The sequence below is a fragment of the Lactuca saligna genome, chromosome 8, assembly GCF_052625555.1.
Source record: "Lactuca saligna cultivar CGN05327 chromosome 8, ASM5262555v1, whole genome shotgun sequence".
NCBI lineage: Eukaryota > Viridiplantae > Streptophyta > Magnoliopsida > Asterales > Asteraceae > Lactuca > Lactuca saligna.
In genome coordinates this window covers 82,546,234-82,618,322 of record NC_136424.1, presented here as the reverse complement: position 1 = coordinate 82,618,322, position 72,089 = coordinate 82,546,234, and the positions used below count along the sequence as shown (strand labels likewise).

At 38.5% G+C, this 72,089-nt stretch overlaps 3 protein-coding genes across 3 annotated transcripts; 2 read left to right on the top strand and 1 right to left on the bottom strand.

The window, feature by feature from the left end:
* The first annotated feature begins 52,669 nt into the window (after nt 1-52,669).
* Nucleotides 52,670-56,107, top strand: SDP1-LIKE (sugar-dependent 1-like protein). The gene is made up of 4 exons (XM_078967708.1): nt 52,670-53,014; nt 53,121-54,890; nt 54,963-55,106; nt 55,247-56,107. Exons 2-4 carry the CDS (start codon nt 53,457-53,459, stop codon nt 56,054-56,056), a joined length of 2,388 nt encoding a protein of 795 aa, XP_078823834.1. The 5' UTR covers nt 52,670-53,014; nt 53,121-53,456; the 3' UTR covers nt 56,057-56,107.
* Nucleotides 56,108-57,271: 1,164 nt separating this feature from the next.
* Nucleotides 57,272-58,892, top strand: ERD15 (dehydration-induced protein (ERD15)). Its single transcript, XM_078967538.1, has 3 exons — nt 57,272-57,402; nt 58,071-58,489; nt 58,582-58,892. The coding sequence occupies exons 2-3, from the start codon at nt 58,132-58,134 to the stop codon at nt 58,629-58,631; spliced, it is 408 nt and encodes a 135-aa protein (XP_078823664.1). The 5' UTR covers nt 57,272-57,402; nt 58,071-58,131; the 3' UTR covers nt 58,632-58,892.
* Nucleotides 58,893-63,362: 4,470 nt separating this feature from the next.
* On the bottom strand, nt 63,363-66,172 carry BPG2 (P-loop containing nucleoside triphosphate hydrolases superfamily protein). Its single transcript, XM_078968447.1, has 5 exons — nt 66,101-66,172; nt 65,613-65,748; nt 64,236-65,539; nt 63,924-64,091; nt 63,363-63,848 (listed from the first exon to the last, which is right to left on the bottom strand). Exons 1-5 carry the CDS (start codon nt 66,170-66,172, stop codon nt 63,531-63,533), a joined length of 1,998 nt encoding a protein of 665 aa, XP_078824573.1. The 3' UTR covers nt 63,363-63,530.
* Between the last annotated feature and the right edge of the window lie 5,917 nt (nt 66,173-72,089).

The following is a 72,089-nucleotide window of genomic DNA, read 5'->3' as shown; positions in this document are numbered from 1 at the left end:
TTTCATAAAGTCCTCTAGCCATATACAAGGTCCAATTGAGATTTGGAAGGGTTTTGTTGCTCCAAAAACCCTCTTTATGTGAGTTTACGGCCTAGGACTGTTCTAGGGCCGTAAACTCATGTTAATGGTCCTATCCCATGGTTTGAACTCGAATTTGAGGGCTAAAGATGTTGCATAACAAATTAGGGAAGGTACCTTGGTGATTTGAAGCCTTAAACTTGATATTTTGACCCTTAAATCTAGTTTGAAGAGAGAGGTTGGAGTGATAGTTGTAAAATGGAGCAAAAGCTTCAAAATGGAGACTTGAGTCACTTTAAATAGTGTCCAAGTTCGGGACATGGTAGAATTCTACCCAATACCGGCGTTAGACGGGGCTTTTGGTCGTGCCCGGCCAATTTACCGTAACCCGATATGGTTGGTTCTAAAAATGTTCCGATTATTAATATGAGACGTTAGAATGAGTTCTAAGGGTATTAAGACACTTATTAAGTCATAAAATAAAATTCACATTAACGACTTAATAAAAGGTCGGAAACGGAAACGAAATCGGGAACGGCGATTGGATGATCGGAACGAGTCGCGAAAAGGGTTACAATTAAGGATATGAATTTCGGGTTGTTACAGGTACCAATTGAGTCTAAACTTTAGAAACCACACCCTTGGGTTTATGATCATCCAACCATCACACCTACACCAGTCCCTTGACTGGGAACACGGCCCAACCATGCAGAAAGAACACTCAAAATACCTTGATTGTGAATCTCACCAAATTAAAATTCCATAAATTATACCCGAAAACCTTGTATACACTCTTGACTTCTTGACATGTCATCACTAACCCCCTACTCCCACGTGTACAAGGTTGGTCAATCTAAGAATCTCATGTTGTATCAAAATCCCTCATCAGATTAGGTGTATCCCCACCCAACAAAACACATGAGATAATTACAATGAACTTCATGACTCAGGATTTCAAAACTGATACTCTATATTGGCAACCAAACTTCAAATAAGTGCTCCGCAAGCAAACGAGGTTTACACAACAATTATTTAGAAAAAGACTTCTGATGCACAAATAACACTCCAACAAACTCTTACTCTCCACCTGATCCAAGTTGGCTAGTCACTGAGTCACCCGACTCCCAATCAATGCACTATCACCTGAGCATGCTAGAAAGACTAACAACCCAAGACCTAAGAGCCTCAAAAATTGACTACCAGGTTTCAACCATCTGAATCATTCTACCACTGGTTCACGATACATTGTGACGCCATCCAAACTTTGGGATGAGAACCTAATAGTTCCTTACCATCCTTGACAAATCACAATCTTAGCCATGAAGATTCCTGCCCAATGTATGGTGGGTCTATAGACATACAACCCTTATCCCACCAACCTGCAGGAATCCAACAACGTATCGCTTACCACTTACCAAAACCACATGATCCATACCATACTACAATACACATTCCTTTCTCATCTGCATAGCCCAGCCTATGGTTTTGCCAACCACCTATAAGAATTCCTAATCAAAGATTGTTAAGAGTCAAGAACCCTGCGCTGAGCCTAGCCATGGATCCAAAAGGCGCTCCTACCTCTGTTTCACTTGCCCCTTAGATACACATTCCAAGTTAGATCACACTTGAAATTATTTGTGATATTTCCAAATGGTTCCCCACCCCTGTAACACCCATAAAATCATGTCAAATTTAAACTTTTTTAAACATTTAAAAACCAACAGTCATTACAAATTTGTTTTCAAAATAGTCTATATCAGAGTCTTCCAGAAACAAAGTCATAAAAAGTGAGGAGCGGTAGGAGCACGCCTTTGCCTTGTCGCGGTCCCCTGATGTACCTAAAACAATAAACTGAAATTATAAGTGTGAGATAGTGAGTTCCCCCAAAATACCCATACACACAATAATACACTTATAATCATAAACAACATACTATGAGTCCAGTCAACCATCGGGTTGGAATAACCCAGGCCCTCAACCATCCGGTTGGAATGCCAACATACTATGGGTCCAATCATCCTTAGGATGGAATACCCTAGGCCCGCAATCAAAAGGTTGGAATACCCGCATACTATGAGTCCAATCATCCTCAGGATGGAATACTCACAGCCCACAACCAACAGGTTGGAATGCCCAGGTCTATTGGTTTTCGCACAAAGCAGATAAGCCTCAACTGCCAAACAACATGTGCATATATAACAAATAATCGTATAACAGTCTATAGACAAACAAACCGATCTAATAGATCATAATAGTATAGTACATCCTACTTATCAGGATACTGATCTAACAGATCATGTCAACATGTAACATCCTATCTACCAGGATACTGATTTAACAGATCATAACAACATATAACATCCCATCTACCAGGATACTGATCTAGCGGGTCATACAATACTCGAGCATACAACATATCAGGATACAAATACAAAAAGGGTTGGACTTGGTGCCTTAGACCCTTAAGTATAGTGAGAATAACTCACCTCTTAATCGTCGACTCAAAATACAGGCTAGAACTCTCAGATCACCGCTACAAACTCCACCACCTATATTCACCATAGAACCATACTCTTAATTTTCCAATTTCCTGAAATGTCCTAGAAGTCAATTAGCCAACCCTTGGTCAAAGTCAAAGTCAACGGTCAAGGTCAACAGTCCATGTTGACCCGACTCGTCGAGTGCAGTCACTAACTCGTCGAGTCCTTCCAGAACTTGAGTAATCGTGATATCCCCTCCCACTGACTCGTCGAGTTTACCTTCAACTCGCCGAGTTCATGCATGTCCAAATGTCGATAAAACCCCAGTTGACTCGCCGAGTCACCCAACTGACTCGCCAAGTCCATGCAGAAGTCCTTGCTCGACTATCTTCATCGGACTCGCCGAGTTGGCCATGCAACTCGCCGAGTCCCTTTAGTCCATTATCCATCCGGATGCTTTTTAATCCATTTTAAGGTTCCATATTTCGGATCCAGCTTCCCAAGGCATGTTTATCACGTAAAGTTGCAAACTTTACGTGCATGCAAGGCTCTAAAGACTTATAATGTCAAGACCAAGCTTGTAATGGAGTTTTACACCTAAGCGGAGGTTTACACTTGCTAAAGCTAGAAGCTTTATGGGTGTAGAGACCAAAGAGAGCTCAGATCTGAAGTTGCAACTTCAGATCTTATCTCATACCCAAGAATAGCTTCCTAATATGCTAGGAAATCCCTAATCTTTAACCAAATAAGATCTAGAAGGAAATGAGGTCAAGGTAACGACTTGATATCTTCAAAAGATGCTAACTGAGGTTGATTTTATATCCCCACACATTCCTTGCTTCTATCTACTTTTTCTCCAAGCTCTTCTCACTAAGATCCACCTTCCAAAGCTTAAAACACAAAAGAATGGAGCACACACATATTAGGGTTTGTTGGACTCTCAAGAGGCTGTAAAGGGCTAAAGGAGGCTAATGATCCTTTAAATAGTGTGCAAAACCCAAGAAATTAGGGTTTCATCCTCTAGCTCCTACTCGTCGAGTCCTATCTTGGACTCGACGAGTAGGTCACTTAAACATGTTGCCCAACTCGCTGCTACTCGACGAGTCAGGGAATTCAACTCGCCGAGTAGACCTTGAAATTATGAAAATTAAAGCCATAATTAATACCTGAGAATCGGGGCGTTACAGTTCTCCCCCACTTGAAATAGAATTTGCCCTCGAAGTCTGCTTCGGCGAACAATCCCGGATAGTGCTCTCGCATCTCTGCCTTCGGCTCCCACATCCACCCGGACCTTCTTCGGTTCTCCCAGCGTACCTTTACCAAAGGTATCTCCTTGTTCTGCAAAACCTTCATCTTCCTCTCCAGAATGGCTATGGGCCTCTCAACATAATTCAGGTTCTTATCGACATGAATGTCATCCAATGATACTACTGCCTCCTAATTCATAATACACTTTCGTAATTGCGAAATGTGGAAAGTGTTGTGGATCTAACTGATCTCCTTTGCTATCTCTAGTATGTAAGCCACCTTGCCAACCCTGGCAATGATCCTGAACGGGCCAATATATCAGGGACCCAATTTCCCCCTCTTCCTGAAGCAGATCACACCCTTCCAGGGCAAAACTTTCAGGAGTACCATGTCACCAACCTAGAACTCTAACTCAGATTGGCATCTATCGGCGTAACTCTTCTCCTGACTCTGAGCGGTCTGCAATCACTGCCTAATCTGCTGAATCTTCTTGGTAGTCTGCAAGACTACCTCTGTCTATCCCATCACCACCACACCAACAAACCAAGGTGCAACATCTCTGACCATACAACAGCTCAAAAGGCAGGGCACCAATGTTGGAATGATAGTTGTCATTGTAGGCGAATTCTGCAAGGGGTTGGTGGGAATCCCAACTCTCACCGAATTCAATGATACATGACCTCAATAGGTCCTCGAGGGTCTGTATTGTCCGCTCGCTCTGACTTCGGTCTGCGGATGAGTGGCTGTGCTAAAATGCAGTCGTGTGCCCACTTCCTCGTGCAACTTCTGCCAGGAACGGGAGGTGACTCTAACATCTCGGTCGGAAACAATGGAGACTGGAACCTTGTGGCGAGCGATGATCTTGTGGATATACACGTCGGCCAACCTCTCAGTCGACGAACTCTCCCGTATAGCCAATAAATGAGCACTCTTGGTCAATCGATCCACGATGACCTGTATAGCATCAAACCCCTTCGTCGTCCTCAGCAGCTTGGTAATTAAGTCCATCGTGATTTGTTCCTATTTCCACATGGAAATCTCCAGGGGCTGCTACATACCATGCGTCCTATGATGCTCGGCCTTGACCATCCTACAAGTCAAGCACCTCTCGACGTACTAAGCGATTTCTCGCTTCAAGCCATCCAACATTGCCTTCGTTTGGGAAGTACGGGTTGCCAGGAGGATGGAATCCAACCATGATATCTACGTGGGAAAAGGGGTATAAGAATCTAACATAAATAGACATACTACTTAAGATAATTATAAGACGATCCTTACCAGTTACCTCAATACTTGCATGATGCATACCAGTTATATGAAATCGAAATAGGATAGACCTTTGAATAAGTAACCCTAACTCCAAATCTACAACCAAACAAGCAACAGGAAGTAAAGCAAAGACCACCAATTCTAAGTCTATGACACCATAATCTCATATAACCTTAGTGTATCCACTTAGCAACTATTAACCTACTAGTAAAGACCTTTTTAGTTTTCAGATAAGTAATTATAGTAACACAAAATACTCCTATAGTATTTTAGGATTTATGTTTTATTCTAATGTTATCATTGTAGTAGTGTTGGTAACTTTTTAGACTTGTTGCCATATCACAACCATTCTCGGGCATATGTTAATCACTTCTCGGACCAACATAGTTGATCAGGCTATGTCACTCCTAAAACTGACCATACATCCCCAAGCCTACTTGTTATATTCAACAATCGTAATAATTTTGTTCTATCCTAGTAACAGAGATTTTAGTATGAATGTAGGTATGTATACTTAGTTAAATATTTTATTATTTAAAAGTATAAACTCTTGGTCAGAGTATTTTAATCTCATTGTGTTTATAGTTTTTATATCTTTTATGGGTTGATATACTCAATTCACTATAAACAATTCTCTGATACCAATTTGTCACACCCGCAAACCGAATTGGCGGAAACATTTGAGGGTGGAAGACATCATGTACAGTATCACAACACATAATAATAGTAAACAAGCAAACAACATCATCCATTGCATTAATAATGTATTTTAATACAAGTGTTTTGTATATTTTATAAGACACCAAAAATATGAATCAAAATAAAAGATGAGTCTTGAATGTGCTCCATCTTCACAAAAGTTGGCATCGATACCTGTCTATTGATGACCTGAGAATACAAGTTATTTTGAAAGAGAGGATCAACTTTAAAGCTGGTGAGTTCATAAGCATTTTAGTGTCATTGTTTGTATGAAAACGTTTTTAAGTGTTTGTATGTATAAGTTTGTAAAAGTTTGTAGATGTTTGTAAATGTTTGTATCTCCTAGAAAATCCGATATTTTCTACTACAAGTAGCCTTCTACCAAGGCCCGACTGTTTTGTATGTTCGTTTCTTGTAAAAGTGTGTAATTTTCCCAAGTGTGACTATTATTAACAAAATATAGTTTATACATTACCGTTTATGTGAGAAGATCACAAAGTGAATGCAATGGGAAAATAATATAGTACTGTAGTGTTGTATTATAGTAACTACTGATGTACTAACTACCTTAAACCGAATATTAAAGAAGCTAAAATGTGATATGATTGTAACCATACTTGATCGACCTAGTTAAACACGACGTTCGAAGACATCGAAATGGTATGACATTCATCACCCGAAGACCTGAAGGTCCCACTGTAGCTAGCACCAAGGTGTAGGACGGCCAGTCCAGTATAGATCTATACACGAGTTCACGCTCTCCCTTCAGAAGACTCTGGTTACACAACGAACAATGGCAGAGATGTCATTCCCCGAATTAGTGGCTCACATTTGTGTTATAGTGTGTATGTATTATATGTACTAGTGTAGTGTATGTTCTCTCTGTCTAGTATGTAGTATGTTCTCTTGTATAGTGTAGTGTATGTATTGTTTCTCATTATAGTATTCTCTATCTGTTTCTCTTTATAGTATATTCGTTATGTTTCTCATAATAGTATTCTCTATCTGTTTCTCATCATAGTATAGTTGTATAGATTCTCATAATAGTATGTACCGACTCATGTATGAACTGACTCTTTGTATGTTCCATTGTACTAGAAATAGTGAGTAATAAATTCCTAAACTATACCTATTGTAGTTTACTAATACAGTTGTTTGTATAACCGAGGGTATCGACTGAGATAAAAGCCTTTATATCTATATATATATATATATATATATATATATATATATATACATAATATATAACTAAGGATCCAACGACACTCGAACAAACAACAAGGTACTCTAATTCCACAACCAAACAAGCAACAGGAAATAAGGTGAGTTATCAGTCCTAAGTCCTTCAAACCTTACTTATATAACTATATATGTATTGGACATGGTTTTGACAATATATAAGTTTGAAAGTTGTAAAAGAAAAGGTTTGGCATATAAAAGTGAGTTTGATAAAGAGTTTAACATGTAGAAGAGTTTGATAAATAGTTTGAAGCAGTTTGCTTGATAAAACAGTTAAAAGCATAGTAAATCCATTTGTTTGATAGTTATTAATCACATGTGATTGATATAATAACTATAATGATTCAACTTGTATCCCCCCCCCCATAAAACATTTAAAATCATTTAAAGGGTTGATTAAGGGGTATGAACTCACTTGTAGTGAGTAGCTTGGATGAACAAGTGGTACAGGATGCTAGGTGTCAAGTGAAGACTTGAGCACACATACGGATCCTATTTAGCACATAATGACACATATATGCATCTAATTAGTGATTAAACAACTAATTTAGCAAGTCTAGACACCTAGAACATGTAAAACACTTTGATTCAAGTGTTATAAGTACAAAGGGTTAAATCTAAGGGTTGTATGGCTTCACCTTGGAGTTTACGGCCCAAGTGTAAACTCCCCAGGAGTTTACGGCCAAGGGTTTGCGGCCCTAATGAGTTTGTGGTCGTAAACTCATGGTAACTTGTACCATTTTGATGTTTAAGGTCCTTTACTCAATTTGGAAGTGTTCTAGACCTAGTTCTAAAGCTAAGGAAGGAATTAGGGCTCATTTGCACCCATCATTAGAGTTTACGGCCAAAGGAGATTGCCTTGGCCATAAACACCATTTGTTCTTGAGTTCTTGGTGTTTTCAAGGTGTAATCTAAGTGATTCAGTCATATAACAAGTTAAGGCAAGAGTACTTACAATATAGAAGCCTGTAAGGGTGTTTAAAGCCCAAGAACACTAGTGTGTGTTCTTGGTGTTCTTGGTGAAATGAAGAACACTTGAAGATCTATCAGAAGATGAAAGTTGTGGATGGATTCAAGCATGAATCAAGAAGAAGTGATGTATAGCACATAGATGGAGTGATTCACTTACATTTTTGGAAGATTTGGAAGCAAAAGTCTCATGATCCTTGAGAGAGAATTTCGAGTTCTTGGGATTGAAATGTGAAAAATGATTAAATTCACTAAGGATAATATATACCAAGGGGTTTATGGCCACCTTGAGTTTACGGCCGTAAACTCAATGGTTTTGGCCGTAAGCTCCTCTTTTGAGGGCTTAAGGCTTGCTTGGTAGTTTACAAGTTCAATTGACACTTCTTTTCACTTATTCCTTTGATGTATTTAAGCTCTGAATGCTCAAACGGACTCCAAAGGTGCTAAAAGTTAGCAGAAGCAAGTTTGACTTTGATTGAATTGTAGGGTTTGTACAAGATAGAAATTCCGAGTTGTCACAGTAAAGTATCTCACAGTCGTAGTCCTTGACTACATCCAGCCACCTGTGTTCCCTCATGTTCAGGTTCGGCTGATCCATGATGTGTCTCAGGCTCTTGTGATCCATGTATACGGTACAGCGGACCCCGTAGAGATAATGTCTCCAAATCTTGAGAGCGAATACCACCGCTCCCAACTCCAGATCATGTGTAGGGTATCTCGTCTCATGCAGCTTCAGCTGCCGCAATGCGTAGGCTATGACTCATCCTCTCTGCATGAGGACTGCCCCCAAACCTGTGATGGATGCATCACAGAACATCACAAAACCCTCAACTCCCTCCGGGAGAGTTAAAACTGGAGCCTCGTACAAACAATGTCGGAGGGTCTCAACTGCCCTCTGGTACTCAGGGCCCCACCAGAAATCCACCCCATTCTTCGTCAGACGAGTTAGGGGTACTGTAATCTTGGAGACATCTTGTATGAATCTGTGGTAGTACCCTGATAATCCCACAAAACTCTTGATGTCTGAAGGAGATCTCGACACCTCCCACTTCATGACTGCCTTGATTTTGGCCGAGTAGACCAAAATCCCCTCATGGTTAAACTGGACCTCTCGCAACCAAAAATCACACTTCGAGAACTTGGCATACAGCCGTTCCCATCTCAAAACTCCCAATAGCTCCCTAAGGTGCTCTTCGTGATTTTCTCGGGTCTTGGAATACACCAAGATGTCATCTATAAACACGATAACCAAGCGATTAAGAATCGATCTGCAGACCCGATTCATCAGGTCCATAAATATTGCTAGCACGTTGGTGAGCCCAAACGGAATCACCACGAACTCGTAATGTCCACAACAAGTCCGAAACGCAGTCTTCTCCACGTCCTCCTCTTAGACCCAGGCCGGATGATACCCAAATCTCAAATTTGTCTTGGAAAACCAAGATGCACCCTGCAACTGATCAAAAGATCATCTATCCTCGGGAGTGGATAACAGTTCTTCACCATCAACTTGTTCAACTTCCTATAATCAATGCACATTCGGTGCAAACCGTCCTTCTTCATGACGAAGAGTATCGGCGCCCTCCATGGGGAACTGCTCGGACGAATTAACTGCTTGCCCAATAGTTCCAGTAGTTTGTGATGACAACTCCTGCATCTCTGGTGGCGTCAACCGGTACGACACCTTGGCGATAGGGGCCACGCATGAAACCAGGTCGATCTAAAAGTTGACCTGCCTCTCCATAGGTATCCTTGGAAACTCCTCCGAAAACACATCAGCAAACTCCCAAACTATTGGAACCTCTAAAACTGAAATATGATCCTTGGCTTGCGTATCAACCACATACACTAGGTAACTTGCACACTCGTACTGAATATACTGACGAGCCTGGCAGCTGAACATAACCCTGATTCCACTTTGGTGCCTTCGCCATATACAATCAGTTCTCCCCCACTTAGGGTTCGAACTACCACCCGTTGACCCTCACAATCAATCATGGCACTAAATCGACTAAGCCAGTCCATCCCCACAATCACACACACCACCCCCATGGGAATCAGAATCAAGTCTATTGGAAAGGACACCCCAAAGATCTCCAAATCACATCCTTGGTAGACTGAAGAAGTAGAAACCCCATGTTCGTTGGCGATAGAGACTCGCACACACTTAACTCCTTACTAAATGACTACGATACAAATGACCGACTCGCCCCCGATTCAAATAAAACCAATGCATGCAGCGAGTTCACTAAAAACGTACCAGCAACCACGTCTGGCGCTGCCCTAGCCTCTTCGGCATTAGCTAGAAGGCACGCCCCTAAGCCTTTGGAGGCTCTGCCTTAACTGGCTTCCCATCCGCAATCCTTAATTTAGCCGGCGCTGGAGTTGGCCATGCACGACTATCTTCATCGGACTCGCCGAGTTGGCCATGCAACTCGCCGAGTCCCTTCAGTCCATTATCCATTCGAATGCTTTTTAAGCCATTTTAAGGTTGCATATTGCATATTGATGTGCACAAAAGTACCCATTAATTTTAATATTTATAACCTAACAAACTTAGACTAACTATGCACTTATAGACAGTGTACCTAGTCAGATTACAGTATATCTTAGGTAAGTCGGGTGTCGATCACAGGGAACGGTGGATCAATTTAATATATCTGATTATAGGTCACACGAAAAGAATAAAAGACATAATTTAATAAACCTCAAACTAATAATTAATTACCCATCCTCGATAAACTAACAGGAAAACAAATCTCTTTAGGTACTTTGGTTTAGACTAATTCCACCTTGAAAACATAAACAATTGCATACACAAATTCATTTATTCATGTTCACCGATTCCTAAATTGATTAGATTCATGTTCACTATAACTAATCCTTTAGCAAACAAGTTAATTCAAACAGTGATCAATTGACTAAACTAACATGCTTCCTAGTGTTCAGTTCGTATCAAGCAAGACTTGTAAATTTAGTTAATTTAAACATTTAATTAACCTCTTGTTGATGGTCATCAAACAAGGCTAACACATTAACCTACTTATTCCCAAGTTAATCCTAGTTTCACATTCGTTATTTCTAGTCTTATCGTCTCAATGGTCATCAAAAATCAAAAGAGACAAGCAAATCAAGCAGGTTTTCATACAACTTAATTCACTTAACAATTAACAGCAAATAATCATCATTAACACATGAGGATCTTTGAACAAGCTTGGCAAGATAAATTAAACACAAATAAATTATTTAACATAACAATTAGTCTAAGAATCAAAACTTCATTCAATCATAAACGCAAAGTAGAAGGTTTTTACACCCAAATCAGAAACTAAATACAAAAAGTACCATAAGGAAGTGCTAAACATAGTCACGTTAGCAATCCATATGATTACCGACATGTATCCGCTCTCCAATCCTTCAGATCTCTGCTCCCGTTAGCTTAACGGCCTTCCGGCCGCCTTCTAGACCCTCAAAACGGCTTAACAGAAGTTAATTGTCGACTAAATTAGGTTAGAAGTCGAATTCCCCCTCCTGGTTAGCTAAAAATCGACATTTATAATCTTTGTGGCCGACCTAAGTACGCTGGGCGTACTTAGGATTACGCAGCGCGTACTCTGGATAATCACGCGATCAAGTCTATCCAGTGCAAGCATGTACGCGGGGCGTAACCTTAAGGTACGCGGGGCGTACTCGCTACCTCAGCATTCTTTTCTTTCTTTCAGCTTCTAAGCCCAGTTTCCGCTTCAATCTTTTCTTTTGTGCTTTATCGACAACAAATAGCTGCAAAACATAATTCAAAGTATTATGAGTACTCTTTAGTTCTAAAATAGAATAAATAAGGCCAAAATATTAAGATAAAGTGCATAAAAATATATATAAAAATACACATATCACATATCCAATTTCCCAAGGCATGTTTATCACGTAAAGTTGCAAACTTTATGTGCATGCAAGGCTCTAAAGACTTATAATGTCAAGAAAAAGCTTGTAATGGAGTTTTACACCTAAGGGGAGGTTCACACTTGCTAAAGTTGGAAGCTTTATGGACTTAGAGACCAAAGAGAGTTCAGATCTAAAGTTGCAACTTCAGATCTTACCTCATACCCAAGAATAGTTTCCTAAGATGCTAGGAAATCCCTAATCTTTAAACAAATGAGATCTAAAAGGAAATAAGGTCAAGGTAACGACTTGATACCTTTAAAAGATGCTAACTGAGGTACATTTTAGATCCCCACACGTTCCTTGCTTCTAGCCACTTGTTCTCCAAGCTCTTCTCACCAAGATCCACCTTCTAAAGCTTAAAACACGCAAGAAAGGAGCAGGCACACAGATTAGGGTTTGTTGGACTCTCAAGAGGCTGTAAGGGGCTAAAGGAGGCTAATGATCCATTAAATAGGATGTAAAACCCCATAAACTAGCGTTTCATCCTCTAGCTCCTACTCGTCGAGTCCTATCTTGGACTCGGCGAGTAGGTCACTTAAACACGTCGCCCAACTCGCTACTAATCGACGATTCAGGGAATCCAACTCGTCGAGTAGACCTTAAAATTATGAAAATTAAAGTCATAATTAATACCTGAGAATCGGGGCGTTACAATTTTCCCCCACTTGACTATGAGATTTTGTACCATCCGGGAAAATCTAATGTGGTTGCTGATGCCCTGAGTCGTAGAGCAGTGAGTGCTCTAATCTGAGACATGTGTATGAGGATGACGATGATAACTCCAGTCTTATATACCATCCGAGAGGCCCAAGCGGTGACCATGAGACCAGAGAACTGTAAGAGAGAGCGGGTGATTGGGTAGATTTCTGAGTTTGAGACTGATAGTCGGGGGCTTATGACTTTCCATGGGTGGATATAGGTGCCATATACGGGTGGAGCCCGACAAATTTTGATGGAGGAGGTCCATAGGTCGAGATTCTCGATCCATCATGGGGCCACCAAGATGTATTTGGACATGAAAAAGGATTATTTGTGGCCCTATATGAAGAGAGATGTAGCATGGGTGGTCGAGAGATGTTTGACCTGTCGTCAGGTCAAGGAAGAGCACCAACATCCCCATGGCCAATTGCAACCTTTGGAGATTCCCCTGTGGAAGTGGGAATAGATCTCCATGGAATTTATTACCAAATTACCGAGGACTACGAGGGGTGTCGACGCGATATGGGTGATTGTATATCGGTAGATGAAAAGTGCTCATTTTTTGGCTATAAGTGAGAGCTCTTCTGTGGAGAAATTGATCGAGGTCTACGTTCAAGAGGTGGTGGCACAACATAGGGTGCCAATATCGATAGTGTCAAATCATGATGTGCGTTTTACTTCCAGGTTCTGGAAGAAATTTCATGAGGATTTGGGTACCCGACTACATTTCAACACCGCATACCACCAACAAACAGACGGGCAGAGCGAGCAGACAATTCAGATGCTTGAGGACATGCTATGCGCGTGTGTTATGGACTTCGGGGGAAGTTGGGACACATACTTGCCTATGGATGAGTTTTCATACAATAACATCCATCACTCCAGTATCGGGATGCCTCCCTTTGAGCTTTTATAAGGGAGGAGATGTTGGATTCCCATCTGTTGGGAAGAGGTTGGGTAGAGAGTGTGCTCAAGACGACAGAGCAAATCCAGCAGGTTAGACGTAGACTGATGATGGCCCAGATTCGTCAGAAGAGTTATGCAGACCGGAGACGTTCCGAGCTACAGTTCCAGGTTGGCAATTTTGTCCTCCTGAAGGTATCCCCATGAAAAGGGATGATCCGATTCAGGAAGCAGGTCAAGTTGGGCCTAGATACATTGTTCATTTCATAGTGATTTCCCGAGTAAGTAATGTAACATATCGATTAGAGTTGCCTGCAGAGTTGAGCCGGATTCATGACACCTTCCATGTATCCCAGCTGAGGAAGAGTATAGCTGACGAGACGGTAGTGATTTATCTAGAGGACATTCAGGTTGATAATCACCTGAACTACATTGAGAAGCCGGTGGCAATTTTGAATGAGAAGGTGAAGGTCTTGAGAAATAAGGAGGTGCTCTTGGTTAAGGTTTAGTGGCAGCATCGGAAGGGATCCGGGTGGACTTGGGAGCCGGAGTCTGTGACATCCCCAAAATCTCGGCCAGAAAAGACCGATTTTCATTTATGCTTTTAAAATAAATTCAGAGTAAATTCTTTTGATTTGAAAGAGTTGCGGAATTTGTTCCCAAAAACAAAACATGATAAAACAATGTTTACCAAAGCATTTCATAAAAGAAATGTATTTTTTTCATTATATAATCAAAACTCGGGGTGTCATGTTCCGATATAGACCAACAAGCATAAACGATAACATTACAAGTCATTCAACAAATATTTACATATACAGACTTGTAAACAAAACAACTTGATGGTTCATCCATCTTACGCCCTTGCGCCACTTCCTGTAATACAAATAAAACCGAGTGGGTCAGGCTTGGGAGCCTGGTGAGCATATAGGTTTTTCAACCCACAATAAATAATTAAATTAATTATTATCAACCAACAATAACCCAGTTACCCATTCCTGTTATTCTCACTTTATGTCCCTAAAATAACTAACACAAGGGACCTAATCTAAGAATATTTTCATCGGGTGACAACACATGTTGCGGGGGTTCCTGAGCAATATAAGTCAAATAAGGCAACCATGAGGGGGATGGAATACAGCGAATGAACACTCAAGTTCATTAACACCTACAGGTTATGAGCCTGCTAGCGTTCCACTGGACTATCTAGAAAAGTCCGTGGTCGTCATCTAAATTCCGCTAGATGACTGGATCAAAACAACAACGAGGCCTCTCATCTGTTTATTACACACCAACTATCTACCCATGTTCTACCCAACATATTAGTATATAAAAACATACATTTTTATACATATTTTCAAAACCTGTATAGCATGCTTGATCAATACATTTTCCATATAACAGATGAGGCACACACACATAACACGTATTTCATATAGAAATAATCATATCTGTAAGATAGAAGAAAGTGAATATACATTCACACACATAACAACAAAATATACACATAACACGTATCTCGTATAAAATACTTCATGGTTATACGTTAGGAGAAAGTAACAACGCATTCACACGTATAAACGACAATAAACTTAATACACTCAAACCATACTTGTATTATTATTGCGTTTATGAAAGGTAGTATACACTCACTTGATCAGAAGATGATCGGACAGCACTATGGCTTGCAAAAGTAGTAATCCTCAGCAGATCTGGAAGATCTCTACAAAAATCGAACTTCTCGCGGGCAGAGCTTCGGCTCGGAAACCGCACTTCTCGGGATCTTCGGGATCTCGGGACTTGCCTCGGGGCTCGAGAATAATATCGGGGCTTCGGGGTATTTCTGGCACGCAAAACGATGAAAAACGGGAGAGAGAAGAGAAGAAATTGGCAAAAGACTCGGCTGCCTTCGCATCCTATTTATAGGAGGCTGGAGCCTCGGAGTACGCGGGGCGTACTGCAGTATGCAGCGCGTACTGCTTCCGAAATCGTCACTTCATGCGTCATCCGAAGTTTCAACACTCTTCGGAGTATGCGGAGCGTAAGTTGGATCGGACTGCTGACTCCCCCTTCGGATAATGCCGGATTTTTTATTTAAAAATAAATACAAATTATTTATCAAACTTCGGAAATTCATATCTTCTTCATACGAACTCCGTTTTCGACGTTCTTTATATCCACGGAAAGGTGAGACTACGCTCTACAACTTTTGTTTAGACTCCGTCAGCTAATTTTGAATTTATTTTTATTATTTATTTTTAATAGGCCGCGGCAGAAAAACTTCATTATAAATTCATAACTTCTTCGTTTGAAGTCCGTTCTTGCCTAACTTTTTATTGCTTTGATACTAACAACGAGATCTTCGATTCTCGTTTAGATCACTAAGGCTAAATATCTCTCTAATGTAAATTTCACTTTTTACGTTATTCAGCGGTGCCGGTTCTATCGCGAAACTTCAACAGGTCATAACTTCCTCGTTATAACTCGGATTCCGGCGTTCTTTATATCTTCGGAAACCTTGTTTCAACTACTACAACATTATCTAAAGATATCAAGTTTATTTTACACTTAAATTTTGATGCTTATTTTTATTCTTAATTAATCAAACCACATAATTAAGCAATTAAGCACAAAACACATAATACTCAAATAATACACTTCTATTATTTCAAAACGGGTTACAAAGGTTAACCTAGACTATCACATTGCTAAAAATGGCAAGCCCGGAAACACAGGCGTTACAATTATCTCCACCTTAGAATGATTCTGTCCCCGGAATCCCATATCAACAAACAAATGCGGATAGCGACTCAACATGTCACTCTCCGTCTCCCAGGTGAGATTCGGCCCATTCGTGTGTTTCCATCGGACAAGCACTAACTCGACCATCTTGCGTCGCAAATTCTTAGTCTTTCGGTCAACAATTTCCTCTGGTTCTTCAATCAACCTTTTGTTCTCATCGATTCTCAACTCCGAAAGTGGAATCATGTCGGGAACTTCCCCCGTGAACTTCCGTAAATAACACACATGAAAAGTGTTATGAATTCCATTCAGTCCTTCTGGTAGTTCGAGCTTGTAAGCTTGGTTCCCAATCCTCTAAAGAACTTTAAACGGTCCAATAAACCTTGGACTCAACTTTCCCCTTTTACCAAATCTTATATGTCCCTTCCACGGCAAGACTTTAAGCAAAACCGAATCCCCAACTTCAAAAGTCATCGGTCTTTGCTTTTTGTCAGCATAGCTCTTTTGACGATCCTGAGCCGCAAACATTCTTTCCCTAATTATTTTCAACTTTTCAGCAGTTTGATGAACCATCTCCGGTCCCATAAACTGCTTTTCCCCAGCCTCAAGCCAAGAAGACGGCGTACGACACTTTTGTCCATACAAAGCTTGGTAAGGTGCCATCTTAATGCTCGAGTGAAAACTATTGTTATAGGAAAATTCTACTAATGGTAACTGTTCATCCCAATTACCTAGGAATTCCAAGGTACATGCTCTCAGCATATCTTCAAGTGTTTGTATCGTTCTTTCACTCTGACCATCAGTCTGCGGATGGTAAGCTGTACTTAAACATAACTTGGTACCCATTTCCTCTTGTAGACATCTCCAAAACCTTGAGGTGAAACGACTATCACGATCCGATACAATCGTTAGCGGAACACCGTGAAGTCTCACAATTTCCTTCACATAAGAATTCGCAAGCTTTTCCATAGACCATTTCTCCTTGGCTGCTATGAAATGCGCACTCTTAGTGAATCGATCGACGACCACCCAAATCATGTCGTGACCATTCTTTGTTCTAGGTAGTTTAGTGACAAAATCCATAGCAATGTCTTCCCACTTACCCATAGGCACAGGTAAAGGCTCTAAACTCCCATACGGTTTCTGATGTTGTGTCTTGACTCTCGCACAAGTCACACACTCGGCCACATACTTTGCAACATCAAGCTTCATCGTCGGCCACTAGTAGTAGGGTTTTAGGTCCCTATACATTTTAGTGCTACCAGGATGAATCGAGTACATGGTCTTGTGAGCTTCTTCCATCAGAAGATCTCTGACTCCTCCTATCTTAGGTATCCAAATCCGATCTTGGAACACCTTCAGTCCATGACTGGTTACCCCAAACACCAACGTTTTGCCCAAACGTTCCCCCTTCCGGTCATTCTTCTCAGAAGCTTCGTTTTGAGCTTTCTTTATACTTTCCAAAATAGTCGAGACAACTTCAATTCTCAACGCTCTTGGCCTTTTCCTTTCAAGATTGACTTTCCGACTGAGAGCATCAGCAACAACATTAGCTTTACCGGGATGGTAAAGTATCTCACAATCGTAGTCCTTGAGTAACTCTAGCCAGCGTCGTTGCCTCATATTTAACTCTTTCTGATTAAAGAGATATTGGAGACTCTTATGATCAGTGAAAAGTTTGCACTTCGTGCCATAGAGGTAATGCCTCCATATTTTCAGAGCGAAAACTACCGCTGCCAACTCCAAATCATGAGTCGGGTAGTTCTTTTCATGCTCTTTCAGTTGTCGAGACGCATATGCTATCACCTTTTCTCTTTGGGTCAAAACACAACCCAATCCAACCCCAGACGCATCGCTATAAACAGCGAAGTCTTCAACTCCAACGGGTAGAGAAAGTATCAGTGCCTCGCATAGTTTCTTCTTTAGCTTCTCGAATGCTTCTTTATGCTTCTCACTCCAAGCATAAGTAGCTCCTTTGTGGGTCAAAGCTTTCAATGGAGTAGCGATCGAAGAAAAGCCTTGGATAAACCTTCGGTAATATCCGGCTAATCCTAAAAAGCTTTGGATCTCCGTCGGACTTTTCGGTTGTTCCCACTTCATCACAGCTTCAATCTTCGCTGGATCAACCATTATCCCTTCTTGGTTGACCACGTGACCCAAGAATTGGACTTCACGAATCCAAAAATCACATTTGGAGAACTTAACATACAGCTTCTCCTTCTTCAAGACTTCTAACACTTCTCGCAAGTGTCTGCCATGCTCCTCCTGGCTTTTCGAGTAAATTAGAATGTCGTCTATGAACACTATCACGAATTTATCAAGGAACGGATTACAAACCCTATTCATTAAATCCATGAATGCTGCCGGAGCATTGGTTAGTCCAAACGACATAACCAAGAACTCGTAGTGTCCATATCTAGTTCTGAATGCAGTCTTCTCTATATCCTGCTCTCTTACTTTCAGCTGATGATATCCTGACCTAAGATCGATCTTTGAGAAATAGCTCGAACCTTGCAATTGATCAAATAGGTCATCAATCCTCGGCAACGGATATCTATTCTTTATTGTTGCCTTCTTCAGCTCTCTGTAATCAATGCACATTCTCATACTTCCATCTTTCTTCTTCACAAATAACACCGGTGCTCCCCAGGGCGATGAACTAGGTCTAATGAAACCTTTGTCCAATAACTCCTGAAGTTGCATCATCAGCTCCTTCATCTCCGTCGGTGCTAATCAATAAGGTGCTTTTGCTATTGGCGTGGTTCCTGGCAACAAGTCAATTCTGAACTCCACTTGTCTATCAGGTGGTAATCCAGGAAGATCTTCGGGAAATACTTCCGGAAAATCACACACCACAGGAATACTCTGCATCACCTTCTTTTCCTACTTAGCATCAATCACGAATGCTAAATATGATGTACATCCCTTGGTCAAACACTTTCTGGCTTTCATTAGGGAAATGATTCCAGAATTCACTCCGCGTTTGTCCCCATACACCATAAATGATTCCTTTCCAGGCGGGTTTACTTTAACAATCTTCTTCTTGCATAAAATTTCGGCATCATTGGCGTTGAGCCAATCCATTCCCAACACGATGTCGAAACCATTAAGTTCTATAGGCAATAATTCCTCGCGGAACTTATTCCCATTCAAGTTGATTAAGATGTTTTTCATACGATGGCTAACAGGTACAAACTTGCCACTAGCAACTTCGACTAATAAAGCATTATCTAATCTATCAACAGGCAAAGCTAGTTTTCTACCAAATTCATGTGATATAAAGGAGTAGTTGGCTCCAGAATCAAATAAAATTTGGGCAGGCAATGTGTTTACGAGAAAGGTACCTGAAGCGACATCAGCTTCATCCTTAGCAGCTTCCAGTGTCATCTGGAATGCTCTCGCCTTCGGCTTTGGTGGAATGTTGGGCTTAGCTGCCTCCTTCTTCTTCGGACAGTCTTTCAAAATATGCCCCTCTTCATTACAACCAAAACACATCCTTTTTTTGTTCGGACATTCATTGGCAAAATGTCCAACCTTCCCACACTTGTAGCAGGTCACATCCTCGCTACATTTCCCAAAGTGCTTTTTCTTACACTTTTCACACCACTTCGCTTCTCCTCCTTTTCCCCCACCAAACCTTTTCGAATCAGATTTCGAAAATTTACTTTTCTTACCAGAACCAAATGTTCCCTCAAACTTCCTCTTCTCACCAACCTCAACCTTGTTGGTGGTTCTCCCCTTTATCATGTTCTCAACAGACTTGGCAGCCCAGATAGCTGCCTCTAAGGTATGTGCCTGACGTACTGGCACCTCGTACTCCCATGGGAGTCCCTTCGCATACCGGTCCACCTTCGTCAGCTCGTCTGGAACGATACGCAAGGCAAACTCCATCTTATCGGTGAAGTTATTGGTGTATTCATCGACTAACATGCTGCCTTTCGTTAGTGTCAGAAACTTGTTCTCTAGCTCCAATAGATTTTGAGCCGAGCAGAACTTGCGCTTGAACTGCACCAAGAACTCTGCCCATGACAATTGCAGTGGCTCATTTGGGCTCAAAGTCATCCCTAGAGTGTTCCACCAATGAACGGCTCCTCCTCGGAACTGACGTACTGCATAGATAGTCTGCAACTTGCCACTGCAGCCACAAGTCATGAAGGCTAACTCCATTTCAGAGATCCAATCCATCACTCCTATCGGATCCTCCTTTCCATTAAAGGTCGATGGTTTGCAAGTTAGAAAGTCCTTGTACTTGCATCCCATTCCATCATTCCTTCCATCACGGTTGTCTTGTCTAACTATCGGTGGGTTGGCTTGACCAACAGACCCACTAAAGTTTCCACCTTCCGAGTGCCCTTCATTTAATTCAGGCTATTCCACACGAATTGACAGTTCTTCACGATTCTGTTGAAGCAACCGTCTAGTTTCATCCATCTGACGATCCAACATTGTTTGAATCATCATTTGCACCCCAGCCATTGTAATTGGCTCAGGTGCTGCTGCTACAACAGGTCTTCGTTCAATCACTGGTAGTTGATTCCTGTTTTCATCAGCATTTCCAACTCCACTTCTTGTTCTCACCATTTTTGATCTACACACCGACTAAGGTGAAATTAGATCCTCATTCAAGATAGATATTCAAATCATCCTTATCACTCCGAAACGTTTACATGCTAGTTCTAATATCGTAGACGTACGCTTAGAATCCTACACACATAAAGTTTCTAGATCCGGTCGGCAACAGACCATAGATCCGAACAAATAATATCATATATGGCAACATATAACATTTAGCACATAAAGCATTTTAGGCAACTTTCCTAAAATAAACTAGTGCTTGTGTCTTAAAACATAACAGACACACATCTCAAAATTCCACTTAGCATTCTAAGTTTAAGTCTAGAAATCCTAAAAATTCCTAGTTCGCTTAAACTAATGCTCTGATACCAACTGTGACATCCCCAAAATCTCGGCCAGAAAAGACCGATTTTCATTTATGCTTTTAAAATAAATTCAGAGTAAATCCTTTTGATTTGAAAGAGTTGCGGAATTTGTTCCCAAAAACAAAACATGATAAAACAATGTTTACCAAAGCATTTCATAAAAGAAATGTATTTTTTTCATTATATAATCAAAACTCGGGGTGTCATGTTCCGATATAGACCAACAAGCATAAACGATAACATTACAAGTCATTCAACAAATATTTACATATACAGACTTGTAAACAAAACAACTTGATGGTTCATCCATCTTACGCCCTTGCGCCACTTCCTGTAATACAAATAAAACTGAGTGGGTCAGGCTTGGGAGCCTGGTGAGCATATAGGTTTTTCAACCCACAATAAATAATTAAATTAATTATTATCAACCAACAATAACCCAGTTACCAATTCCTGTTATTCTCACTTTATGTCCCTAAAATAACTAACACAAGGGACCTAATCTAAGAATATTTTCATCGGGTGACAACACATGTTGCGGGGGTTCCTGAGCAATATAAGTCAAATAAGGCAACCATGAGGGGGATGGAATACAGCGAATGAACACCCAAGTTCATTAACACCTACAGGTTATGAGCCTGCTAGCGTTCCACTGGACTATCTAGAAAAGTCCGTGGTCGTCATCTAAATTCCGCTAGATGAATGGATCAAAACAACAACGAGGCCTCTCATCTGTTTATTACACACCAACTATCTACCCATGTTCTAACCAACATATTAGTATATAAAAACATACATTTTTATACATATTTTCAAAACCTGTATAGCATGCTTGATCAATACATTTTCCATATAACAGATGAGGCACACACACATAACACGTATTTCATATAGAAATAATCATATCTGTAAGATAGAAGAAAGTGAATATACATTCACACACATAACAACAAAATATACACATAACACGTATCTCGTATAAAATACTTCATGGTTATACGTTAGGAGAAAGTAACAACGCATTCACACGTATAAACGACAATAAACTTAATACACTCAAACCATACTTGTATTATTATTGCGTTTATGAAAGGTAGTATACACTCTTTTGATCAGAAGATGATCGGACAGCACTACGGCTTGCAAAAGTAGTAATCCTCAGTAGATCTGGAAGATCTCTACAAAAATCGAACTTCTCGCGGGCAGAGCTTCGGCTCGGAAACCGCACTTCTCGGGATCTTCGGGATCTCGGGACTTGCCTCGGGGCTCGAGAATAATACCGGGGCTTCGGGGTATTTCTGGCACGCAAACCATGCAAAACGGGAGAGAGAAGAGAAGAAATTGGCAAAAGACTCGGCTGCCTTCGCATCCTATTTATAGGAGGCTGGAGCCTCGGAGTACGCGGGGCGTACTGCAGTACGCAGCGCGTACTGCTTCCGAAATCGTCACTGCATGCGTCATCCGAAGTGTCAACACTCTTCGGAGTACGCGGGGCGTACTCGCTTACACGGGGCGTAAGTCGGATCGGACTGCTGACTCCCCCTTCGGATAATGCCGGATTTTTTATTTAAAAATAAATACAAATTATTTATCAAACTTCGGAAATTCATATCTTCTTCATACGAACTCCGTTTTCGACGTTCTTTATATCCACGGAAAGGTGAGACTACGCTCTACAACTTTCGTTTAGACTCGATCAGCTAATTTTGAATTTATTTTTATTATTTATTTTTAATAGGCCGCGGCAGAAAAACTTCGTTATAAATTCATAACTTCTTCGTTTGACGTCCGTTCTTGCCTAACTTTTTATCGCTTTGATACTAACAACGAGATCTTCGATTCTCGTTTAGATCACTAAGGCTAAATATCTCTCTAATGTAAATTTCACTTTTTACGTTATTCAGCGGTGTCGGTTCTGTCGCGAAACTTCAACAGGTCATAACTTCCTCGTTATAACTCGGATTTCGGCATTCTTTATATCTTCGGAAACCTTGTTTTAACTACTACAACATTATCTAAAGATATCAAGTTTATTTTACACTTAAATTTTGATGCTTATTTTTATTCTTAATTAATCAAACCACATAATTAAGCAATTAAGCACAAAACACATAATACTCAAATAATACACTTCTATTATTTCAAAACGGGTTACAAAGGTTAACCTAGACTATCACATTGCTAAAAATGGAAAGCCTGGAAACACAGGCGTTACAGAGTCCGAGATGCAAGAGTAGTACCTAGAGATGTTTCCAGAGGACGACTTCGAGGGCGATGTCTGATTCTAGGGGGGAGAATTGTAACATCCAGAATCCCTGGTATAAATTTAAATTGTTTTATATTCATTTTGACAGAGAAACTCGACGAGTTGGAGGCCCAACTCGTCGAGTAGAGATTGAGATACTCACGTGGATTTTAGAATCAACTCGATGAGTTGGAGGACCCAACTCGACGATTTGGAGTTGAGGGTGAAAACCCTAATTTTCAGGGTTTTCACCCTATTTAAAAGACCTTAAGTCATTTATCCTGCCTCCCTCATCACCTTATCACCCTGGAACAAACCCTAATCGAGATATCTTCCATTTTGAGAGTGTGTAAGGATAAGAGTGTGTGTTTTGGTGCATTCCTTGAAGAAACTTGAAGTGTTAAGGGCTTGGAACAAGAAAGATACTTTGGATCCGGCATCTTTTCTATTGTAGCATCCATTTGGAGGTAAAAATCCATTACCTTGATCATTTGTTTGATAGATTTCTCCATTCGAGAGTTTATGGCCATTTCTAGCATCCTCTAGGCCTAAAATCCATTACCTTGATCTTTTCTATTGAGCATACTTTGAAGCTAAGACTTCGGATATGGACACTATTAGGCACTTTAGGCCTAAAAACTCAAGCTTTATCAAATTTTCGCCAATCTTCATGTCCTAAACCCATTTTTGAGCCTTGTTTTGGAAAAGTTAGCCCTAAATGACATGCGTGGACGTAAAGCTTGCAAATTTACGTGACATATAAACTTTAGAAGGCTAGATCTAGAGTTTGGGGCCTTAGTCTCGCTTAAAAGCATCTGAATGAGAGAAAAGACTGAAGGAACTCGACGAGTTGGTTAGCCAACTCGGAAACTTAGATAGGGTTTTCCTTGGTATTCTGGACATTGTACAAACTCAACAAGTTGGTGAGACAACTCGGTCAATTGAGTTGAATTTTCCTGATTTTTCTGAGAATAGAAGGAACTTGACGAGTCACATAGACACACTCGACGAATTGGGTAAACATGGACTATTGACTCGAGTTTTGACTTCTGTTGACTTTTAGGCATTGGTCAAGTTGTGGACTTTGGAGACCATGGAGGGGTAAAATGGTATTTCATCCTTTTTGAGAATTTGTAAAAGAGTTAGCTTAACATCTTTAGAGGTGTTATTATAAATTGTTAATTAGAGATTATTATGATAAATGTAGGCGGAGTCTAGACCTACAGTTGAGTACGAGACATACTTGCTTTACATACGAGGTGAGTCTTCTCACTATACTTACCTGAGTGGTAATACTGTGTGACCAAAGGGTCTTATCTGAGTTATTGACTGGAGAGTCTTATGTGCTTATACTGAGTTATGTGATATTATGCATTGTCTTTGTGATTTATGTTGTATATTATTATGTGCCTTATTGAGTTAGGACCAGAGGATCCAAACGAGTTTTGAGACCGAAGTGTCTTTACTAAGATACAGGACTGGAGGGTCCAAACTGAGCTGTGAGACCGGAGGGTCTTCACTGAGACACATGATCGGAGGGTCCATGTCAAGATATAGCCATGAGAGGCTAATTATTTGTGTGTGATATTTTGGGGAACTCACTAAACTTTGTGCTTACAGTGTTGTGTGAAATGTGTCTCAGGTACATCTCAGGATCGCGGGAAGGCATCGTTATTATTGTACACACCGGCTAGTTGATTGTGTTTTGAGGATTTTGTGATATTGACAAACAATTTATTGTTTTGTGTTTGAAACAATTTACAAATTGGGTTTGAGAAATGTTAAATTGTGTTTTTGTGTGGATTTAAAAATGAAAATTTTATTTGAAAATTTAGAGTGTTGCACATAAGTATGCTAAGCATACCAAGTGGTACGCCCAACGTACTGCCCACAGACCAATAATGCAACTTTTATAACAACAAGGCAATAATGAGAACATATCAGGATTTAAGTGTTACAAATGTAGTGTCTTTGATGGATCCAAACTTGAAGAATTATTCCTTGCAACCAAATAAACCTTCTTGATTTTAAACTCCAACAAAATAGCATAAAAAGCATCCAAAAGAGAAGAGAGGAGAGGAGGAGCTTAAATCTTGGAGGTAGAGGCTAGGTTTTCTCGTAGGGGTCTTAGAGGTGGTGGAGGCTGATAAAATTCCCAAAAATATAGAACATTAAGCTTAAATACATTGAAACCCCTAAAATCATGGGCTTTGGCCTGACAGATCACCACCTCATGGTCCCAACTCAGCATTCTGTGGTGACCACCACCTCATGGTCCAACTCACTACTCCATGGTGATCACCACCTCGTGGTCCTTACTCACCATTCCGTGGTGACGGTATTCTCCCAAATACATTCCAGCTTCAAACAATCATAATTTCTTCGTTTCAACTCCGTTATCGGTGATCTTTATATCCACAGAAAGGTATTGAAGATCCCCACACATTTATCTAGTTAACCTTGGCATAATACATGCTTAATGAAAAACCATAATCCATAAAGGAATCCCAAAGATCGCTTTTCCCACTTTCCCCTTTGACTCCATAACACAAAACTAAGGTTTAGATCACATAACCAATATTATCAACATCCAATAGATTCTAAACCCTATTCCCTTGAAGCACAAGGCCTTTACTTGATCCATTTATTGTCCATAATCCTGAAATAAGAAACTTCTCGAAACCAGATGTTACAACAAGGTTTAATGTTACAAGTTGGGGGTGCAAGATAATTACGCTTGCTTACATATAGAAAACTAATATGTAATTTTTAATATATAAAATTTATTTTGGGGATACAATTCTACCTCCAATGCCCCATATAGCTCTGTCACTACTCTCTCTCTCTCTCTCTCTCTCTCTTAAGTTTTCTCAACATTACTCGTCTATAGATGATAAACATTAATCAATAACAAAGGATCAACTTTTTCTTTTTTTTGTGTTCTTCAAAAAAAATCACAGGTCTCTCACTATTTTCGGATTGAAGGTGTGCTTCACAAAGAATATGATGAATAGTGGATCCCCCAAGAAAATGATGAACCCCAAGAAAACGAAGATGAAAAATGCACAAAGTTCAGAGACTGATTTTGTTCCTCTGCACCAGCTGCATAGATTTCTCTCTACTCGATTTTTGAAAAATGTCCATCAGTTCATCATTTTCTTAGACTGAGCTTTGTGATTAAAGACTTCAAAGCTTCCACAACCACCATCATCGCCTGAGAAACACTAATCTTACTATCCCTCTTTTGTTAAACATGCAAATCACTACTTTTGGGGGTTTGATGATGGGCAACAACTTTATCAATGGATTTGTGGAAGCTATAAACATTCCTTAGATAAACCAACAATCCCTAATCAAATGATCAAGAAACAAAAAGCCTATAAACAACCACTTCAGAATCCTTCAAATCTTAGCGTATGTCGGTATTTTCAATCAAGTTTAGAGAGAGAGAGATAGAGAAGAGGAAATGGGAAGAAAACGAAGTGTTTTTATTTTGGGTAAAAAGAAAAAATGTACAGATGCATAGAGGTGAGGGTATAAGAGAGAGAGAGAGAGAGAGAGAATTTCTATTTTATTTTTCTTTTTTTACTTGTAATATTTTTTTTAAAGAAAATATAAAATAAAATAAAGGAATGGATTAAATAAACAACATTTTGGTGTATTTTCTTTAAATATAACTCATTTAAATAATTTTTTTCAAAATAACCATTTTCTTCGGAATAGGCCATTCTGAAATGAACTCGGACTCATTTTTTGTTGGGTTGACCCATTAGGTGTCCTACGGAATGGCCATTTCAAAGTATCATACGTATTATGAACCTATTATGTAGTAAATGGTAACTTCTATAAGTCTTGATCTGTGATATCCCCTATTTTTCAGAACCAAAAAAAAAAACTTTTCTTTATGCTTACAAAATCATATGACTTTATTTGCGTAAATCCAAGTATAATAAAACATTTTGAATACAATGATTGTTTCATATCCTAAGGATGTCGTAATCAATACATAACATATGTTACAATGTAAAGACCGATTGGTCATACACACTATTTCAGGTTGTCTCTTAATTACTCAACATCCTAATCAAGTTCCATTAACTTCAGCCTTGATACTTGTGATGCATATAATTTGAGTGGGTCGGGTTGGGAAACCTGGTGAGACACATAGTGTTTTCAATCCCACAATATTATCATGATAATAATCTGTAATTTATTAAACCTACAAAACTAATTGTTACCAAAGAATATAGATATATCTCAAACTTATATATCTATAAAACATTACACCCATACATACCATTCCCTATACGATTCTCACAAATCCCAATCAACAATTATCAGGACTCATTTGGTGAATAGTTTAAATAATTGGTTTGACTACACAGTTAGGAGCTTCCTTAGACGGTGTAAGTCATACAACCACTCGATCCATCATAGTATTTGATGAAGATGGTATCTCATTTCATCTACGTTTGTGGGTTATGAGCCCACACTACCATCGTAATTCACAAGATCGTCTAGAATAATCAAGTGTTGTCATCTTACTTTGTGAGACGACCAGATATACTATTATAATTTCCCGATCAGGAACAACCATTTATGGTTATCCAAAGGAATACTTTATCATATTCAGGTACGTAATCCATACCGTTAACACCTAATAAGTTCAGATCACTTCATAAAGAGAAACAACAACTCACGAAGATGATCTAAAAAACTAAGGGGGAATACTAATATCGTATTCTTATATGTAAAATGTACCCCACCCGTCATCCGTATCATTGAACATAGTTCTACTCTCTGTTCCCTTCTCACACATACCCTTAATTCTGATGTTACCCAATACATAAACTTAATTGAACTAACCATCCACTTTAGGTAAAACCAGATCTCCATCCCTATAATCAATACTAATTTCTTGTATATTTAATATCTTTAAACTACATGTTATAACTAACACTCTTTCAACTTAGCTCAAACTAAGCATCCTTTATAAGTATTATCACATTACTAGGAAAGACTACAATGCTTATAATTAACTTCCAATACCAACCCTGTTTAGGCAAAACTATCCTAATTTAGTGGATACATTTAACACAAAGTGTTGAGTATTGATATATATTTCTCTTCTCAGTAATAATACTTCTATTATTATTACTATTATGTAATAATACCTTATTTACATCTTAACACATATAGAACCGTATCTGTTTCGTAGAGCGTATCTCATAAAATATCCAACCCATATTATGTTCAGTAAGCATATAATTCTCATATAACTTGCAATAAACATTTAATACTTTTAATAACTATTTGTATTAAAATCATGTTCATTCAAGTAACTATGCACTCACTTGATTGAGGTGGAATATCCTTGGAAAAGCTAGCTCTTCGGCTAGTACTTCACTTATCCCTTCCCAACATCTTGAATACATATATTACTATGTCTCAGTTTTCGTTCTTATTTATATGGGTTTTATAACCGTTCCTCAGATTCCTCAACAATCCTAATAAATACATCGAGATTTATCAAATAAGGAACAACCAGGTAAAATCATAACAAATGTAGGGTTAGTTTTGTATACAAAGTATACTATTTGGAAATCTCACTTTAAACACATCACTAAATCTAATACAGACATCATTCACGTAAATAGATCAATAAATATTGTGACTAGAATCACTAATAAATCGTATTTATAGATTTATAATAATGAATATGAATATAAAGATAATTTACACTTGAATCGAAGTAAGTGCAACTTAAAATACAGAAATTTCTAGCGAAAAACTAAAAAATCACAGGCAGAACTTTGATACTGAAATTTCTATGTTTAACTTCAATTTACATGTCGCAAATTGTTGTACTGAAACTTCAAAAAATCATTAATTCATAATACAAAGTTAGATTTAGATGTTTCTTATATGCACGCTCTCTGAATTACGATTAATATGACTTTCATTTTGATCACTTAGACTAAAAAAGAAACATATCTCTTATTCATATTTTACGACATACTTTGTTTTATATAGTTGAACGTGAAACTTCAAATGATCATAACTTCTTCATACGAAGTCAGATTTGAGCGTTCTTCATACTCACGGAATCGTCATCACGTATACTACACCTTGTGTTAAGATTATTTATCCTGAATAATCTTCTATCAAAAACTTTATTTTATCGTTCAACGATAAATTTACAAAAAAGTTTTATACAAACATTATAAGTTACTATTTGTCCACAAAACGCGTACATAATAAATAATTATAAGTTTTGTAATGCGTAAGACAACCCATTATCCTATTTGAGGATTTTAATTATTATTACTTATTTTATTTTAAATATCTTATCCCGAATTCATGGGCATTACACGATCTGACCCGACCCGGTTTTGTGGACCCTTATAAATACTTTTCGAAATTACTTTATTTGACTTTACTTTTTCCGGAGACCATTTGGAACCTATATTCCAGAGACATTTTGAACCCAATAAATCAAAAATGTCTTCTTCTGAGAGCATTCCAGTGATTCAATTTTATATGTAAGTTTATAATTATATGTATTTACTGCAGATTCTATGTTAACATCGATATAATTTATGCAATTATATAGGTATTATATGATTCTCTATGATGTTTAGTGGTTTAAAAGTAATTATATGATTACATTTACTTATATATGTATGACACATCAAAAAAAACTCAAAAATATACTCAGTCTGACTAGTCCAGAACGAATCCAGAATTCGTAAAGTACGTATGGAATATGAAAACTACTCCGAAATAATGGGCTGATACTGTGTATTCTGGAATACACTCTAGAACATACATGCTAAATTGTATGGTTAATGATTCTTTTGATTGTAGCATAACAGAACATGCGAAGTGGTTGTAACTACAAACTGCAGGCCTGAACTAGGGTAGGAAATCATGGCTTGTTTACAAAACCGACCAGTTTGTGCGGCCATGTTCAGGAAATCATGTTTTGGTGTTTATGTCAACATGTCGATGGGTGTGGAATGTCTCCCTTTACTCTATCACTATCTTATATGCATAGAATATACAATAAACGATACAGTTGGCTTATAAGAGCTTATATTTCTGGTACACGACTATCGCGTTTACTTTGACAAGAAAACATTTTTCTTGGTTATCAGCTTGTGGTTTAGGGAATATTTTCCCACAAGTTCTGGTTTTTTCATAGTTCAGAGAACGTGTGTTTCCATTTGTGCCACGTTCACATTCGGTGAGAATGGATGACCTTATGCACATGTTCAATGACTTACTTCATCGATAAGGTGATGCAAACATGGAGAGAGTCTCCTTATTGTATATGCTAGAGCAAGGAATTATAGGGAAATACCCTCGACAGTCGGTTACTGATGAACTTATGGCAATAATCTCTAATTTAGAAATTTTTAAAGGGTATAAAGTTTTTTACACACATTATATCAAATGATACACATACTTATTAAGTACAATTATTGACATGGGTACCCATAGGGAAGAGTGATGTGGGATTTTACTTACAAACAACTTCATACTATCTTTGATAAGATTGAGGATCATTTACACCCCAACCAGCCAAGATTCGGCAGTAGACATACATATACTTTGCATGAATTTATCTTTACATTTAAGGTAAGTTGTGTAACACCTGTTTTCCATAATGGATCAGTCTGTGACTAGAAGTCAAAAGTATAGCTTTTCAGGAAAACCATATGCCTCGATGTAGTAGGCTAATGACTACAACATGGCATGAGACCTAGATGATCACGTGTCCTGATGGATGCCACGATGTCGCAAGAAGGATGCCATGATGTGGCGCATGCTGAAGCCTAAGACCATAAATTTAAGGGTTTCTTCCATATTTAAAGCCTCTAACTCAGGATTCACGACATCTTCTTCAGCCTCCAACCTTCTAAAACGAAATTGTAGCCTCCTTGAAGCTTTTGGAGCTATTTTTGTAAGATTTGGTGATCTTGAAGGAAAAACAAAGAAGCTTGGTGCATAGATCCAACAAGAAATCCATCTGATATGGGTATATTTAGTTATAAAATTTCATGTATTATCTTAATACTTTATGTTGATTTTATCTCATTTAATGAACAAAAGGTTCTTAATTAGTTTATAACTTCATTTTTCTACAACAATGACATTCTCGGATGGAAAAGGAAGCGAAACTAGCGATTGGAGGCTTGGATCTTGGATTTTGAAGAAAGATGGATGATGTAGGACAGCTTGACCCATTGTGAATGTTTTGGCCATATCTCATGAACCGTAACTCCGATTGACGAGATTCAAAAATATTCTAAAACCTAGACACAATTCTGGAAAACTTTCGTGTTTTGAGAAAATGTTGATTCCAAACGGACTCGATGAGTTGGGCCTCAACTCAATGAGTCGCATCGAACTTTCACGATTCTGGAGTCGCTGACTTGCCGTACACGGGTCTTAAGTGACGGACTCGCCGAGTAGGTCACTGGACTCGATGAGTCACCTCTGTTTTGTGAAAATCTATATAAAGGGCATTCCTGCCCGATACCCTAGCATATAGATGAACCCATGGAGGCCTATTGTCGACTAAAGGTGTTGTTGGAGCGTGGGAAGTGAAGGAATCAACCCTATATTCAATTTTAAGGAGAATCAAGGCAAAATCAAGTTTACTCTTTACCTAATCTCTTGTTTGTACCAATTGAGCTCGTTTTTGAGTTTGTTTCTGCTGTATTCATGAGCTAAAACTCATACCTTCTGTTTAGGATAGATAATTTTGTAATTATGGTTTATTTTTATGGTTAGGATTAATTTTAATTGGTGATATTGTTTTGTTAAGCTTGTTAAAGAACCTCATATGTTAATAACAACTATTCTCTGTTAATAAATTTGTAATTAAGCTGTATGAACATCTCTTAGTTATTAATTTCATATGATCTATGTGACCACATAGTTATATGTCTAGGAATAACGAATGTAAAACTACAATTAACTAGAAGATAGGTAAATTAATGTGTGAGCTTGTGTGATACACCATCAATAAGAGGTTCATTGAATCACCAGTTTGATTAGCTAATTACAAGTCTTACTTAACCAGAATCAATAAACTAGGAAACTAATTAGTTTAATCAACTGATCACTGCTTGAATTAATTTGTTTTCTAAGGATTAGTAATAGCGAACATCAACCTAATCACACTAATCGGTAGCCAATGCCAATTAATCCATTTCACTTGTCATAAAATCAACCATAGGAATACATGATTCGAACCTAAACAGAAGTCTCCTTAATTATAGAATTTAGTTGATTTTTATTTGCTTAGCTCTTAGTTTCTTAGTTTAAGTTTTAGTTAGTTGTTTAAGTTTCTAGTCTTGCAAAACTAGAGAAAAACCCTCTTTATATTACTTGTTTTATTTAGATAATATTAGCATTTATTTTAATTGTTTACCGTTCCCTGTGTTCAATACCCTACTTACCTGAACTAAACTACTAATCGATAGGTACACCGCCTTTCGTGTGTTTGTCTTTATGTTTAAGTTAGCAGGATTAAAACTAGTTGGTTTTACACACATGATCATCCCCATCCTCGTGTGGATCTTCTAGACTCCTTGTAAGTCCTCAAGATTTCATCCTTTTGATTCTCTCTTCTTAGATCTAGGTTTAATGTCATGTTTTGCCTCATAAGTGAAGTTTAACAGGTTAGAAGAGATAAAATTTGAAACTTTATGGCTCTCCATAGTTCCTAGAGCAATATACCTTTTGGATCTAAAATTTGAGGGAGTTTTGTGAGTTTCTCATGAAGTTAGACCATCTTTTTTACCCTTTTTGACCTAGAAAAGTGGAAGACATGCATGGGTCATTCATATCTTTAAATATTGGATTTTTATGGACCATTAGGGTCCCTAGAATCCTTCTGGAGAGTATGAGTTAAGATCTTAATAGATTAAGGACTAAATCCATTAAGTTGTCCATGCACAGAGCCCACGACAGGCCGAGTTGGCTACCACGACGTGAGGAAAGAAGGATCTATGACTGTTTTGGATAGACGTTTCCACGACGTGGCCATGGGTTGGCCACGACATGGAGGTCAACTATCATTGACTTTTGACCTAGTTGAATTTTGGTCAAGTTGCTAATCTTAAAGTTTGGATGAAGTTTGACCCTGGATATTTCTATGGGTGTGTTGTAGCACCGGCTCCTGGACTTTCCAAGTTGTGGTTGTTTGACTGTGAGTGTAAGGTGAGTCTTCTCACTATTCTATGTAGGAGGCTAGTTATCTTTGTGATACTTACATGAAAGACAATGGGGGTATCCTATGAAAATTGTATGAAAGACTATGGGGTAGTCCATGACACTTAGATGTAAGACCATGGCGAACCCCATGGCATTTTAGGGAAAGATTATGGTGGTAGCCCATGGAACTTAGATGTAAGACCATGAGGGTAGCCAATGATACATGGATGTACGACCATAGGGGTAGCTCATACCATTTCAGGGAAAGACCATAAGGAAGACCATGACAAATGTATGAATGGTATGTGGTATTTTAGGGAACTCACTAAGCTTTGTACTTACAGTTTATGTTTTAAGGTACTTCTGGTTTCAAAGGGAATTGTCCGACTTAATCACACATCCCATGGAAATATATTATGCATCGATTGTTTTTTATTTTACTTTGATGTTTTGAGAATAATTTTACTCAGATTGTCTTTTCAAACAAATAAATGAATGGTTTTGGTTTTGGTTGACCTAAAACGAAATTTTTACATAGTATTTTTAGGATGTTACATGTAGATTATTTTTCATAATATTTTATAAGCAACAAGTATTGTAACTTTATTACGTTTATTAGTTATTTGACATCTTAATTTTGTAGATTTGGATCATGGAAACATTTCCCAATAATAGTATAGTTCGTTCGCCTATATCGGGTGTCATCCCTCGGGCATTTGCATACCTTACGATGAGGCATTTGCATGTTGTAGATTGTCAACGTATTCTTGATGTTACTAATGTATGTAGCTTAGTTCACTTTATAATCTATAAGTTGAAATGAGAAAATAACATAAGATTAACGTTAATATATTGTTTTATGCAACGTCCCCCCGCCCCAACGAATTGTTGGAGCCTAATTAGTAGGGGCATGCTACTTTATGGTGGATTGAAAGTGTCCCGTGGATAAATGTGGCAGATTAGCATGGTGTTTGAGTTATGGTTTCTTCTTGTGTATGTTTTAAACAATTTCCTTACGGCGATGTAGCACAAAACAAGTTTATCCTTCTGAACAACGTATTGTAAAATATTATAATTTTGTACAAATATCATCACGGGTTTTTAAGGTCAACAATATCATATTGTTGACTACTTTTAACGTTAGATTTACTCTTAGACTTAACACTACTTTTGGCACTTGACTTGTACCTACTGGAAGATTTGATTTTGTTGAATATGTGGGAAACAAAGCGTCGCAGTTTTTGCCTGTCTGGCCGATCCTTTGGTAATGCCTGTGTTTTTTATCGATCATACCTTCACCTTAGGATGGGATACGATTATTGTTTCGTGGTTGTCTGGCTTGTCATTTGTCCATCATTGGTGGTAATACAACCATTAATTCTTCCAATTCGTTGTATTCAACTGGAACTGGCATAGCAAACACAACCTCTATATATGTTGATCGATATGTTTCCATTGTGAAGTACGATGACACTTATGTACTAAATTGTTGATATCTATGTTCCGTAAATACCGCCATAGCATGAGAACAAGGTATACCTGACTATTTCCATTTCTCACTCATGCAGCAACGAGATTCAGTAAGTATACCATTTTTCATTTTTTCAATCACCTGGTATCACCTTTGATCGATTTGGTATACCCGAAAACCTGAGGATTTATTGATCCACCTATCGATAACCATATCAGTGTACTCAGTATACCTTTTTTGCTTTCAACTATAAAAAAAGTTTACGTATATCTTTTCATGCACAGTAGATTATACTAAAATTATCATGGAAGTTTTATAATATAAATAGTTACCTCGAACATTACGTCGTTGACACCACCATTATTGCATAGATGCTGGAAAAATATCAATCAACATTGTTATTGGCAGTTTTGTGCGTCTCTTGATAACGAATTGATTGACATAATCTTGTTTGATGTCATAATATTGTACCGAAACATAGGGAAACACGACATTACCCATTTCTCGAAACCAATTCCATCTAGCCATGTATGATAGTCTTCATTAGTACACGATGTAGTCTGCCCAAGCTTTCTTTGAGATCAGACTGTTGGTAAGCTTTTGCATCCTCCCAAAAAAATTTATGTTCTCTCTTGTTTGTTGATTTTTGTTTTCATATTCATCAACAAATGGTGACAAAGGAGTGTATGATATGCATTCAGGAACACATCTTGAATAGTCATTTCAATTAAATTGGATCTATCTAACATGATAGCCAAAGACAGCATGTCCTTAATACATTTTTTGAATCTTGATAAAAACCATATCCATTGTAACACCCTGAATCTCAGGTATTAACATTACAGCTTTATTTTTTTCTTCTTGAAAGGTCGACTCGATGATTTGGATGCCCTGACTCGTCGAGTAGGAACTGATTTGGCCGTGTAACTTAAGTGACCATTTCGACGAGTCGGAAGACACGACTCGACGAGTTGGAGCTGGAGGATGAAATCCTAATTTCCAGTGTTTTACACCCTACTTAAAGGCTCATTCGCCTCCCTTGGCCTCCCTTAACCGTCAAATTGAGCTCTGAAACCCTAATTCGAGTGTGTTCTCCATTTTATCTGATTTTCAAGCTTGGAAGGTGATTTGTAAAAAGAAGACTTGAAGTGTAAGAGGATTGGAGCATAGAGGAGCTGGTAGATCTGCCTCTTCTGCTTATTGGCATCATTTTGAAGGTAACAAGTCATTACCTTGACTTTCCTCCTTCTAGATCTCTTCATGTTTAAGATTAGGGATTTTCTAGCATGTATGCTAACCATTTTTAGGTATGGGCTAGGGTTTGAAGTTGCAACTTCAGATTTGGACTTATCTTGGTCTCTATAGCTATAAGTCTACAGCTTTAGCAAGTATGAGCCTTCCTTTTTGAGTTAAACTCCATTATAAGTTTGTATTTGGTATTCTAAGCCTTTAGAGCCTTGCATGCACATAAAGTTTACAACTTTACGTGATAAACATGCCTTGGGAAGCTTGATCTACAACATGGAACTTTGGGGTGACTTAAAAGCATATGAATGGAGAAAGGACTGAAGGGACTCGATGAGTTGCATGGCAACTCGACGAGTCTGATGAAGATTAGCCGTTGAAGGTTCTGCATGAACTCGGCGAGTCAGCATGATGACTCAACGAGTCAGTTAGGGTTTTCCTGACAATTGAATATGCATAGAGTCGACGAGTTGTCTGGAAACTCAGTGAGTCAACTGGGGGTTTTCATGACTTCTCGAGTCTGGAAGGACTCGACTAGTCAGTGAACTGCACTTGGTGAATCAGGTCAACATGGACTATTAACTTTGACCGTTGACTTTGACTTTAACAAAGGGTTGACTAGTTGGCTTTTGGGGGTATTTTGGTAAATTGGAAACTTATGGAAATGGTCCCATGAAAATTGTAGGTGGTGGATTCTGTGGTTGCGATTTGAGAGTTTGAGCTTATCACTTCAGCATGACATTTGTGGCCCTTTTCAGATTTGTATCCAGGTTTATTGAATGTTATGATTTATGATATGTATCCTGGTTATAGGATAGTTGCTATGTTAGAGATCAGTTAGATCAGTATCCTAGTTATAGGTTGGTTTCCATGTTAGAGATCGGTTAGATCAGTATCCTAGTTATAGGATGGTTGCTATGCTAGAGATCGATTAGATCAGTATCCTGGTTATAGGATGGTTGCTACATCAGTGATCTGTTAGATCTGCATAACTACTTGTTTATATGTATATGCACATGTTTGTTGGTTTGGGGAATGGGTTGAGGCAGGTCTTGTTGTGTGTAGTAGGCCAAGACACACGGGGTGGACCGGGCAGACTACAAGCCCGGACCAGGCAAATCTAGTCAAGTCGAAGGCCAACGAGAGGTTCGGACAGGCTGAAGGCCCTGAGAGGCGGTCCATACATATCGAAGGCTCGGAGAACGGTCCAGATAGATTGATGGCCTGGGGAGGCGGTCCAGTCAAACTGATGGCTCATTATGCATGTTGTTGCTTATATGTTTATATGATATGGTTATACATGTATTTTGTTGGTATTTTGGGGAAACTCACTGAGCTTCAGGCTTATAGTTGTGGATTATGTTTTAGGTACCTCTGATGATCACAGGAAGGTGAAGGCGTGATCGTATAGCTCCTCATATTTCATGTTTTTATGATTTGATTATGGGATACTCTGACATTATACTATTTTTTGGAAACATGTTTTGTAATAATCTTGATTTTGAAAATGTTTTAAAAAGTTTAAATTTGGCATGATTTTTATGAATGTCACAAGTTGGTATCAGAGCCTTGGTTTGAGTGAATTGGAGGAAACACTCGTGTGTCTCCAGTCTCAAACTGAGGACAAGATTTTAAAACGATTATCTTAAAATGTTTTCAAAATAATAAAGGAGGATGCAAGTGTGCGATCAGCCGGAGCTCGCAGATAGACCCCAAAATACCTTATGGATTATTTGATGTATGTGAGATGATAGAACAACATGCTAGTACTAGGCTAGGGATCTTCAGGAATTGCATGATAAAAATTGCCATATTATATGATGCCTGATAGCCTAGGGATTTTCCTTATATGAAATTGACATCATTACTTTAGTTGCTTAGTGTATGCATCACGGCTGTACATAATTAAGATCTTATAGCCTGAGAATCTTTGGTTTGGCCTTATTTCTTGTTCCTGTTTGATGAAGGGCTTAGGTTAGGATCAAGTATTCGAATGTCTATAGGGTCCAACGTTATGTATGGTTAGCATACATGGGCGTTGTAGGGTTGGTGGAAGTTTCATGGATGGGTTGTTTGTGATGAGTCTACCAGTTATGTGATATTTAGCCTTCCCTTAGGAGTGAGGATTGAGTGCATGCCATGCTTACTTATAGTTTAGGGCATTGTGATGATACTTGAAACAAATATGGGTAGGTGTGGAAGGTAGTATGGGCCCGTACTACTGAAAGCACAGGACCTATACGTGTAGCAAGAGAGTCACAACCCCTAGGGTTTTGTTGACGGTTGGTTCCCAGATTTATATGGAATATTCGATATTTTCCTGGTATATTTTACAACATGGTGGTTACTTGACAATTTGTGACTGGATCCGGGTCGGGATCAGGAGACGGCGGACAGGAGGCACCCACAGTGCCCGAGATTATCAGCCAGATGAGGCCAGACGAGATGGGCACCAGATCCGGGAGATCCTACATGATGAGGTCGCTGCATTGTTCCGAGCTCAGTTACCGGAGATGTTCGGGTCTATCAAGACTGCCATGGTGGAGTATTTAGATGGTCGCTATGCACCCATCACTGAGATGGCTGCCGCAGCAGCCACAATGCTGTAATGACGACAAGGGTAAGAGCCAGTCAGGCATTCCAGTATCGGGACTTCGACAACATGAAGCCTCATACTTTTGATGGGACTCAAGACACCATAAAATCCATGAGTTAGTTGTCTAATAAGGAGGGGTGGTTCTTCACGTGTTCATGTCCAACTAACCAGAAGGTTAGATGTGTCGTGAACCTGATGAGGTCTGGGGCAAATAACTGGTGGAGATTGATGACTAGAGCTTATTCAGACGATCATAGAGTCGTGGTTACTTGGGAGTAGTTCCAGGATATGTTCCGCGCTCGATACATTACACAGGTCGAGCGAGAGCGGCTAGCGTAGGAGTTTCAGGAGTTGAGACAGGACAGTGAGATGGTGACGGAGATCACCTGCATGTTCACGGAAAGGACGATGTTATGCCTGGAGTTTGCCTATGAGTAGGCTCAGATGACATGTTATCTGAGCATATTCAAGACTGACATCCCTCAGTTTGTTGCTACTCAGCGGTGTGATGCTCTGTTGTAGCTATAGGAGGTTGCTAGACGGCGTGAGTTGGAGATTAAGCTATAGTTAAGGGAGCAACGGTGGACCCCAGCACAGTCATAGCCAACGCCAAAGCAGTCTAAGACCGCTGATTCCAGGTCAGGGGGACAGCAAGGTTGCACTTGTGGTAAGTGCGTAAAGGGTCATTCGGGGGTTTGTATATCTGGTAGCGGGTGCCGTAAATGTGTCCAAAAGGGGCATTTTGCGAGGAATTATCGCCAGACGGTCCCCATTATAGATATGAGGATCTTCTACCACTGTCACTAGGTTGGTCACATGAAGACCAACCGCCCACAGCTCACGACCAGCCCAGCGCAGGCTCCAGCGCCGGCTACACTGAGGATTCCTAACAGGAGTCAGGGACGAGCAGCGCCCCTGAGGGCTTAGTGACGTGCCTTCCAACTTACAACAAAGGAGGCCAGGACAACACCATATGTGGTTTTCGGTATGTTTATATCCCTTATCTTACTGATTATATATGTTTCATGCTTATCTGTTTGTACCTGTGATTAGGTATGTTTTTAGTGAACTCCTTGCCTGCGTTGGTTTTATTTGACTCGGGGGAGAGTCGTCCGTCTGTATCTCAAACATTTAGTAGGGAGTTCAGCGTGCCAGTAGGAGAGCTAGAGTGTGTGTTGCGAGTCTCCATCGCCACTGAACACGGGGTTTCTGCTTCTTCGGTCTATCGGGGATTTGATTTGGAGATCTTCGGGGTGTATTTCCTGATCGACTTGATTCCAATCCCCATGATGGATGTGTGTGTGATTGTGGGATGGTCTGGCTTAGTCGTTTCGGTGCCATGATCAACTGCGAGGGTCAGCGGGTAGTGCCTCGAACCCCAAGTGGGGGAGATTTGGTTGTCTATGGCAAGGGTACCAAATTGGGATTAGGATTTTGCTCAGCTGCCAGGGCTCAGCTAGATATTCAGTACGGGTGGGCGGGTTATCTAGCATATGTGGTGGATATGCGGGTCAGGGATTAGGGTTCAGTATCAGAGGTTCTAGTGGTCACGGAGATTTCTGACGTATTCCTATAGGAGTTTCCCGGAGTGCCTCCGGAGAGGCAAGTCGAGTTTAGGATCAACTTAGTCCCAGGTGCGGCCCCTATCGCCAAGGCACCATACCGGTTGGCACCACCAAAGATGTAGGAGTTGTCATCACAGTTGCAGGAACTGTTGGGCAAGCAGTTCATTCGGCCGAGCAATTCTCCATGGGGAGCATCGATCCTCTTCGTCAGGAAGAGGGATGGTTCACACCAGATGTGCATTGATTACTAGTAGCTGAACAAGTTGACGGTGAAGCATCGTTATCCACTCCCAAGGATAGATGATCTTTTCGACCAGTTGCAGGGGGAATCCTGGTTCTCCAAGATAGACCTGAGGTCTGGGTATCATCAGGCTAGGGTTAGGGAGGAGGACGTGAAGAAGACTGTGTTTTGGACTCGTTATGGACACTACAAGTTCGTGGTGATGCCGTTTGGGCTCACCAATACACCAACGATATTTATAGAACTGATGAATCGGGTCTGCAGACCGATGCTCGATCGCCCGGTCATCGTATTTATAGAAGATATCTTGGTGTACTTCAAGACTGGAGAGCAGCATGAGGAACACCTTCAGGAGTTATTGGGAGTTTTGAGATGGAAACAGCTTTATGCCAAGTTCTCGAAGTGCGAGTTTTGGTTATGAGAGGTTCAGTTCCTTGGACACCTCGTTAACCAGGAGGGGATTTTGGTCGACCCGGCCAAAATAGAGGCGGTTATGCAGCGGGAGGTCCCGAAATCTCCCTCGGATATCAGGAGCTTTTTGGGATTAGCAGGGTACTGCCAAAGATCCATACATGATTTCTCCAAGATTGCACTACCCCTCACTCGTCTGAAGAGGAAGGGGGTTGATTTACGGTGGGGCACCGCGCAACAGAGGACATTTGAGACCCTCCGACAGTGACTATGCCAGGCTCTAGTCTTGAGTCTTCCGGAGGGGGTCGAGGATTTTGTGGTGCTCTGTGATGCCTCCATCATGGGGCTGGGAGCGTTCCTCATGCAGAGAGGACAAGTGATAACATATGTATTGCAGAAGTTGAAGCCGCACGAGACGAGATACCATACTCATGATCTGGATTTGGGAGCGGTGGTATTCGCTCTAAAGATTTGGAGACATTATATCTATGAGATCCGTTGTACCATATACACGAATCGTAAGAGCCTGAGACACATCATGGATCATCCTAACCTGAACATGAGGTAGCGTAGGTAGCTACATGTAGTCAAGGACTATGACTGTTAGATCATTTACCACCTAGGTAAAGCGAACGTGGTGGCGGCTACTCTGAGTCACAAGTCAACTGGATCTTCCACACCAACGACATGTATAAGGATATCGGTGGATTCTCCACTCGTGAGTTTGATTAAAGAGGATCAGGCTGAGGGCATGCGACCAGAGAACTGGAAACTAGAGAGGGTCAGGGGCAAGAATGCTTGATTTTTTCAGGATAGTCGGGGATTGTTGACCCGATGCGGTCGGGTATGGGTTTCGATGTCTGGTGGGGTCAAGTAGACGGTTATGGAGGAAGCTCATAAGTCTCACTTCTCTATTCACTCGGGAGCCACTAAGATGTACTGGGATTTGATTTTGAGCTACTCGTGGCCGTGCATGAAGCGAGAAATTGCTTGGTACCACTACAAATAAATTTACATTTAGTGGCATACAGTTTTAATTACATTTTGTTTTTGTACCGTTATACGCTACTTTTAGTGGCACTTCTATTTATGTCATTATAACTTTTAATAGATATAGTGGCACTTTATATTTTATGAAACTAATTTTCATATCAATAATGGCATAATAAATTAAAATGCCATTAAAACGCAACAAACAAAATTAGACAAAGGACACAAATTTTTAATGACACATCTTTGTGCCACTAATTTTTTTTTTAATGACATGTATTAATTTGTGCCACTCTGTGCTCTCTAAAATTTAAGAAAAACACGAGTCAGTTCTTTAATTTTGTACATATAGGCGATTCCATCTTATTTCCCGCTCAACTTTTTCAATTTCCCTCCACCGCGTCTGTTAATTTAAATCATAAATCGAGCGATTTAGGGTTTTATATGATCGTAACGCTTCCTCGATCATCTATCAATCCACATTGGTTGCCTTTCTTCTCTCTGTAGCCATCACAAAACTGCCTCATCATGCCTCAACCACTTGATGCTTTTCCATCGTCGCTGCAGGTGATTATTAGACTGCATTCTTCTCGTCATTGTAACTATGTTCCTCTCCTAGTTATTAGTTTTTTTCAATTGACTCTAATCTTTACTGATTATTGATTTTGTACAATTTGGCTTCTATTATAATATAAAAACATAATAGGTTAAATAACAAATGGTGCGATTTTATTTGTATTTCAATTCTAGAAAGTGAAATCATTTTTAGGGTTTTGGTTATTGATTTTAGTTGTACTGTGTGCAATTTTTGTTTTAAATAGGCGGAACCAGCGGAAGAACCCAAATTTTTTATCAGATTAAATCATGTCCAACCTTTTCGAAGTGGTCTGCTTTGGTGACGGTCTGTTATCTTTCTACTTATTACTAGTGTAGGTTGAAGGCTTGTTTTATGTGTTGGATATGAATTATAGCAATACAAATGAAGTTTATGAATGATTGTGTAGATGTCTCAAATTAGCGCTACATTGATCAAACCAAACGCAGGAAAACCTCTACTTCAGATGTAAGCTCTTATTTTTCTACAGTCTGTTCGCTTTATTTAATTTGAAGTCTTAAAAGTTTTCGATCTCTTTGGAATAAACCAGAGCAATAGGTAGGATATGCAATACTAGGATTCAATGGAGGTCATGCAAATTTGAAGTAATGTCTTACAAACCTACATAGATAACATTGCATATCAAGTGTTTGTGAAAATGTCAACAAGATTTTTTTAATTAAACTCATCCCTTTAGTGTCCCATCCATTTACTAATTCATTGATTATAATTTCTATGGAACATTAGGCTTTTCAATTGCTAAACTTTTCTCTTATTAATATCTTGGTTTGCTATAATCTGTGATATTTTAGTATGGTACATGAAGATACATGGAAAAACATATATAATGATGTCTTCTAAATAAATGTACAAGTTAACTTATTCAAGTACCACATGATAGAACTCCACTTTAATCTCACGGAAAAGTTTTTTGGTAATAGATTTATGTTCGTTGTTTTTTTTACTTCATTGCAACCAAATTATTCAATGTAATTACCCTAATTAAAATATAAAATGTATGATGTGCTTAAAACGAAAAGGACATTGGTAAATTAATTATTCTCCATACAAACTAGTCCAATTGTTCTAGTGACATAATATTTCCCCAAAGCCATGCCCTTTCTTTTAAAATTGACGGCCATAAGTTGTTCCTCATATTGTTTTTATTTTAATTTTTTTTTTATGTTAATCTGTTTTCAAATACTTATATTATGCTAGATTTGGAAGATGTTACAATTGCAATATAAACTTTTCTAATGAGGTATATAAGCTTCGTATCCATGTAAGGAGAGTTTTCACAGACATTCTTGAAGCCACCTCATCTTAATCAACTATGGATTTCAGCCTTACTCCAATTTGTGACAAGGATGGAAAATATAAATGACCACTCATGTTTTTTAGCTAGAGGTAATATCTTTATATTATATTGCTCTTATAACTTTTAAATTTCATCTAAATTGTCTTATCTTATATAGGTCACTCTTCTTGACGATGAGAAATAGTACAGACATCACATGACATTTCACGTGTCAATCATGGGTATATGATATACAATTATTTGTAAGTTGGTTCAAGCAGGAGGAAGGATTATGCAAAGCTCATATGCAATCAGTTTATGTGTTTCTTCACTAACAAATACTTAGTTTAATAGTTTTAGATTTTATGTGCTATCCATATAAGATTTAGACTTACTAAACATTTCCGAAATCATGTGTTTTAGATATTGAGAATATTGTTGTTAAACAAGTTAATTTTTGTTTTAAGTAATAATATTGTGTTATTCATTTATTATTTTAAGTGTATTTTCACTATTTTATAATCAATTGAAAAAAATTGCAGCTAAATCCTAAAAATGGATTTTTTGTGGAAAACTAATATGCTACTAAAAACAAGAAAATTGTTTTTATTTTAGCAAACATGTAGTGGCATAAAATAGTGTCACTAAACCTAAAAGGGTTGTAGTGGCATAACAAAAAGTGCCACTAAAACCCAAAAAGTATGTAGCGGCACAACCACAAAGTGACACTAAAGTGTTTTAGTGGAATCGTTTCTAGTGGCATTTATTATGTGTGTCGCTCATTCACTAAAAAGCCTTTAGTGGCATTTTTTGGGTTTTTTGTGGCACTTTTTGAGTGCCACTAAATGACATGTTTTTTGTACTGTACGTTGAGAGGTTCTTGACTTGTAGGATGGTCAAGGCCGAGCATCAGAGACCGCATGGCAAGCTGCAGCCTCTAGATATTCCCATGTGGAAATTGGAATAGATCACAATGGACTTCGTTACCAAGGTACTGAGGATGGTGATGAGATTTGATTATATATGGGTCATCATGGATCGATTGACCAAGAGTGCCCATTTCTTGGCCATACGGGAGAGCTCATCGGCTGAGAAGCTGGCCGAAGTGTATGTCCACGAGATCGTTGCTCGCCACGGAGTTCTGATCTCTATTGTTTCCGACCGGGATGTTAGATTCACCCCCCGCTTCTGGCAGAAGTTCCACGAGGAGCTGGGCACGCTGCGGCACTTTAATACAACTTATCATTTGCAGACCAATGACCAGAGTGAGCGGACTATACAGACCCTCAAGGACATGTTAAGGGATTGTGTCATTGACTTCGGTAGGAGCTGGGATTCCCCCCCTCCCCTTGCAGAGTTCGCCTACAACAACAACTATCATTTCAGTATTGGTGCACCACCTTTTAAGCTGTTGTATGGGCGGAGATGTCGCACCCCGGTCTGTTGGGGTGAGGTTGGCCATAAAGTGATGGGGCGGATAGATGTAGTTTTGGAAACTACCAAGAAGATTCAGCAGATTAGATAGTGATTCCATACCGCACAAAATAGATAGAAGAGCTACGCCGACAGGCACCGATCAGAGTTAGAGTTTCAGGTCGGTGACATGGTACTCCTTAAGGTATCGCCCTGGAAGGGTGTGATCCACTTTAGGAAGAGGGTAAATTGGGTCCCCGATACATTGGGCCATTCAGGATCATTTCCAGGGTTGGCAAGGTGGCATATAGACTAGAGCTACCGGAGGAGTTTAGTCATATCCACAACACTTTCCATGTGTCACAGTTGCGAAAGTGCATATTAGATGAGGCAAAAGTAATGTCCTTAGAGTACATATAGGTCGACGAGCGCCTGAATTACATAGAGAGACCAATGGCCGTACTGGAGAGGAAACTGAAGGCTCTACAGAACAAGGAAGTACCTTTGGTAAAGGTACAATGGGAGCACCAAAGAGGGTCCGAGTGGACTACTTTATTTTTTTCTTATTGAGAGGTCGACACGATGAGTTGGATGCCATGACTCGTCGAGTAGGAACTAATTTGGCTACACAACTTAAGTGACCAACTCGACGAGGCGGAGGACACGAATCGAAGAGTTGGAGCTAGAGGACGAAACCCTAATTTTCGTGGTTTTACACCCTGCTTAAAGGATCATTAGCCTCCCTTGGCCTCCCCTCACCGTCGCTTTTGATGGTTTTGAGCATTCTAACACTTCCTAAGTGTACATGCAACCATAATAACCTTGAATCTATGTTTTCTCTATATACATGCAAATTCCTTTTTCAAGGTTATTTCCTAACTAGCATGGCATGGGGAATATATAAAACATAAAACTAGTAGAAATACATACCTTGTTGTTGCTAGGATTCCTTCAAGACTTTGTGAGCCTAGCACCCCAAATGTTGTGCCTCAAATGCTTCACACAACACTACAAAAACTTAGAATAACTTGAGAGAATACTTCTTACAATTGAAAATCAGCTATGCCCTCACAAGAATACTCTAGTGTCGATTTTGCATGCTATACGGTTTCTTTTATAGTGTGTCATAATTAGGAGTTACAAGTGTAAACCCTAATTGTCATGACTCTTCATTTCTCATGACCCATGGGTTTGTAACTCCCATGGACTATCCATGGAGATCCATATGGTTATAACCAAACCCATAAACCATGAATCATTAATCCACCATAAATGAATTGATGATTGTCATAATCAACCCTATATATTTAATTATTCTCACTTTGATCACCAAATTAATACTAGATTAATACTTGATCAATACTAATTAAATAATACTATTATTAATATATTAGAACTTATAATATATTAATAATCACAAGTGTACTTTCTCTTATTTTGTCTATCCAAGTATTGCAATGCCATGCAACCAAAATGGACCATGCCGGGTCGGGTCAAGTACATACCAAATAAAGTTATGGACTTAGACAATATATCCAACACCTTTGAGCTCTGAAACCCTAATTCACGTGTGTTCTCCATTTTGTGTGATTTTCGAGCTTGGAATGTGAGTGGAAGAAGAAGACTTGAAGTATAAGAGTATTTGAGCATAGAGGAGCTGGTGGATTTGACTCTTCTGCTTATTGGCATCATTTTTAAGGTAACAGGTCATTACCTTGACTTTCCTCATTCTAGATCTCTTCATGTTTAATTAGGGTTTTCTAGCATGTATGTTAACCATTTTTGGGTATGGGCTTTGTCTTCCCTTTTGATTTAAACTCCATTATAAGTTTGGATTTGGTATTCTAAGCCTATAGCGCCTTGCATGCACGTACAATTTGCAACTTTACGTGATAAACATGCCTTAGGAAGCTTGATCTGTAACATGGAGCTTGATAGGTTTTACTATACTACAACATCCTATAGTGTACATAAAACCCTAAATGTTTTGGATCTATGTTTTTTCTAATTATACATGCAATTTTGTTTCCAAAGCATTGAGCCTACAACTAGCATACAAATGACATAAACAACATAAAATACTAGTTAGGAGTTTACCTCTTTATGTAGCTTGTAGAACTTGTTGTGTTTGGCCTTGAAGAACATAGCACCAATAGTATGAATGCCTTAAATGGAATCACAACACACCTAGGACAAAGGATGACTTTTGAGAGAGTATTTTTTTGTACTCAAAACCAGCTCATGAACTCCAAGAACATGTAGTGTATGTAGTAGCCAATTTTTGATGCTAAGGGGCTTCTTATATAGTGTGGCAAGATTAGGGTTACATCATGCAAACCCTAATGGGCACGACCTTCCATATTCCTTAGGCTCGATGGGTTTAAACCTCCAAGGATCATCCATGGGTTTAGCCCAACCTAAGGAATCATGGATCATTGGCCCACACCATAAGAATGGATGATTTACCAAATCAACCCCTTATATTTAATTAGTCTCTTGATCACGAACTTAATTCTAAATTAGTTTTTGATCAATAATAATTAAATAATATGATTTCATATTAATATATTAGAACTTATAATATATTAACAAATCATAAATAACCTTTTCTCAAAAGTCCATCCTATGAAATTATCTTGGTGATATGCAACCCAAATGGACCATGCTACTCTCGGGTCAAGTACATACCAACTATAGTTATGGGCTTAGACACCTAATCCAATAGCCTCCCACTTGGATAAGTCTAATAACTATTATTTAAAGTACGACCCCACAACCCGACTAGCAATTGTAGCTCTTAAAAGCTGTTGTCGAACTCTAACCTAGTCAATGACGCGTCCATTAGATAAGGGATCATATATTCCTCCATTCTATATATCATATAGACTAAGAAATGGATTATAATGATTGTCTCTGTCCATCTGTTGTTTCCCAATTTCCGATTTATGACAACTGACTAATTGAACAAATCAAATCAATCTAGGCTTGACCAAGCACTTAGGGGTGTCATCACTAAATCATTGAGGGGCCCACATATATCGCTTTTAACCACATAGGATAAAAGGAACGGATAAACTTCGACCCAAATGTTTGCTTGCACTTACTCATCAAATTACACACAATGATACGTTTTATAACACCAAGTTACTGGTGCGTTTACATATGTAAATGTGCAACCGAATTGTAACTACAACTCACATGTCTCCATTTCAAGAATATAAGATATTATCATCTCACAATCACTCCTGATAAAATCCATGAAGTGATTCAGATGATAGTTGATTGAATCCAATACTCGAATCTTATTCCAGTAGTACTTGTAGTATCACGCTCGTGGGCCTCAAAGGCAGCGATCTCTTTAGCAGTGGCAGTGTTGATGTTGATTTCCTTCAGCTTCTCATCAAGGACATACCCGTTGTACTCGTAACAAGTGACCATTTGAATGTTGTAGATCTAATCATTGAAATTGGACCCGTTAAAGATCACTCTCCCACACAAGTTCATGAGTGAGAACGAGCCAGAGGAACCAGAAGCGTTGTTGTTCGCATTAGACATTTGAAATAGAAAAGAGACAAGTTTGATTAGAAATGAATCCCTAATTAAACACCCAAATGAGAAATTAGGGCTAGGATCCAACAACATTATTTACAAATTAGAAGTGGGATGTCGTAATCTAACATACAAATAATTTGAAGGTAAGTGAATGACGCTTCACTAATTTTCCACCATGAAAAATGAAAAGGAGATTAAGTTTTAAATGTATTGAAAACTCCTAGATCTTTTGAGATTCATTGAAATTTTCAATGGCATGTTTAAATCTCGATATTCCCCTCGTTTGTGATTGGGATGCCAAGGATCAAAAAATGCCCCCAATATTACAGTCACCTAATCGATGTGTTGGTTAGCCACACACGTGATGCGTTTTGAGCAAAACATCATTCCTATGGTGTACATGCAAACCCTAATAGCTTTTGGATCTAGTTTGTCTAATGAACATGCAATTGAATATCCAAAGCTATAAACCCTAGATCTAGCATATGATAATCAATATTAATATATGAATTAGGTTTAGATCGTACCTTGATTGTTATATAGCAATAACAATCTCAAATCCTCCTTGTAATGGCTTTAGAAAGCTTAGAGTCACAAGTGTCACTCCTCTAATGGCTCACAAACACCAAGAGCAAGAGGATGAATAATGATAAGAGAGGAGGCACCCAAAAACGTGTGGAAACCCTAAGGAAACTCTTGGCCACGTTTTTGGTGCTCTATGGATCCTTAAATAGTGAGGCTATTAGGGTTATCTAACAAGGAAACCCTAATTTAACTGCTTAGGCCCTAAGCAACCCAAGGACTCCCTTCTTAGATGCCTTGTACGATTTCTAATGGGTTTCCCCGTAGAATTCGTCCATCCCTCTAATATGGAGTCATTAGCCCAATATTCAACTATCATACAATTGACAGTTCTAGTCCCTTAAGTTTAATTAATCTCTTTTAGCCACAAAATTAATTCTTAATTAATTATTGACTAATATTAATTAAACAATATGATTTCTCCTTTAATATATTATTCTCATAATATATTAATAAATCATAATTAATCATCTCTCTCCATAATTCATCCTATCAAGTTGCTTTGGTGAAAGCAACCCAAAAGGACCATGCACCATCGGGTCAAGTACATACCAAAATAGTTATGGACTTAGACACTAATCCAACAGCTCGATCGATCTATGACAAACATCGAGTCACCCTTTTCCACCTTTTCTTAGAGCCCAATTAGTGTGTTGGTTAACCACACACGCTCCACTAACGTCTTAGCAAGTGTACAAAGTGTAATTTCTTGGAATTGCATCAAATTCACTTTTGCCTAAAGTAACTAAGATTGAAATTTTTTTAAAAACATTTAGTTACTTTATAATTCATTATACTTTTAACGAGGAAAGGGTTTTCCCTATCCTACATGTTCGGCTAACGACCATCCACCAATCAAGAAAGCGGTGGGTGAGAGTGGGCACCCATTAAATGGTCATTTCATAGGCCATAACCTTATCCCCCCCCCCCCCCCCGCCCTTATAGACCGGGTTCGTGAATGAGGTCTACTAACGGTAAGACTAGCATTTAGTTATACATATATAATAATAATTATTATCATATTATAATAGTATAGGGTGAATTTTAATCTTGTAAAATTCTAGGGTTTTAATAATTTCAAATTAAACTTTTAATTAAAAAAAAAAAATTCTAGAACTTGAGGGCAAGTTTTGAACTTTTCAAAACACATAGGATCAAATAGCAAATAATATAAATTAAACATTTAATTTAATGATTATCAAAATTTGACATCTTCCATTTTATTCACAAGATAATTCATCAAATAATTCAAATAATCAAATTTTATCATATAAGGAATTTATTATTCAATTAATTGATAATTATCTTTTGTTTTGGTAAGGATAATCACATAATAATAACAAAATTCGGATTTCATTAGTCAAAAACAGTTTTGGTAATTATCCTTCAGCAAAACAACAATAAATCCTGAGTTTCCCTCTGTCTGACTCCCCGACTCGCCGAGTCACTCACTGGACTCGCCGAGTTGGGCCGATTCACCGAGTCCAGCAAGTGACCCGCCGATTCAGGTCGAGCAGAGGGCAGAAAAACAATTTTCAGCAAGATGAACATACAAGGTTGATTACAATAGAAACCAATCAATGCCATGAAACCACTGATGGTATTTACACAAAAGAACATCCTATGTACTCATGAAAACCCTAAAACTTGGATCTAGGTTTCTCTATTGTACATGCAATTCATCCAAGACTTATGAACCCTAGATCTAGCATACATATTTCAAAATTATCATATAAGATTAGATCTAGATGATTACCTCTTCAAGAATGGCTTGAATCTTCTTCTCTTGGAGCTTAGAGTCACAAATATCACTCCTCTAATGACTTACAAACACCACAAGCAAGATGATGATATTGGAGAAAGGGGAAGAGGCATAATTTCGGATATGAACTCTTATAGGAATATTCTTGATAAGTGTGTACAACCATGCATTCTCCTTCCCACGAACAACAATAGAACCTGAAAACATAAACAACTGGGTAAGCATAAAGTTTAGTAAGCTTCCCCCAAAATACCCGATACAACAAACGTATTATCATGCATAACGAACCCACACTCATCAGACTGGAATACCTTGTCTCAATCATTCATCGGACTAGAATGCCAACATGCAACATGTCCAATCAGTCATCGGACTGGAATACCTAGGGTTTGTTGGCATGTCGCCTTAACCCACCCACTATTCTCGAGTATCCGTTTTTATAACTTATAGTCGGCCCGCACCAGGTATCTTAGCCTACAACATATAGCAGGACCATCAACTTATCAAACCACCATATGGCTATCCCACATAAGATATCATGAGAAAAACCTATAATATCATTCATAAGTACTGAATGAATACAAAAACAAAAATGACTTATTTTGCAACAAAAAACTATTAAGAACTTAATGTGTACAAAAATATTAATGACTAAATGTGTACAAAGTGAGAAATATATTACCTTATTAAGTTATTTTTACCGGCTAACCTGAGTAGTTGGTCATAAGGACTAAATGTGTACAGTTTAACAAGTTACAGGGGTAAATGTAGACGGAAAAAAAACTCAGTGACTAAATATGTACAAATAAAAAAATATATTACCCTTTTAGGTCATTATCCCAATAATCAATCATAAAATTTATATGGTCAATTTACCGATACACTAACACCCCGTTCTCGAGTTTATCAAAAGAAAAGAAAAGAAGAGAAAAGAAAGTCACAATAGAATAGAATAGAAAGGAAAGGAAAACAAAATTTTATTTTGTGTTCCCGAGTTGGAGAGAAGTGGAAGAAAAATTAATCATTTTCTTCTTTCTTTCTAAATCTTCCCAAATCGGAAGGAAAGATAGGAGGGAAAGTGATCATTTCATTTCTGTCCACTTTCTTCCTTTAATGAAACTCGAAAATACCAATTGTTTTCAATTTTTTCTCATTTCCACCCGTTTCCTTTCATTTCTCTCGTTGGTGTAAACTATTTCAAACTCGGGTTTTTACTAGTTTAATTATGATGTTTGATATCAATAATTGTTATTATTATATTCTTAAAAGTTAAAACAACGGTGGGTCTTTATCTTAGAACAGGATAAGATTCAAACAGCCGAGCACACAAGTGGCGCCAATAATCCTTACCTTTTCCCCAAATCCGTCAGAGTCGTCCCGTTCAGAACCCTAATTTCAACCGCCACAGCCACAAGTTCAAAACCCATCCCCTTCCTTTACCAACCCATCGTTATCTGATACTACTACAAGTCATGTTGATTGTTGATGCATATTTTCATCTTATCCGCGATTAAAATCTCTTATTTATATCTTCTGCAATCATCCTCCCAATATAGAATTGAATAATATGAATACACACTTGAATCAACAGAGGACACGTTGTACCTCGTCGTGACCGCCACTCTACTCTTATCTTCATCATCCTATCGTCCTCTTACCAACGTTTATGGCCACGTACAGTCAATTCCATTCAATTTAATCCATCATTAGTCTCCTACCAGCTTGTGTGCTTTCACACTTTTCAACTTTTTTTTTAATTTGAATTTGAATTTTCGCGTAGGACTTCTGAAAGCTGCTTAGAGAGTCATTTTTCATTCCAGGAGTCCGGAGATCTCATCAATTCTCCAGCTCTTTTTTTTGTGTATATTGCAAGTTTTCTATATTGGATTTATCGTGGACCACGGTTTCATCTTCCTGACGATCTGGGGAGTTATTTACTTCACCAATCGCCACGAGATGAGATTCTAGGTTCTAGGTCAGCTATCCATGATTAATTGCTGTGCATTCGATATCATTTCTGTCAGTTGCGACAGACTTCGATTTAGAAAAGCTTCAAATCTGGGTTATTTGGGCTGTTAATAGAACACGTATCAGTATAAAGTATTGTGCTTACAGGATGGATCATATAAGTAATGAGGCCAATGTTGATGCGTTCTCAATCGGACCTTCAACAACCATTGGCCGGACTATTGCTTTCAAAGTTCTATTCTTCAAGTCAATCTCACACTTGAGGCATCATATTTCTCATCTGCTTCTTCGTTACTTTCGTTGCATCAGGGCATATGTTTCTTCCACCGTTATACCTGTGATCTCATGGTTCCATCCACGCAACCCGCAAGGGATACTACTGATGGTTACACTAATGGCATTCTTGCTTAAGCGGTGCACTAATGTCAAAACAAGGGCTGAGATCGCATACAGGAGGAAATTCTGGAGGAACATGATGAGGGCTGCAGTAACATATGAAGAATGGGCTCATGCTGCTAAGATGTTGGATAAAGAAACTCCAAGAACGAATGAGTGCAATCTTTACGATGAAGAACTTGTGAAGAACAAACTTCAAGAACTCAAGCACCGTCGTGAAGAAGGTTGTCTTAGAGATATTGTATTTTACATGCGAGCTGACCTTGTCAGAAATCTTGGTAACATGTGCAATCCAGAGCTTCACAAGTGTAGACATCAAGTTCCAAAGCTTATAAAAGAATACATCGATGAAGTCTCGACACAATTGAGAATGGTTTGTGATTCTGATTGTGAGGAGATTCTTTTGGAGGAGAAACTTGCTTTCATGCATGAAACACGTCATGCTTTTGGAAGAACAGCTTTGCTTCTAAGTGGAGGTGCTTCTCTTGGATCTTTTCATGTTGGTGTAGTGAAAACATTAGTAGAACACAAGCTTTTACCCAGAATAATTGCAGGGTCTAGTGTTGGATCCCTTATATGTGCTGTTGTTGCCACCAGGTCATGGCCAGAGCTTCAGAGTTTCTTTGAAGATTCACTGCATTCGTTGCAGTTTTTGGACCAAATGGGTGGAATTTTTAATATTTTTAAAAGGGTTATGACATTGGGAGCAGTTCATGACATTAGACGATTACAAGTTCTATTAAGAAACTTGACAAATAATCTTACATTTCAAGAAGCTTATGACATGACAGGTCGTGTTCTTGGAATAACAGTATGTTCTCCAAGAAAACATGAACCTCCAAGATGTCTTAACTACCTGACTTCACCTCATGTAGTTATATGGAGTGCAGTTACTGCGTCTTGTGCTTTTCCTGGTCTCTTTGAAGCTCAAGAACTCATGGCAAAAGATAGAAGTGGAGAAATTGTTCCTTATCACCCCCCATTTCATTGGGGCCCTGAAGAAGCTAATGGCAGTACTACTCGCAGATGGAGAGATGGTAGCTTGGAGATGGATTTACCCATGATCCAGTTAAAAGAACTCTTCAATGTAAATCATTTCATTGTTAGTCAAGCGAATCCTCATATTTCTCCCCTGTTGAGACTGAAAGAATGTGTGCGAGCTTATGGAGGCAACTTTGCTGCAAAGGTATGTTCATGTCATCAATCTGTCACTTCAAATACAGCTTACAGTTCTAACAGTTTAATTAACCCCCTGCAGCTTGCTCATCTAGTCGAAATGGAGGTGAAATACAGATGCAACCAAGTCTTGGAACTTGGTTTCCCTTTAGGAGGACTTGCAAAGCTGTTTGCTCAAGAATGGGAGGGTGACGTCACCATTGTTATGCCTGCCACCTTAGCTCAGGTACATATTTGATATCGATAAAAAGTTTACATTTTGATACCTTAGACTTGTGGGCTTTTTCCGTTTGATACCTTACATTGTTTCTCTTTTACTTGATCCTGACAAAAAACCCTTTACCTATTTGTCCTTAACCCATCCAGTACTCAAAGATCATACAAAACCTTTCTCACTTGGAGCTTCAGAAAGCTGCAAACCAAGGAAGAAGATGCACATGGGAGAAGCTTTCAGCCATTAAAGCCAATTGTGGTATCGAGCTTGTTCTTGATGAATGTGTTGCAATTCTAAACCACATGCGTAGACTTAAAAGAAGTGCAGAAAGAGCAGCTTCAGCTTCAGTCTCTCATCCCCGGTTTAATGCATCAAAAAGAATCCCTTCATGGAGTTGCATGGCGCGTGAGAACTCAACAGGGTCACTAGAAGACCTTGCAGACATTGTTTCCCCTCTCCCTCATGGTGGCAGGAACTGGCGGCACCATGACGGAAGTGACAGCGAATCAGAGACTGCAGAGTTGAATACTTGGACAAGATCCGGTGGACCCTTGATGAGGACTGCTTCAGCTGATCAGTTTGTTGATTTTGTCCAGAACTTGGATTTTGATTCCAGAGTGAAGAACTTGAGGGTGATTCCACCGGAATTGGAATCGGATCAGAGGGATATGATTATGAATAACAGAGTTCATAGAAGCATCATGGTGGCTGAAGGTGATCTTTTGCAGCCGGAGATGATGTGTAATGGGATTGTGTTTAATGTTGTGAAGAAAGGGGAGTTGACACCATCGAATAGGAGTCATCATGATTCTGAAAATAATAACTTACTTTCTGACTCGGTTGCTGAGTGTGTGCAAATGCAACCTGATTCTCCAGAGAAGGAGATGATGGATGGTAGCTCTGCTTCTGAATGTGGTGATAATGAATCTGATATCTGTAATGAGCCTGTTAAAGACTGTTAACGCTTGTAGTTTTATTAAATTTAGTGGCTATGCAATTGCTAATTTGCTTAATTTCTACATCACTTTAACTCTTTCCATCTGCCTTAATTTTTAAATAGAAATGAATCTGGCATTTGGCATAAGAGTGACCACCTGATTTGTCTAGTTTTGCAATTTGATTCGACACTCTGATCATGTCTTCGTCTAGATGGCCTCATTTAGTTCATACAACTTAATTCTATTTAATCTATAACATATAAGAGCACAAAATGTACAATCAATATGAGGATTTGCATCCATATTGAACCTTAATTTGCACTCAAACTCGCACAATGGAACACCGTTTCAACATTTGATTTGGGTAGTTAATATGGACCATAATTTGCACTTGAACTCGCACAATGGAACCCCTTTTCAACATTCAAGTTGGGTAATTAATGTGAGGATTTTGCTTCTACTCTCAAAGACGACGCATAAAGGGTGGTTAACGTGCGAAAGAAATGGAGTGTTGTCCCAATTTCATAAAAACAAAGGTGATGTCTAAAGTTGTGACAACTTTATAAGTATTATTGTATTAAGTTATTTAGTCATATAAGTATTATTATTGACCCTAGTCTCTAACAGTAATTTATTATTCCGCACTTGAACAAGTAAAATTTGCTTATCTAAACATCAAAACCAGTTATTATAATTTTGGATTCTACAAAACTCATTTCCAAATGCACCGTTGACCATCTCCTTCAAGAACATGTCATTTAACAGAGTTAACAAATAACAACTGTGTGTTTGTCATTTATTTCAAAATAGTATTATATGGTTTTACTAATTTTTAATCGAAGAGAAGAGTACTCATTTATTAAAAAAAAAAAAATTAAAAATAATACATAAAGAGATAAGTTCCAAAGTATCCATCATTCTCAGCAATAATCAGTCGGAACCATGTGCGGAACGCGGATTATGAGAGAGGCCACATCGAGCGCCTAACTATGGACCCCACGAGCCAACTCACATCTCATCATTTAACAAATCTTAACCGTCGGATCAAACCAGGTCACGTCATCTCATCCGTCCCTTTCCTCATTATCATCAATCGAGTGGGTACCGCGCACCATGCCATCACTTCCATGAATTTAATTTAGATTTTTAGAGACTCAGACACACGGTAAATTATGAGACGCGTTTGCCTGTTGTTGATTGTTCAACCTTGACTATTGGTTCGGTTAGTTCGGGTTCGAACCTCAGGCTCGGATGTACCCGAACCTCCGGATGCATTTGCTATAAATACCACCAAGCTTCGATCAGACTGCTACGAAATTGTCTGGATCGTAGAGTTTTACTTTCAGATATTTTTGCTCCAAATCTTAAAGGTATAATCGCTGTTACTTTGACTCGCTCGAATTTGAATCTTTCATTATATATTTGAGTCTATTCAAATTAAAACTAATTTGGAAATTGTTCCAAGGTTCCATAGTCAAAGGACTTTGATCTTCGATCATCAAGGTGGCCTTAATTCTATATGCTTGACTTTTAAGTAGAATCATGGATTATGACCTAAAATTTTGATCACAGAATGTGAGATCTACTTTGACTTTACAGTTTTTGCCACGAAAATGATTTTAAAGTTGATTTAGACTATTTGGTTGACGGTTGACCAATTGACTTGGAAAATTATCGGATTTTGATCTTCGTTCATAAAGTTTATTCAAATGTCTTCTGTTTCGTTCATAAAGTTTATTCAGATGTCTTCTGTTTGATATCAAGCTGACTTATCTTTGTAATGATCGATTGATCAATACCTGTGATTATTTATTTACTTTTTTTTTTTCTTGAAACCCATCATTAAATGATTTGGACTATTTGGTTGACTGATTGACATGGAAAATCGTCGGATTTTGGTCTTCGATTGTTGAAATTTGTACTAGTAATGATGTTACGTTAAGCGATTTGTTACAACTTTACTGTGTATGAAATCTAATTTCGTTTCGGTTGACTGATTGACCCGGTTTATTCAACTTATGCAATTTTCATTTACCAGGTAACTTCCTATATATTCGTGAAATCGTTGTGGGTGAAAAAACCTTCATTGGAAAGTAGAAATGGCATTGGTTTCACAACGACGATCTACACTTAACCCAGATGCGCCATTGTTCGTCCCTGCTGCTGTTCGTCAGGTGGAGGATTTCTCCCCAGAATGGTGGCAACTGGTGACGACTTCAACTTGGTTTCATGACTACTGGCTCAGCCAACAGCAGGGTGAAGATGGTTTCTTTGGAAACACATACACACCAGATGCTTACGATAGCAGTGATATTGCTGATATGCTTCCTGATTCCATTGACACCGATGAAGACATATTATCCATGGAAGCACAATACGAGCAGTTCCTCCTTTCTTTTGAAATGGAAACAGCAAACGCATTTTCCCCAAATGCTTACAAGCAAATGCCCATAACTAGTAAGTATGGATGCATACACACACTTAGACAATTATCATGCAGATAATGTCACTACTTTTGGTTCTAACTTCTAACCTGTGTTTATAATTAGGTTTGGAAGCAGAAGCCAAGTATCCAAGAAAAGGAAGTGAAGTCGCTTAGGCCAACAATCACAGTGAATGTAATTAGTTTTCCAGGTTTCTCTGGCCTTGCTTAATTAATTAGCTTTTTTCAGTTCTGCATGTATACAAATATATATTCACAAAAACTGTAGTAGGTAGTTGTCTTGTATGTTTATTGTAAGTTTCTGTATAGAGCAAGGTTTTAATTGTCTTTGTATCTCTACCACCTAGCCTTGTTCATACTCATATATGCTGTTTCAACTAGCCAGGGAAACTAAATGGAGAAGAAGTAATTCAAGAATCTGTTTTCTCCCTTTTTTTGGTCATGTAAGTGGTTTGGTTTCAGTTGGTTTAATTTCTATGCATATAAAGATTCCTAAGTCATAAGTTTTTCTTCAAATTAGTAAAATTATAAAAATTAACTAAAGTGGAAATTTGTCAACACTTGTCCAAGGTGTATTTGAGATTCATAAAACACCCTGAATCGGTTTATTTGAAAATGTTAACCTACAATTCTAACTATATGATTAATGGATAAAAAAAATTGGGAGAATTTGATATATGTTATTTTTAAATATTAAAATATCATATTTGTCAAACTTAATATTTTAATATCATATTTATCCTTTATAAACCTTTAAAATATTATATTTGCCTAAATCATTTTTAACAATGTTTTTAATAGTTTATAATCATTTTTATATCTTAGAGCTATTATAATAATTTTAAAATTTTAACCATATTATCATATGTCTATAATCATGGAAAATCTACTTTTAAATTGTTGGAATGTTGCTCTTTTGACATACAAAATGTTTCTTCTTCAGCCTTCTTCATTTAATGTATGTATTGATTGCTTAGTTTTTGTTGTTAAATACTTTCATTTTGTACATAGATGATATTTTTTATATTAACATTGATATTTTAATGTTTAAAAAGAGTATATATGATATTTTGATATTTAAAGATATTGTATGATATTTTGATGTTTAAGAAGAGTATATATGATATTTTAAAATTTTATGAAGGGTTACCGATAAAGACATTATAGCAATAACTATTTACAATTTTGGAAATATATCAAATAGATGTGAAAATTGTATTCTTAAATGGTGAATTAGATGAATAAATTTAAATGAATGAAAAGGCTCCAAAACAATGAAATTGGAAGTTTGATAATACATTTTTATAAGATGAATTTAGAATAAATAAGCGTGATAAATGTGTTTATGCCAAGCAGTTGTACAAGAATGCCTATATTATCATATGTTTATACACATGGACGAATGCTTATTATGAGAATTTCGTTAGATATCATCAACCGAACCAAAAAAATGTTACAATCCTCTTTTAATATTAAGGATATAGGAGTTACATATGCTTATATATGAACGGCATGCTTATTATGGGAATTCTGTTAACTGTCATCAACCAAACAAGAAAATGTTACAATCCTCTTTTGATATGGATATGAAAGTAGCTGGTGTAATTGTTGGTGTAAAATTTAGTAGAACCTTTAAGGTTATACTCTTACATAATCCCATCATATATGAAAAGTTTGGACAAATGACAAACTGGTTGTTACCCCATTTGATCATTCTTGTTATCTTAAGAAAAAATTAGGTGATAATGTAGCTCAACTAGAGTATACTCAAGTTATTGGAAGTTTGATGTATATAAAAAACTTCACAATACCGTGTTTGGCATATAGTTTGAGCAGATTCAGTTGATAGTCTCACAATCTCGAGAAAGATCATTGGTATGCTTTAGTTAGGGTTCTTAAACACTTGAAACATACAATGAACTATGGGTTGCATTGTCATTACACAAAATACCCTCGTGTGATGGAAGGATATTGTTATGCAAACTAGATTTCAAACACTTCTGAAAGTAAGCCTATTAGTGGCTATTTATTCATACTTAATGGAGTTGTTTCTTGGAAATCATTTACGCAAGTTATGAATACCCATTCTACTATGGAAGCAAAATTTGTAGCTATAAACAAAGTTGTTGAAGAAATTTGGTAGCTTAAAAGCTTCTTATAAGGTATTCCTATATGGCCTAAGCTTGTCCCTCCTGTTTGGATTCACATGGATTCACAGTGATTGTGTGACTACTCTAACAAGAGCACAAATCACAATGACAAGTCTAGAGATATCAAGGGTAAACATAAAACAACAAGAGACTTACTAAAAATGGAATTATTTATATATAGTCGGAAGAAAATATAGTTTATCTTTTGACAAAATCCCTCAATAAAGAGCAAGTTATCTTCACAACATAGAAAAATGAGCTTTAAAGTAAACACAACAATCACCATGCGGTGGAAACAATGCAACGTTGGCAATCCATGGTCTAGGTTCACTAGGCAAATGAGTTAGGGAAGAATCGAAGCAACACAAACACACATGTATGCTTACTCAAAGGATATTTAATAGTGTGTTTTATGTTGATAATTCAGGGATGAATGTTTATTCTTAATAATGTAAGTAGTTTTTGTAATGGAATACTACAAAATATTCTTTATTGACATTATCTATGTGAGGTCACATTTTTTAAAGTTGATATAGCTAAGTTCTCTAACACAATGGTAAGAATGGACTTATATTTAGATATGATGTGTGGTAGTTTTTGCCTCGCCTTAATACAAAAAGTGGTTGGTTCGAGACTTTAGTTCACTGCCCACAAATTAGATCCAATTAGTATTCACTATGAAATATTCAAGTTTATACATCTTTTCAAATAAATATCATAGTTTAAATATCAAAATTATCTTAATTTTTTTCTTGTTCAAATTTGGGATATTATTTTGTTTGAATAGAAAATATGGGTTATTGTGGTAACTTTGTCCCATATAGGAAGGAAAGAACTTTTAGTGGCTAATAAGCTCATCAATAAACTATATAAAATTTGATTAGGTAAGAGACAAAAGCATTTAAGTTGAGACGGTGGTGTTAGGTTAGCCAACTAGGCATCCATTAGGCATGGGTTAATACACATTTAATGGAAAATGATAGAACCTTGAGCCTTAGGCTCTTCTTAAAACTGAAATTAATTTTGTTAGTTAATGAAACAAATGTTAATTAGATTAGTAGATGTGGTGTCACATTTGTTACGGTCCATGTAGGCATCACATCACACTTGCCACATTTTAGCCAAATTTTGTTATTTGCTAAACATAGGTTGTACACTTGTCATGCTGCTTTTTTTTAATATACAAAATAAATATTTCAAACATAGCCTTTTTTAAAAAACTAAAATTCTATAAACTTAAAATAAAAACATAAATTAAAAAATACAACAATCACACCCAAAAACAAATTAGAATTTAAAATAAAAAACATAGAAACTACAATTACCAAACCTAGATAGATCTAAAAGACATCTTCATCGGAAAATTGACCTTCCAAATCGTCGACCGGTTCCGCGTTAAGATCAATGTGATCGACGTTACAAATATGTTCCGTCAAGTCCCTACGAAGAACATGATGCATCTCAACATCATAAACTATTTCTCTCCTCAACATGTATTTCGCGCTTCCAACCTCAAAAGCTTGTATCAGTGGAACGGTCTCGTTTTCGTTATACTCACATGTTGCATTTCCTTCGTCTTCGAGAATCATATTATGCAATATGATACAAATATACATCACCACACTCATTTTCTTCGCCTCCATATAAGGCGCGGGATATTTAAGAACATGCTAACGTTTTTTCAAAGCTCCAAATGCTCTTTCAACATCCTTTCTCGCCTTCTCTTGAACTCTTTTAAACTTCAATCTTTTGTGATCATTTGGACAGGACAATGACTTCACAAAACAAGCCGCCTCACGAAATCTTTGCATTATCTTGTCAGTCTTCGCCTCTTGAATGACCTCTATGGTCGTTTCAAGCAAGGCATTAAACATGCGTGATGAAGATGACAAATACGACATTTTGAGAGAACGTATATGAGTTGTAAATTGATTTTTGATGAGTTAAAATGGTTAAGGGTTGTAGTATTTATAGGAGCTCTTTTTTAAAAAAAAAATAGAAGTAGTCGTTGCCGGCCACCCCATTGATCCACTCAACATAGTCAAACTCGGTATTTACTCACCGAGATACCAAGCTGAGGGGTCGCCCGGTGTGCGCCGAACTCGCTGAGCTCCTCACCAAGTCCAGACCATCCAGCCTTAGGATTTTAACTAATTGCATTTAATTTTGGTTTTGACAGGTATAGTTAATTTATAACTATTATATTGAAAGCCAATGTAAACCCGATCAATTGATAGATTTGGGGGTTGTAATTTGACAACTAATAACTATCGTATTGAAGCCTATATAAAGTCGACCAATCGATGGATTTGAAGATTTGAATGTTGTTCATGAGACACTGCATTTTCTTTTCTTCGTTTTTTGCAATCATGAGAGCACAGACCATTGACAAATTTAAGATTCACTTGAATTCAATTGTTATACTTATATCCTCAAGAAAGATTTCCCACACAATTTCTATTAAGATTTCCCAGACAATTTCTATCTTAACACACTACTACGCCAGGCCTAAATCTATATATTTTCTTGTTTGTAGCTCTCGAGACTCAAATACGTTTACTCATATATACATTTAATTCTGTAAATATATTTCGCTGTTTGTTTCTGTTTTTTTTTTTTTTTTTTCATTAATTGTGCACATTCCATCTAACAAGAATATCATCAACCGAGTCTACGAGAACAAATGAGATGTACAACAGCTATGAAAAAAAAAAAAAAAAACTGTTCAGCACTGAGATATCAAACAATCAATTTCATTAGTAACATACGCTAAATCTGCTCATATATGGATAGAGACAACTCACATACTTGTCCAGAAAATTGCAAGGCAACAATGAACACTTCCAGTGTTACCTAAAGAACAAGCATTTACATAAGCATTAAGCAGAAAGCAAAAGATGAAAGATCAAAGTAGGACATCTTCATTTCGAGGCTCGACTTTATTTTGATTGGCAACAGCCTCCGAGATAGCCTTTGGCAGCAAAAAACCAGGCCTTTCAAGAAACCGTGCACGATCAAGTACCAAAGGCTCACGAGTCGTTATCTCTATCCCATCAAAAGTCCACAAACTCAAACTTGCTTCCCCTTTCAACCCCAATGACAACCAACCAAGCCCTGCAGCCGCTAAATCAACACTGTTCACATCCCAACTTGTCCCCGACACCTTCACTTCCCTCGCTTCCCACTTCCCTAATTCACACACGCGATCTGCACCTATAGGCGGCTGCAAATAACAAAAATCAGGGACCTAAAATGTATTTTACTCAAAAACCTAAATATGCAATCCTATTCCTACTACCTGCAATCTAACACCAGCATGCTTGTTCCAAGTCTCCTCAGCATTTTCAATCTTACCAAGGTGTAGCGAAACATTTGGCGACGCCCAAACCGTCACATAAATCGTCTGCACCGATGCATGATTTAGGTCTAGTCTCATCAAACCACCAACATGTATTGCCTGACCTTGCTGCAAAAAAACATCTTTCATCAGAAACCATAACATTCTATGCACTAGTTGGACCAGATCCAACTAGTGCATAGACAGTCGTCTGATCTGGTTCTAGAACCAGATCGGACGACAACAAGTGCATAAGACAATATGCATACTTGCCTTAATTCTATACGTTCGCGGACGTAATTCCTTGCGTATTTCAACCATTTTTTGCTCCTCTCGATTCAATCTCATGGACATTAAATACGGATGCAAGAGACCCGGTGTGTCATACATTTTCGCTTTTGCCGATAATATCCCTCCGATCCTTAAAATCCCAAGTGTGGTCCCGGGAACCGCGGCTTCGGTAAGTTTTGAAACTTTTACGCCTCCTTTTTTAGCAAGTGCATTGATCAAAGTCGATTTACCCGCATTTTGAGCTCCAATCACCCATACATGTCCACGAGGTCCAGCCAAATCCTTAACAAAAGTTAACAAATTTCTAACACCTAAATCTTTTCTTGAACTAACCAAATAGACCCCGTTTAACCTCGGTGCACCTTGAGCCTTGGCACGGTGTCGAACCCATCGGTCTAATCTAGTTGGAGAAATTTGAGATGGTAAAAGATCGACCTTTGTTGCTACAAGCACCAGTTTAGGTAACTTTTTACTACTCTTGAAACCTTCTTGGCCTTGTAATGAGTCGAACAAAGATTTAGCAGCTCGTTTTGGGAACGAGCCATCGAAATCTACACAGTCGACTACCATGATGACAACTGTGGAATCGGCGTTTCCGGTGGGTTTCATCAATCGGGTGGAAATCAGTTTGTCAAAATCGAAATCCGGAATCAGATTCTCCACATTTTGATTCTTGACCTGTCCGTAGTTCCTTAAGGAATGGCATCTTGCACAAACGGTTACCTCTTCTTTTTCCACCTGAGCTTCACGAGCTATCTTTTTTCTTTCCGATTTTGACACCCGTTTCTTCTTCCCCTTTTCGAGTACTTCCTCTGTGATGTTCCCGTATCCCACTCCCGGAGCTGTAAACCCATTGAGCTCTTTACTCAAATCGTCCTCATCATCCTCGAAATCAGGTTCCCAATCCGAATCCCAATCGAGTTCATCTTCAATATCCAATTCATCATCCAAGTCGTCATCATTTTCACTCTCTAATTCCCCTTCCCCTTCCCCTTCATCACCTTCATCGTCGTGTAATTCACCTTCAATGTCATCGAACACATCTGTAACCTCGGCCTTCTTTTTCTGATAATACCCAGGTAAAGTTGGGTCGTTATCTTGCATAAAAACTCCACAACCAGGACAAACAAGCCCTAAACTATCGTCATCGTCTCTTCCCTCGCTTAAAAGCGGCAGTGGTTTTTTATGTTTTTTTCTCGAATTGGTTGTATGTGTTGTTGATAGATTGCCGTTTACTGATAAGGCAACGTATGAATCTTTGTTCTTGATGTTTTTTCTGTGTAGACCTATAAGGGGAATTGAAGAAATGAACAAGGATGGAATTGGGAATGGAAAAGGGTAAGGAGTAATGGAGTTTACCTGTAGACCAGAGAAGACGAATTGATGGGTTCACTTCAGAACTGAAGTGATTGTGTAGCTTCAGGATTAGGGTTGGAGTTCTCGACGAAAGTAGAGGTGAAGAAGATAACATAATTGACAATTTTTTTTTGCTTACCTACAGGGACGACGGGGGGGTTTTGTTGAACCCTGTGCTTTAGAAGGAACCAATTGCAACAGAAATTAACAAGTGATGAAAAATATCGAATCGGGGGTTAACGGTTTTAACATTTTATTAAAAACTAGAATAATGAAACATATTTTTATATCATCTACTATTTTTAGCATAGTTTTGTTAAATCACTTGTTTTTTCAAACTTCTATTAGCATAATTAATGAAACAATACACACACAAAAATATATATATACACAATAACTTTAAAGTCGAAATCCTTTTTATTAGCGGGTTAGCCATGAAGAGGGCTGCCAAGAATGTTGATTTGATGCGCCTTCTACCACAGTTACATGACTCTTAGAGTGAGCTCATTTTGCTTCGATCTTGCATTGGCATCGCCAAACTTTCCATTGTGATCTCTTCCCATTTCCACATGGGAATGTGTAGCGGTTGAACCTTAACATGAGGTCGTTGATGTTCGGCCTTGACCTTCCTGCAGGTCAAGCACCGCTCCACAAACCAGGCGATCTTCCGCTTCATGCAGAGCCACCAGTAGCTCATTCTCAGGTCTCTATACATTTTTGTAGCCCCAGGATGTATAGAGAACTTGAACTTGTGTGCCTTTTCTAATATATTATGTCTCACTCCTCCATATGCTGGTACCCACACTGAGTCAAAAGATCCCGACCATCCCAAACAAACAAGGGAATATGACCCCGAATCCGCTCTAACTTCTAATTTTCTCTCTTCAAACCTTCCACCTGAGCCTTCGTGATCATATCTAACAATGGAGAGATTACTATCATCTTCAAACAAACGTTCCCAATCGGGGAACTCGCCGTCTTGCGATTCAACGCATCGGTCACCACGTTGGCCTTCCCCGGATGGTATAAGATCTCACACTCATAATCTTTCAGTACATCCAACCACCTCCTATGTCGCATGTTGAGGTTCTGTTAATCCATCAAATACTTTAAACTTTTGTGGTCAGTAAAAATGGTACACCGAACTCCGTACAAATAGTGCCTCCATATTTTGAGAGCGAACACCACTTTCCCCAATTCTAGGTCGTGAGTGGGGTAATGTCACAACTAGCATTTTGGTTAGGAAATTCTATATATGTATGATTAACTCATGATGAATCTTAAAGCTATTCATGTTATTCAATTCAAAAGCAACTGTTCGAATCAAAGCTCACTCGAGAAGCCCAAAACTAATTCAATGCATTTCATACACTCGACTTTGGGTTGTAACCCTAATTTCCTGGTTCAAACTCTTATTGAACCAGGACCCTCTTATTGGGCCTAATGGGCTAATAAAATCTCAATTTGATTCTTTTGGGTAAAGAAACCTCATTTGGGCCCTAATTGGACCCACAATCACTAAGTAATTGATTTTTGGGCCACAAAACCCTTCATGGGCCTTAATGGGCCGTAAACAATTTTGGTGAGCCTCAATGGGCCGAAACCCATTTGTTTGTCATGTTGGGTCGTCAACACATATGTGGGCCCACATGGATCAAAACTCCTTAATGGGCTAAAGCTATAACAAGCCAAAGGTCCATATTCTTTCATTTTCCTTCTCATTCTCGATTTTATATATTAGTAAAAAAAATCAAAGTAATTTAAATGCTTGACACCTACTTATTATGTAGTGGTAATCTAGGTATTATGTCTCACATATATCTAAGCTAGGACACCCTAATCCTTCATGTATTAACCAACAAACCCTTCTCTTTATCTCCCTTCTTATTCATGACCGAGAATACATCACCACCACTCTCCATTCAAATTTTCTCACTTAGTTTTCCTAACCTCTCAAACACAAGAAGTGTAACGCCCCGTTCCTGGTACGTATTTATTTTAATTAAATGTTCTTTTGGGAAGAGCTACTCGGCGAGTTATATCCCTAACTCGTCGAGTAGATGTCGAGTGGATGCGGGCTTTAAGTGATCTACTCGGTGAGTCCACGCCTAGACTCGGCGAGTAGGCCAATCAGGAGGAGACCCTAATCCTTAGGGTTTGCACCCTATTTAAACGCCCTTTCAGCCCCATCTCAACCCCCCCCCCCCATCACCCTCAGAGCAATCCTTATCGAAACCCTAGCCTCCATTGGTGAGTTTGAGTGATTTGTTGTCTTGTGAAGGGACTTTTGGTGCACTTTGGAGCAAGTGGAAGAAGGGAGAAGTTGAAGAGGTCAAGGAAGGGACTTAGATCCAGAACACATTCATTTGTGGTCATCCATTTGGGTAATAAAGTTTCCATCTTGGTTATTTATCTATTAGATCTTGTTTGTCCCTAAATTGTTGCTTTTAAGCCATAAAACCCTAAATCCTTGAAGAGAAACCTTATGGTTGGGTTATACTTCAGATCTGGACTCTCATTACCTTCTGTAAGTGGTAAGTTTCGGTCATAATGGTGATTAAGGTCCCTATTGAGCTTAGAACCCATTAAGAGCTTAGTTTGGGCATTTGAAGCCTCTAAAGCTATGCATGCACGTAAAGTTTGCAACTTTACGTGATAAGCATGCCCTAGAAGCCTGGATATGTGGTTTGGAGCCGCTGCATGGCTCAAATCAGGTCTATATGGAAAAAGGACTGAATGTACTCGGCGAGTAGAACGATGGACTTGGTGATTCCTATGAAGATAGTCGTGGACTCGACGAGTTGGATGAGCAACTTGGCGAGTCCGATGAAGATTGCCTTAGACTCGACGAGTTGTTCTTCAACTTGGCGAGTCAGATAAAATTGGACTTAGTATGTATGCATCGAGGAAGAACGCGTCGAGTCTTCGCTAAGCTCGACGAGTAGAAACTGGTGTAGAACTAGAACAGATGGAAGGGACTCGGCGAGTCCGGTCAACCAGGAAGTTGACTTTGACCAGGATGTTGACTTTGACCGGGGGTAAAATAATCATTTTACCCTAAAATTAGTTATCAGTATCTGACTTAGTGTTTATGGAAATTGTAGTCGGGGAGTTCCGGTTCAGCAGTCAGGCGCTCAGCAAGCAGACTTTCAGCCGCTACTTCGAGGTGAGTTACCTTCCAGTAGCGGGGGGTCTAAGGCCACAATGTCGGCCCACTAGTAGGAATTGTATGATTAGATGATTGTCTCTGTTATATTCATCTAGGGTTGCCACTACTTGTGTTATGTTTATGTGTTTGCACGATATAATGTTATGTGCTAGCGATAGTAGGGGAGATAGTGTTGGAATAGTGTTTAAGGCTGCAACTATATTAGGCAAGTATTTGACCCGATTGTGCATGGTCCTTTTGGGTTGCCTTCACCGTAGCAACTTGGTAGGATGATTTATTATGAGAGAATAGATATTATTAATATATTATGAGAATAATATAAGTAATAATAATATAGTTATTTGATTAATATAAGTCATAGATTAATTAGTATTAATTTGGTGACTTAAGGAGATTAATTAAATAAGAGGGTATAAACTGTCAATTGTTTGATAGTTAAACTTTAGACTGTAAATCCTTATTGGATAAAGGGTTGGACGATTTATAGGCTAGGATAAGTCTAAATTCGTCCAAGGCATTATCTTTGGAAGGATTTGGATTGCTTTGAGTAATAGTTATCCAACTAGGGTTTGAGTTGAAACCCTTAAGGAGTCTACAAGTATAAATAGACCCTATGGCATAAGGAATTCGGTACCTCCTTTAAAGTAAGGATACCCTGGCCGAATTACTCCTCTCTCCTCTCTCTCAAATCATCTTCTTTGCTAGTTGGTGTTTGTAAGCCATTAAAGGAGTGACAATTGTGACTCTAAAGCTCCAAGAACAAGAAGATCAAACAAGTGTCTCAAGGTATGATCCTAACTCTGATTTTGTATTGTTCTTACACCTAATTAGCCATTAGAAGCCTTGGATTCAAAGCATGTTTAATAGAGAAACCTATATCCGAGCATTAGGGTTTGTATGCGCACTTAGGAATGTTCTTATGTACAAAACCCATCAGTGGTATCAGAGCCTTGATTGGTTTCTATTAAATTGACGCTTGAATGTTTGAATCTTAACTAAAAAATTCGATTTTTATGTTTCTGAGTCATGGACTCGGCGAGTCCCATAGTGGACTCGGCGAGTTGGCATGACTCGGCAAGTCCAGTGTGGGTACTCGGCGAGTCTGAGCGTCAGGATTAACCAAAAACGGGATTTTTTCATATTTATATTATGGAAACTTACCTTAATCATATTAGATCAACCCTAATCCATTTTTATGATATATATGACTATATTTTTGATCTAATTGAAGATAATTATCAATTAATAAAATATTTAATTTTCTTATATGATAATTATTAATCAAATATGGATAATTATGTGATTAATTGTTTGTTATTTGATCCTTTATGTTTTAAATGTTTAAAACCTGTCCTCAAGTTTTGAAATTTATGTTTTGTGATTAAAAGTTTAATTTAGACAATTTAAATTTCAAACCCTAGAATTTTACAAGTTTAAAATACAACCCTATGCTAATATAATATTACAAGATTAATATATATATATATATATATATATATATATATATATATATATAACTTAAATGCTAATCTTACCGTTAGTAGGCCTCATTCACGAAGCCAGTCTATAAGGTGGGTATAAGGTTGCGGCCTATAAAATGGCGCTTAATGGGTGTACACTCACACCCACCGCTCGTTTGATTGGTGGAGGGTCGTTAGCCGAACGGGTAGGATAGGGCAACCTTATCCTCTCATTAAAAGTATAATAAGAAATACAAAGTAACTACATGTTTTCTTAAAATTTCCCAATCTTAGTTACTTTAGGAAAAGTGAATTGATGCAATCCCATGAAATTACACATTGCACCTTGCTAAGAAGTTAGTGGAGCGTGTGTGGTTTACCGGCACACTAATTGGTTCTAAGCGAAGGTGGAAAAGGGTGATTCATTGTTTATCATAGTTCGATGGAGCGTGTGTGGTTTACCGGCACATCGAATAGGTGATCGTTACAATGAAGGCACCATGTTAATTTGCATGGTAAGTCACACCCGCTTTGTGATCCTCGGTATCCCAGTCACAAACAAGAGGGGTATATCGAGATTTAAACATGTCATTGAAAAGTTTCAATGAATCTCATCCAAACCTAGGAATTCTCAATGCATTTAGGACTTAAAGTTATGTTTTTCATGGTGGAGAATTAGTGAATCGTCATTCACTTACCTTCAAATTGTTTGCATATTAGATTACGACATCCCTTTTCTAATGTGTAAATATTGTTGTTGGATCCTAGCCCTAATTTTCTTATTTGGTGAATATTAGGGATTCACATTCTAATCTATCTTTGTCCTTTCTATTTATAGATGTCGAACGCCAACAATGCTGTTGCGAGTTCTTTCACTTTGATGAGCCTTTGTCAAAAGGTCACCTTTGATGGAACGAACTTTAGCGAATGGATAAGATACATTCGCACGATTGCTCGCTATGAGGATAAGGAGTATGTCCTCGATGAGAAGCTCGAGAAAATCAACCCCGAAATTGCTACTCCCGCCGAAATCACCGCTTTCAAAACTCACGAGCGTGATGCAACGAAAGTGCATTGCATCATGATTGCGACAATGAAATCCGAATTCCAAAAGTCCTACGAGGACATGTATCCGTACGAAATGCACCAATACTTATTGGAGAGATACCATCAAAACGCGAGACAAGAGCGTTATGAGATTTTCACGAACATGATTTCCGCTAAGATGGGTCATGGAGAGTGCACTTGCAAAAGATGCAAAGGTATGTCGACCGCCTTCGCAAGTTAAATGTTGACTTTGGGGAAGACTTGTCGATCGACATGGTGCTTCACTCTTTGCCTCCGAGCTACAATCAATTTAGGATAACCTATCACATGAACAAAGAAGAGGTCACCCTAAGCAAACTCCAAGGTCTCTTGAGGGTCGCTGAGAGCAACTTCAAGGACAAGTCTGTTGCACCAACTCCCAATCCGCCCGCTGCTCCTGTCTTGGCAATTGGACAAGGAAAGGGAAAGAAGAGGAAGGCTTCGTCAAAGAACTATCGAAAGGTTAAAGCCCGAGATGGTGCCTCTTCTAGTGGGACCAAAGTTGATCCCGCTAAGCCCGGCTCTAACCCGAAGGAGGCAGAGTGCCACCACTGCCACAAGATAGGACATTGGATTAGAAGCTGTCCGGAATACCTGCAAGCCATCAAGGAAGGAAAGATCAAGCCATCTTTCGCAGGTATATATACAATTAAATCTAACGATTCATCTCACAATACTTCTTGGGTTCTTGATACCGGTTGTGGTTACCACATTTGTTCAAATGTGCAGCGACTAAGAAGAAGTAGAGACGTGGAGCATGGAAGA

What these genes read in the sequence shown, in the direction of transcription:
- ERD15 (XM_078967538.1), top strand. Translation starts at nt 58,132, where the DNA reads ATGGCATTGGTTTCACAACGACGATCTACACTTAACCCAGATGCGCCA. An exon ending in CAAGCAAATGCCCATAACTA is followed by an intron (nt 58,490 to 58,581) that starts GTAAGTATGGAT and finishes GTTTATAATTAG; the next exon opens with GTTTGGAAGCAGAAGCCAAG.
- SDP1-LIKE (XM_078967708.1), top strand. Translation starts at nt 53,457, where the DNA reads ATGGATCATATAAGTAATGAGGCCAATGTTGATGCGTTCTCAATCGGA. An exon ending in GAGGCAACTTTGCTGCAAAG is followed by an intron (nt 54,891 to 54,962) that starts GTATGTTCATGT and finishes AACCCCCTGCAG; the next exon opens with CTTGCTCATCTAGTCGAAAT. An exon ending in TGCCTGCCACCTTAGCTCAG is followed by an intron (nt 55,107 to 55,246) that starts GTACATATTTGA and finishes TAACCCATCCAG; the next exon opens with TACTCAAAGATCATACAAAA.
- BPG2 (XM_078968447.1), bottom strand. Translation starts at nt 66,172, where the DNA reads ATGGGAAGAGATCACAATGGAAAGTTTGGCGATGCCAATGCAAGATCG. An exon ending in AAAATGAGCTCACTCTAAGA is followed by an intron (nt 65,749 to 66,100) that starts GTCATGTAACTG and finishes TCGTCCCTGTAG; the next exon opens with GTAAGCAAAAAAAAATTGTC. An exon ending in ATGCTGGTGTTAGATTGCAG is followed by an intron (nt 63,849 to 63,923) that starts GTAGTAGGAATA and finishes TGTTATTTGCAG; the next exon opens with CCGCCTATAGGTGCAGATCG.